Raw genomic sequence first — 72,089 nt, 5'->3', positions numbered from 1 at the left:
AGCAGTGGACTTTGGGGCAGAGGCATTCAGAGTCCAGCAGCACCACCGCGACGCCAGGTTCACCGTGGACAACGAGAGGACTGGGCATATCCAGCTCCTTGCGAGGTTTAGTGCCACGGTGTCAGTATCCTGCCATTTGCACGTGCCAACATCTGACTCCTTCCAGAGGACAGTGAGTCACATCCCGTGCTCAGCAGTCTTCCTTTGTCTCCGTGGTGGATGTTGCTGGTCCTGAGTCACTTAAGTATGGGTGCCCACCACCGCAATGCATTGTTGCAGCACAACACAGAGCAAAACTCACGTCAACGTCACGGTCCACTGAAAGGCCATCAGGCTTCAGCTCTATACGACGCTGATGCTGTCCTTCTTGTCTGGGTGGAAGCTGCCGCCTGTGAGTCTTCATTGGCCAGGATCACTGGAGTCGGTTGTGTCTCTGCTGATAATGTAATGTATCTCTTAATAAAGTATTGCTTCTTGGTCATCAGTATATCTACTGGACCCCACTGGTCAACAACAAAATCACTCATCCTAAAGAATGCTGCCAGTACTCATCAGTAGTGTCAGGGGTGAAGGGAAGTGACCAGTGGAGGGTGTACCACCCTAAATACATCTAATCTGCAGCTTACAATATCTTCATTGCGAAATAAGTGAGACAATTGTTTTTTTGTCTGATGATTATCATGGCGGCAAGAACTACATTTGTGTGGCTGGAAGACCCTCTCACTTTAAAAGTGATTCTGGTGATGAATGGTTGAAGCCTGTATGGTCCACACAGTGTAATTTACTTGAGCATTCTGCCTCTTGTGCTGAATATGTTTTGTTTTACTTGCCTAGCCATGTGGCTTAACAGTAGTGGAATTCTAGGCAATGCAGAGAGTGCAGATGGCTCATACGTACACATAAGGGATAAGTATGTTAATGTAAGTAGGTAGGGAGTTTTCTGTCTGTGTATTGTTAAACTGTTGTGGATGAGCCCATAAAATGAGTAAAAATAATGACAAAAATCATAGACATAAGTTTTCATCAGTCACAAAGCTAAGGAATCGTTCTTTAATCAAGTGACTCAGCTGAGGGCAGAGAAAATTGAAGTATCTTCAGTATGATGAAAGAGGCTTTATAATAATAACTATTTATTATCGACTTACAAAACGCACTCCAAATACAAAGTCCCAAACAAAATTGCAAACAACCTGAGTGAAAGTGGCCCAGCCTGACACACACAAAATTCCTGTCTAGAAAGAGGTCACAATTAAGCTCCTGAACCAAGAGCGTGGATGCACACTGATTCGCTGGAGGTGACTTACACAACCAAGAGACACGTATAATTGTTCCACTAATAAAGAATAGTCTGTATCTTCCAGATGAGAGAGTGGAAAAAACTAACAACACAAACGAAAAATTTCTGAACCCACGCTGGTAATAAATTGAGCAGTGTGTTGCTTATTTTGAATGCCGTAGGCCCTAATGCGGTATCAGTACAGGGCACGATCCTCTCTCTGACCGACAAACACCCAAAACCCTGGTGCAGATACGGGAGCTCTAGTAGCCGAAACCTAAATCAGCTGAGTTACGCCCTGCAGCATTTTCTGAATTTGCTGTTCCTGAAACGAAACGACTTGAGACACACGACGACGATGGTACAGACACAACAAGATAAAAATAGACTCTAACCTTGCAAGGAAATACATCGCCAGTGAACTGAAACGTGAACCTTGAATCACTGAAAATAACTCAGATCAAGAGCATAAATGTTAGAATTCGCACTTGTGAACGGATTTCCTGAGTTACACTGAAAGGAAGACGCAATCAAGAAAATTGTTTCACTAACTTGCCTAAATTGAGAAACTTGCCCTGTGGTAAAAATTGCGAAATGCGACTAACACCAGTGCCCTCAGACTATCAGAACACAAGGAGCATGAAAACACAGCTCTGCCAAAACGAACTGTCACACTTGAAAATTATATGAGCAAACTTAAACGAAACCTGCTTTCACCAAGCGAACCGATACGCAATACAAATCACAGACTTGAAGATTATGGAAACTCGAAACCGTTTTACCTCTCCGCTATTGCAGTGCCTGGCGGATGAGAGCAGAGAAGATAAGGTTAAAACGTACACGAGGAACAGAATCGTCACCAGTGCATTGTGGTGGACCAGTCACTGCGAGTGTTGTATCCTTGTGATGAAAGACACTTTCTAACAACTACTGTTTAATATCGACATAGAAAACAAAACCCAAATATGAAGAGCCTGGATGAATAACTCAGTACAAAATTGTCTCTCCTAGACGTTGCCTGAGATGTGCTTACTCAATGAAGCCCACAAGTCGTACTTGGTGGCGCAGCAGGAGGATGATCGACCTTAGGCTCCAACAATGGATCCAACATGGCACTTGGAGTATGTCTTCGAGCTGATGGTACTTCTGGGATGTGGGGCGCCGGCAGTCAAACATGATAGCTGCCAGCGGGACGACGTGTGGCGTGGCGTGACACCAGGGAGGGCAGACGGCCGTCCTGTGGAGTCGTGTGAAGTTAGCACCCTTTTTTTCAGAAATGTATATTTTTTTCAGAGTTCTTGATAGATATGAAATAGTTCTAGAGTTCTTTGTACAAAATTTCAATAGTTCTGCAGAATTTAGCGAAGAAAACAACAATACTCGAAAAAATTTTCGTATCGAAAACATTCTTTGTCAATTTCCGCAAAATGTAAATAAATACGACAGATCTGAGCACAGTTCTGAATAGAGCTCCAAGAGTTCTATCGAAAATCCCAGTAACATTTTTTTGTGCAGCTAATAGTTTACAAGATAATTGCAATTTAAGGAGAAAATCTTTTCACTTACTGTGAAGTTGGCACCCTTTTTTTCAGATATGTATATTTTTTTCAGAGTTCTTGATAGATATGAAATAGTTCTAGAGTTCTTTGTACAAAATTTCAATAGTTCTGCAGAATTTAGCGAAGAAAACAACAATACTCGAAAAAATTTTCGCTTCGAAATCATTTTTTGTCAATTTCCGCAAAATGTAAATAAGTACTACAGTTCTGAGCACAGTTCTGAATAGAGCTCCAAGAGTTCTATCGAAAATCCCAGTAACATTTTTTTGTGCAGCTAATAGTTTACGAGATAATTGCAATTTAAGGAGAAAATCTTTTCACTTACTGTGAAGTTGGCACCCTTTTTTTCAGAAATTTATATTTTTTTCAGAGTTCTTGACAGATATGCCATAGTTCTAGAGTTCTTTGTACAAAATTTCAATAGTTCCGTAGAATTTAGCGAAGAAAACAACAATATTCGAAAACATTTTCGTATCAAAAACATTCATTGTCAATTTTCGCAAAAATTAAACTCGTACAACATTTCTGAGGACGGTTCTGAACAGAACCCCAAGAGCTCTATCGAAAATGCCAATAACATTTTTCTATGGCTATAATAGTTTATGAGATAAATTGATTTAATGTGGGACACACTTTCTCTACAGAAAATATAAATATATTCGTACAACAGTTCTGATGACAGTTCTGGACACCACGTGAAGAGTTCCATCGAAAATCCTGGTAGTATTTTTTTGTGCAGGTAATAGTTTAAGAGGAAATTGCAACATAATTAAGAACTCTATAAGAGCTCCCACTGTGAAGCTGGCACCCTTTTTTACAGAAATATATATTTTTTTCAGAGTTCTTGATAGATAATCCATAGTTCTAGAGTTCTTTGTACAAAATTTCAATAGTTCTGCAGAATTTAGCGAAGAAAACAACAGTACTCCTAAAAATTGTGGTATCGAAACGATTTTTTGTCGATTTTTGCAAAAAGTAAATTCGTACAACAGTTCTGAGGACAGTTCTCAACAGAGCCCCAATAGTTCTATCGAAAATACAAATAACATTTTTTTGTGCAGCTAATAGTTTGCGAGATAATTGCAATTTAAGGAGAAAGTCTTTTCACTTACTGTGAAGTTGGCACCCTTTTTTTCAGAAATGTACATTTTTTTCAGAGTTCTTGATAGAAATGCCATAGTTCTAGAGTTCTTTGTACAAAATTTGAATAGTCCTGCAGAATTTTGCGAAGAAAACAACAAAATTCGAATAAATTTTCGTATCGAAAACGTTCTTTGTCAATTTTCGAAAAAAATAAATTCGTACAACAGTTCTGAACAGAACACCAAGAGCTCTATCGAAAATCCTAATAACATCTCTTTGTGGCGGTGATAGTTTATATGGTAACTGTTTTGATGGAAGACCTACTGTATCCACAGAAAAAAATTAAATCTTGCAACAGTTTTGATGAACAGTTTTGGATAACACCCCAAGACATCTATCGATAATCATAATAACATTTTTTGTGGTTATAATAGTTTGTAAGATAATTGATTAATTGTGGGGCTCACTTACTCTAAAAAAAATTATGTCTATTCGTATGTTTTGATGACAGCTCTGGATAGCAATGTAAGAGTTCTATCGAAAATACTGGTAACATATTCTGTGCAAGTGTATTGTTTACGTAGTAACTGCATTTAATAAGGAATGCTTATGAGCATTTCCCGTGAAGTTGGCACCCCATTTACGAGAAATATACATTTTTTAATAGTTCTTTATATGTATGCAATAGTTCTAGATTTCCCTGCTCAAAACACGAAAAGTTCTGCAGAATTTCGGGTAGAAAACAATAACTGGGCAAAATTTTGGTATAGTAAAAAATTGTTTGTCAGTTTGGAAAAAATAAATTTGTATAACAGTTCTATTGGCATTTCTCGATAGCATCAGAAGAGTTGTATTGAAACTGATAAAAACAATTTTGTGGCGATAATAGTTTATACGATAATTGTTTTAATCTCATACTTTCTCTATGAAAACAAAATTCGTAGAATAGTTCTGATGACAGTTCTAAATAGCACCTACAGAGTTCTACCAAAAACTATAACAACATTTTTCGTGACGATGACGTTATATGAGAGAATTAATGTGAGACTCACTTTTGTCATGTAAAAGTAATAAATTCGTAAAAAAGGTCTGATGGCATTTCTTAATAGGACCCTAAGAGTTCTACCGAAAACTGTAATAACATTTTTTGTGGGGATAACAATTAATGAGATAATATCATTTACGAGAGATCCACTTGGTCTACATTATAATAAATTGGCACAACCCTTTCTGGATAGCACCGAAAGAGTTCTTTTAAAAATCCTAATAACATTTTTATGGTGCCAATAGATTATGAAATAGATTGTGTGTTCACTCTGCAGTGGGTGTGCGCCAATGTAAAACTTACTGGCAGATAAAAACTGTGTACTGGGCCGGGTCTCTAACCCCAGGCTGTGACGAAGGAACATCGTCACAGTATCCTTTCTACCAGGAGTGCTACTTCTGCAATTTTCGTAGGACAGCTTCTGCGAAATTGGGAAAGCAGGAGATGAGGTACTGCTAGAAGTACAGCTATGAGGACGGATCGTAAATTCTCACCTTTATTTTGGAATTATGTGAGACATAAACAATGTTACTTTGTGCAGTGCGGTACACAAGAAGCTCTTTTATCCGGACTATGTGGGACCGGAAGTAATCCGGATAACCGAAAATCCGGATATATATTCTACTAAATACAAAAAGTCTAAATGTTCAGCACTGTACAAATGCCGGTACACCTTCTTAAGACTGATTGTAGTAACTGTAGGTGGAAGCGTGGGATGTGCACGCTTAGATGATTCAAAGAGAGAAGGCTCGTCAGTGCAAAACAGATGGCTGAGAGGGCAGATACATTCACACACGCCACTAACCAGGTGGTGTCACACCTGTCGAGAAGCGCACCAGAGGTACAATGAGCTCTGGTGGAGTGCGGTTGGCGTGGTTACTATGCAACTTACTTGATGGACACCAATACACCGCTATATTAATGTACAATACTTGAGAAACAATGTCATTTAAACACTCTGAGCTCCTTTATCACTCAGTACTAGACTAAATTAGCGGCCTAGTGATAAGCAGATACAAAGATACAAAAGATACAAATCTTTAGTTTCAGTTTTCTGTAATCAACGTGTTTGCATACCGAGATACTGTTACCGGTATCTCATCCACTATTAAAGCTACATAAACAAAGCTATGGATGAATAATAATATAGTGCTTGCATACACACTGAATCACATTATTCAACAATGGATTAAGTATTTTAAGCTGCAGTATCTCATATTATGTTCTTAAATCATTAGGAGAAAAAATTTACTCTTAAAATACATTTTTTTTTAAATAATCAAAACATGAAACGTAAATATTACTGGTTTGCTGTTTCAACAATGTAATAATTCAAAGAATAAAATTTGTTTTTTATCTTTTATTTGGAATAGCGTTAAGTACATTGAACCTAAAATAACATTTATGTGTAATTCAGTATGTAAGAAAACATCAATATTCACTGCACAGTGTATTCCAGAGATTTACAATTTTTTTCACCTGGAGCTCACAATATACCAATTCTTTGATAAAAGTTTCATTCCTGAATCTATTGACAGTCTTGCATTATTAAATTTCAAAGTACCAGTAAAAACTACAGGCTGTGATGTACAGGTCCATCAACAACTCTTCTTCAGGATACACTAAACAATACACTATGTAATCAATACACTTGCACAGAATATGTTACCAGTATTTTCGATAGAACTCTTACATTGCTATCCAGAGCTGTCATCAGAATATACGAATAGACATAATTTTTTTTAGAGTAAGTGAGCCCCACAATTAATCAATTATCTTACAAACTATTATAACCACAAAAAATGTTATTATGATTATCGATAGAAGTCTTGGGGTGTTATCCAAAACTGTTCATCAAAACTGTTGCAAGATTTAATTTTTTTCTGTGGATACAGTAGGTCTTCCATCAAAACAGTTACCATATAAACTATCACCGCCACAAAGAGATGTTATTAGGATTTTCGATAGAGCTCTTGGTGTTCTGTTCAGAACTGTTGTACGAATTTATTTTTTTCGAAAATTGACAAAGAATGTTTTCGATACGAAAATTTATTCGAATTTTGTTGTTTTCTTCGCAAAATTCTGCAGGACTATTCAAATTTTGTACAACGAACTCTAGAACTATGGCATTTCTATCAAGAACTCTGAAAAAAATGTACATTTCTGAAAAAAAGGGTGCCAAATTCACAGTAAGTGAAGAGGTTTCCTCCTTAAATTGCAATTATCTCGTAACCTATTAGCTGCACAAAAAACTGTTATTAGGATATTCGGTAGACCTATTGGGGTTCTGTTCAGAACTGTCCTCACAACTGTTGTACGAATTTACTTATCGCGAAAATTAACAAATAATGTTTGCTATACGAAAATTTTTTCGAGTATTGTTGTTTTCTTTGCTAAATTCTGCAGAACTATTCAAATTTTGTACAAAGAACTCTAGAACTATGGCATAATTATCAAGAACTCTGAAAAAAATGTACATTTCTGAAAAAAAGGGTGCCAACTTCACAGTAAGTGAAAAGACTTTCTCCTTAAATTGCAATTATCTCGCAAACTATTAGCTGCACAAAAAAATGTTATTTGTATTTTCGATAGAACTATTGGGGCTCTGTTGAGAACTGTCCTCAGAACTGTTGTACGAATTTACTTTTTGCAAAAATCGACAAAAAATCGTTTCGATACCACAATTTTTAGGAGTACTGTTGTTTTCTTCGCTAAATTCTGCAGAACTATTGAAATTTTGTACAAAGAACTCTAGAACTATTGATTATCTATCAAGAACTCTGAAAAAAATATATATTTCTGTAAAAAAGGGTGCCAGCTTCACAGTGGGAGCTCTTATAGAGTTCTTAATTATGTTGCAATTTCCTCTTAAACTATTACCTGCACAAAAAAATACTACCAGGATTTTCGATAGAACTCTTCACGTGGTGTCCAGAACTGTCATCAGAACTGTTGTACGAATATATTTATATTTTCTGTAGAGAAAGTGTGTCCCACATTAAATCAGTTTATCTCATAAACTATTATAGCCATAGAAAAATGTTATTGGCATTTTCGATAGAGCTTTTGGGATTCTGTTCAGAACCGTCCTCAGAACTGTTGTACGAGTTTAATTTTTGCGAAAATTGACAATGAATGTTTTCGATACGAAAATGTTTTCGAATATTGTTGTTTTCTTCGCTAAATTCTACAGAACTATTGAAATTTTGTACAAAGAACTCTAGAACTATGGCATATCTGTCAAGAACTCTGAAAAAAATATAAATTTCTGAAAAAAAGGGTGCCAACTTCACAGTAAGTGAAAGAATTTTCTCCTTAAATTGCAATTATCTCGTAAACTATTAGCTGCACAAAAAAATGTTACTGGGATTTTCGATAGAACTCTTGGAGCTCTATTCAGAACTGTGCTCAGTACTGTCATACTTATTTACATTTTGCGGAAATTGACAAAGAATGATTTGGGTACGAAAATTTTTTCGAGTATTGTTGTTTTCTTCGCTAAATTCTGCAGAACTATTGAAATTTTGTACAAAGAACTCTAGAACTATTTCATATCTATCAAGAACTCTGAAAAAAATATATATTTCTGAAAAAAAGGGTGCTAACTTCACACGACTGTCCTGTGGTGTTTACGATGAGGGTGACGATTCAACGCGGTGAGCTGGTGGTGCGCTCAGCTTGAAGTCCCGGGGCGTAGCTACCACTGCACGGTCCAGCGGCGGCCTAAGTAGTGTCCCGCGGAGGGGAACCACCGTAGTACTGCGGGCTCACGCGACTGAGTGTGGAGAAGCAGTTCCCTGCCGTACAGCGCTCTCAGCCACGGCAGGAAGGCTGCACGTCGGGGGAATCGGAGTAGCTGGACGCTGTGGTGGCCGAAATACGCAGGAGGCAGACCCGCACTTTTGTACAATAAATATACTGCTTAACGGAATAAAGAATCACTTTTTTGGAACTTTGTAACTGTCTCTCAACCCGACGCCTAAGACTCAAAAGTGCATTCTATAATGGTGCAAAAGCGTGGAGCCCTGCGGCATCACCCCTAGGTTCCATGACGATTTAAACAGCAAGGTGTAGACACGAGTGGAAAATAGGCCAGTGCTCAGAAGGTCATATGACGCGGCGAATGGATTAATTATGTCACGCTGGCACCAAATTTAACCATAATTCTATCCAACACCACCGTGAACGTGTCCCACGCTGGTAAGGTCGTTACAACCCCTTCTTATCCATATTTCACCCCTCTTTTTGACGCCTGTGCGATTTGAGGTCAGAACCATGACGCCAAGCATTGAAAACACGCTGTTTTCTCATAAGTGGCTGAGGAAAACATTTCACATACACCGCCGCTCAGAACCGAAACGGAAAACCCTCGGTGGGTGGCATAAAATGAGTCAATAAAACCACCCATTTCAAGGGGACGTTGATTCCGAGACATTTCGCCATCTAAAACGACAGTCTGCAGGACGACATTCTTGACATCCTTCGATACTGTTGAAACCTCCTGGGCGATTCAACCCCTTTCGACGGACAGCAAGGCACTACAACCTCACTGAACATGATCTAATACAGTTGGATTGTAGTGCAACTGCAATTTTTGCTCTGGTGCCCAGGATGGAACCATTCACAACCATTCGACGAAATCTGAAAGTGATACAACGCAGCAGAAGGTGGGGAACGACGCTATTGGAGCCCTGTCAACAAACAGATATACTATATAGAATCTACTCTAATAGAGGGCAACGGCCTTGCCGCAGTGGATAGACCGGTTCCCGTCAGATTACCGAAGTTAAGCGCTGTCGGGCGTGGCCGGCACTTGGGTGGGTGACCATCCGGGCCACCATGCGCTGCTGCAATTTTTCGGGATGTACTCAGCCTCGTGACGCCAATTGAGAAGCTGCTCGACCGATTAGTAGCGGCTCCGGTCAAAGAAAACCGTCATAACGATCGGGAGAGCGGTGTGCTGACCACACGCCCCTCCTATCCGCATCCTCAGCTGAGGATGACACAGCGGTTGGATGGTCCCGATGGGCCACTTGTGACCTGATGACGGAGTGCTATCACTCTAATAGTAATATATTTTCCTTAAGATCTCGTTTGTCTTGGAGACCATTTGGTGTTCCTCTGCACGTGCTGCATGGGGCATTATAGACATCCCCCCCCCACCACCACCCCACCCCCCTCCTTAGCTGCACCACTGACGCCACTGAGATCACGTTAATTCTGGTTACAGTGCCCTGAAATTGACTGCAACGCCCAAGAGAGGTCAACAGTGCTAAAGTTTGCTCATCGCACTCTGAACTATCATTTTCGACCACAAAGTGTGTCAGAATCAACAAACCAAGGAAATGGGTAGCTCTATTTACGCACTTTATGGCACACTCTAAGGCCTTGTCGTTTCGTATCTGAGTGGCGGATGTCTGAAATGTTTTCCTCAGCAATCCTTAAGAAAACCGCGTGTTTCCAGCGATGGGAGTCTCAGTTCTGACCTCCATCAGAAAGGCGTCAAAAGAAGAGGTGAAATTTGGATTAGACGGGCTGTAACGACCTTTCCATCGTGTGAAACATCCACAGTGGTGTTGGGTAGAATTGTGGTGAAATTTGATGCCAGTTGACATAATTAACCCACATTACACCTCACATGAGCTTCTGAGCTCTGGCCATTTTTCCGCTTGTGTCCACCAGTTGCTGTTTGAAGTGTAGTTGGGCCAATGGGTGAAGTCACAGGGCACCATGCTTTTGTACCATAACAGAGGACGGTTGTAGGCACAATTTCGGGGATTCTAAACAGTGGTCCTTTAATTCTGTTACACAGTGTAGCAGAAATGGATGAAAAGTTGGGATTGTTGAACTCACAGAGTCTAACGTGGATCCAGCTGTGGCCAACATTTTTACTTCCCTTTCTGGCATACCGTCTGAAGATGTTGGTTGGACAAACAGTTCTTACAGATGGAAAGATTGCTCCTGTGAGGGGAAGTGAACTGATTTGTACGTTGGACAGATGCAATGGACAAAGCAGAAACTTATGAGCAACTCAAACACGGATTGGTACAGTGATACAGAAAGCTAAATAGCGTGCGAGTTTCCCGTGAACAATTGAGTGGTATTTCTAAGAAGCGTAATGAAGCCATGGAGGTTTCTGAAGAGAAGCAGAAAGCTTGATGTACACGTACGTGTGTACTAGTTGACACACAGTGAGGAGGTGGACAAGGTGTTAGTACAGGAAGCTGAGCAAATGGCATTTCGTGCTTTTCTGAGGGGTTTGGCACCAGAGATGTCCAGGGGGATGTGCACTTGTCACCTAAGGATTTCCGTGCAGCAGTTAGGCTGGCGTTGGAATTCAAGGACACTAATGTTTCGACACGGATAAGAGATCAGAGAAGTGTATTCGCATCCAATTGTGGGTGAACGGAGCATGCGCAGAGGCAGTGCCGGCAGCCATTGAGTAATAGGGGGATATGAACTACCAGCGATCTAATGAGAATAACAACCGGAGTAGCATGGATGAGTAACAGTGGAATAGGATTATGGAAAGAATGGTATGTTTAGTATTAAGAACCGGTTAAACTTAAGAAGAAACCACAGTTCTGTCGAAAGGCATTCCCAGTAAAAGTGAAAACGAATGCAGGAGCGGAATGTGCCATAGTGGGTGTAATAGAGAGTTGTGCAAGGTATTGTCAGACTACGGCACATGTGTTAGTGTCTTCAAGAGACTTAGTGGGTAAGAGGCGGTGGAACCCACCACATTATAAATTCCATGGGGTATGAGATAGTGATATACAACGATTGGGATCGTAATGACGAGTTGTTCGTTAGAAACAGCCAAGTTTAGGCAGTATGTGGAAGTGGTGTCTCATGTAAGCGAGGGCTAGAGCATGATGCTATGATTAGACTATCTGTATCACCATCATGCCATAGTACTCACCTTAGATGACGTGTAGTGGAACTTAGTAGGAAAATATTTTAGATAGGAAAAGGTGCCGTCAATGTTGATCAGTCATGAGGAACATGTACTGTACAACTCGATCCACGTAAACTGTGAAAATGACGTGAAGGCTTAATTCGCACGATTGTGTGGCACTAAGGGTGATTTCGAAGCCCGATTTACCAATAGGTATGTTTGTGTCACGGAACTGTTGAGAGATAGTGTGTTTGAGCCGTGGCAGCTTTGGCTTTAATCTTGGCGGTATAGCTCTCCACTGCACTGGCACCACTAACTACTCAGGTTGCCTATATCGATCCGATCGTGTGTCGCGAGTTAAGCTGTTTGGTCGAGGCGTGTGTGTTGTTGGATTGACGTAGCCTGGGCGTGGAGGGAGAGCAGATGTCTGGCAAGTTGTGCCTCTATGCGGACTCCGGCTGTCCGGCACAGGTCTCGTAAGATCAAACTGGTCGGGGGCAAGCCTGGCCGACTCGCTTAAGGATTGGTAGAGGCGGGCGGTGTGAAGACTTACGGACGTCGCATGCAAACTGATCAGCAAGTTCTCGGCTTACTCTGAAAGCTTAAGGTTTACGCCACCTTGATGATTTCCTGTATGGATTGGTGGCAATAACACCCTGGCCGGAATCCTGCAACTCACGGGTCCTTCACACCTTATAACACTCCTGTTCGCTACTGTTATACCATAACCCCAAAACTGGAGGCAATTTGCAAAACAGAATTATTTTGTTGGATTAATAATGGTATAAAGCAACAGAGCAGTGTTACCCCCTGAGAGGAATTTTGTTATGTTGACCGTGTTGTACCTAACGGAGGTGGCTTATTGGAAATGAAAGTCAGAATTACGTAAATATTTGAACAGTACGAACAAAATTTTGCCTATCTGCACTGTTTAACTGATAAAGAAAACGGTCGCCAGCCTAACTAGGCAAGAGAATGATTAACATTCTCGTTTAAGAAAGTAGGTATGAGTAACTTTAACGGACAAACACAACCTAGACTTGGCCACACGCGAGTGCAATGAACTCTGACACATACATATGTTTTAAGATTGAAACTAACAACTGGAGCAGCACGAACTATTTGCAAAATTATAAGAGATACCGAAACACCCTATTACTTTCAGGGCTTAAAGAAATTATGGTTTTTTTATAATTAGTGGTCTTTCTGTTACTTGCTACCGAGCATAGACAAACTTTGGATCCTTTTATACTATTAATATGCACTTCTAATACACAAGAGACTAACACTTAGCAAACATGAGTATACAACGTTTCACAACTGCATTTTTCCACTTTTACTACAGTGAGACACAAAATTAACATATATGTAAGATGCTGACTCACCTTCTGCAATTTACTACAGGCAGTAATGTAATCATTCACTAAGCAAAACTTTATAAGCCTCAGTCTTAAGAACTTTTAATTTGAAGTTGGCAACAACACGTTAGTAAGCTGTTTTACTAGGAAAATTATTTTCAGCAAGCATCATTAACGTTAACTCTCTTTTTACTATGTTCAAGAGGCATTAATTAGCAAAAACGCTGGTCTTAAATGTTCTTTCAGTAGGGACACTCGGTAATCACTTTAGTTCAAACGGAGAGGAACCTGAGAGGTGTTATGATGAGGAAAAAATCAAGGTAGGTACATAAATTCAGTTATAAGTTATCTTATATTTGTGCACACTAAAACATCCAATGAGCTGATCCTTCACTGTACATTATTATAGCATTCTGCTACAGTGATTGCGCAGTGTGGTGACAACTGCATGTTTGTAGGTGGATTTGCTGGTAGAATTGCTGGACTCTGTCCTTTCTTGGTGGCGATGATAGATACTAATTCCAGAATCGTTCCAGCTATTTATCCATCCATCCGAGGTATGGGCAATTGGCAGAAAAAGCCTCTCACGGAACCAGCACAATATGCTACCTTTAAACGGCAGTTCACAGTTTGGTAGCTCGTCCCCGACTGACTCTTGTTCCACATTTTCTACCTAGGCCAACCACAATTTGCGCGCGCTACACAGTTCCGTTCCCGAGGGGAACCACTACACCTTTTACATACAAATTAACTAAGAACCCTAAGTGAGGATCAGCAGTTTACATAACAGCAAACAAATACGTTAAATAAAACAGAACATTTACACATATTGGCATTCCTACAAAAAATTATTCACACAGATATTACAATTATATATGTTTTGTTCCCTCCAAATGGGACAAAGAATTTAAATGACAGATATACTACATTGCATAGAATCAAACCATGACATCAAAGTTTTAACAAAGAAAGGAGTATACAATTTTGTGTTATCGATTCAAACACATTTACAGATACTCTATGTCATAACATTAAACAAAAGCAAAATAAATCCGCACAGCATTAGAGCTATGGTGTTACGACCTGAGTGGAGTTAAGTGTTGTTTCCTTATTTTGAGTACTTGATTTTATAAGGCCATGACTGTGTTATATGGAATTGAACCCGACGTATTAACGCACCTACGAGTGATTGAGCAAATGACCACCGGTCTGTGTTACTAATTGCAACTTGTGTTCCATGCCATATGTCGTGCAAATGTAAGAGTACTTCCTGCTAAAAGTCCCATGAAGGGAATCAATTGTAACATGATCTGTGAGGGAGACAAGGCAATCTTCATACATGTGTATGCTCACGGTACTGCTGCAGCAGACGCTGATATTTTATCTTCTGAATTACAGTAGTTTTTCGGAGTGCTAAATATAACCCGGTTTTGCCGTTAGTTCATTTTTTTTACCCCTTGGCCATTCTTGTGTGAAGCCTTACTGGCGCAAATCACTGTTCCGTTTTGATATGTCTTGGTTGGCAGGGCAGCTTTGGCCCCTGTTCCCTGGGCGCGGGGCCGTGGCGCGCCTGCCTGCCGCCCCTGCCAACACGGGGGTGAAAGCTATGTGGGCGGAGAGACAACAAGCCACGTAGTTCCATTCTAGACCACTAGAGGCGCTAGGGGTCAAACGGAGCAGGAATTGGCCAGTGAGAGCTGTCTAAACTCTAATGGTGGTTGTTTTGAAATATTCTATCGTCTTGCTCTACACTGAAGTCTGTGGTCCTCGGTTACAGTCGTCTTTGTATTAGTTTCATATTTACATATTACTCATCTTGATTATAAACAGATTTTTTACTTTAAATTCATGAAGTTCACCGTGGAATTGAAGAGATTTCCTGCTGAAAAATGTCCACAATTAATTGTAAGGTAAGACATTTAATTTTTCATTAAATAATCTCGTAGCCTATAAATGAAATGTATTCTTTTCTATCGTGAATTAAGCAGTGTGGTTTCTGTTTGTTTATTTAAATAACATTGATATGTTATGGATCAGGTGAAACTGGTGTTAATAGTGAATTAGACTTACCAAGCACTAGTAGTACCATGGAAAATCTTTACTATACAGGTGCCAATACCAGAGGTGAGATTGGTATCAGAGAATTACCTAGCACCAGTCGTGCTGAGCAGAGTAATTCATTGAGTGATGCACCTCTTAAATGTTTTATCTCCCCTCAAAATGAATCTGCAGATTGTGAATACACATTCTTATCTTCAATATTTTGTAATGAGGAAAGTGGGGTTTTACGTACAGGGGTTTCAAAAGCAGACTCATTCCCAATAAAATCAAAAATGTACAAGATTCATAGGAATACTCTAACAAGGCTATCAAAACTGAAAGCAAAGCTACATCATGAAAAATCAGAACTGAAAGCACTTAAAGATTTATATGACAGCACTACTTACTCTTTCATAGAATCTAATTTAAACTCTGTTGCCAAAGATTTCATAAACAACCAATTACGAAATGCTCATCGATCAGCAAACGCAAGGCGATGGACACCCGAGGACAAAGTATTTGCTTTATCCTTATACAAACGAAGTCCTCGCCTATACAAATATTTGTCAGTTCATTTTTATCTTCCTTCTGTGAGGTATATGAAATGTCTGTTGTCTTCTGTACCTTTTGAACCAGGATTGAATACTTCGGTCATGAATGTAATGAAAGCAGAAGTTGAAGTAATGAACAACAGTGACAAATATTGTGCTTTGTTGTTTGATAAATTGTCTTTAGAAAGTGGGTTGTATTATAATGCAACCAAACAAGAAATTTCAGGGTTTCAAGATTTAAGGCATTTAGGGAGATTAAATGTTCATGCAAATCATGCATTAGTTTTCATGGTTAGAGGCATACATAAAAGCAGTAAGCAGGTTGTTGCTTATTATTTCACTCACAACTCAGTTTCAAGTATCACTTTAAAAAGTCTTATTACCTATGTGATAAGACAATTGCAAGAAATAGGGCTAAAGGTAGTTTGTACAGTTTGTGACCAGGGTGCAACCAAGCAGAGAGCACTGAAAGAAACTCTGCTGTGAGAAATCTATGAGTCCATTCCATTTCATTTTGTAGTCAGAGATGACGCTATTGCAGTCATTTATGATGTCCCACATCTATTAAAAAATACTAGAAATGCTCTGCTAGGAAATAAAATACAGTTTGGGTTTAAAAAAGGGGCCATTTTTGAATATATTCACAGGGCTTTTCCTCTGGATCAGCAGAAGATGTTTAAGACATTGCCAAAACTACATAGGAAACATTTTCAATTAAATGATTCTTTTACTAAAATGAAAGTCAAAGTAGCTGCAGCCCAGCTTAGTCATACAGTTGCTGCAGTTATTGAAACTTATGTGACATTCAATATCTTACCTGCTTAGGCAATATACACTGCAGAATTTGTTGAAAAGATGGATTGTTTATTTGATTCACTGAACAGTTCCTATTTTTATCAACAAGATGGCAAGTCTTATATGTGTGCCCTCTCTGCAGAGTCCCCACATATTGAAATGTGGTACAGTCTGTTAAAGGAAATGGAAACTTGGAAAGTGTTGGAGCTATGCACATAAGACAAATATGTTCAGTTTCATAAGTGGGTGACAGACTACAATAAGATCACTGATGTTCATTTGGAACAGATTAAACAAAATGGTTTTAATTTTTTAAGCATGAGGGCTTTCAATCACACCCAGTGTAGAATGTATTTTGTTGTGTGAGGCAGTATGGTGTTGCAATCACCGACCCAACTTGCTTTCAGTTCAAAGCAGCATAAAGTGTATTATATGAAAGAACAAACGACGAAATGTGTGGGTTCACCTTCCTTAAGGCTATCCCAAACCTAGTTGTGAGGTAGCAGTTGGTAACTAAGCGTGGTTATGTTCTGTTTGGTAGCGAGGTTAGAGTTGTCTACCCTTTGACGTCATTTGTTGTGATTATTGTAGCAATGTGTTTGACTTTTTCAAGGTATTGTACTCACACATTTTCGTTGTTTTCAGGGGGCCGTTACTCACGAATTCCAGAAGGTATCCCAGAATTTCTTGTGTGTAAAATATGAGTTTTGCTGTATGAGCTGTAAATGCGTCAACTTGCAGAGTCCCAGAATTGGCGATCAGGTTGCGTGTGGCATTGGACAGGGCGCTTACACTTTGTGACATTACAGCCTTTATCACTGCGATTTTTAACATGTAAAAGTTTTTTTTTCTGTATTCGCGTCAGTATGTGCGAACATATACCAATGAATGTTGTAACCAGATATCTTTGCCGCGCTCCTGAAAAGCGCAAAATATCACGATAGCTATAAACTGTTATACGCTGCTATCGATCAGTACAAAAACCGATGCACCGATGTTTCAAAATAACAATTGCCAATTTTTACATCTGCAGGGAGCCGCGCCGCTCTCTAGCTGTTCTTCTGTGAATGTGTTGCGAGTCGGACGCAAAAGTAATGTGCTCCATACTGATATAATCATTTTATTGTAAATTTAAGAGTTTAAGTGATTAAAAATATATGTAGCCACAAACAAGCGAGAATGTGTATCATGAAAATTGGCTCCACCGCCACAATGGGTGGCCATGTTAATGTAAGTTTCCGTTTCATAATATAATACTTGAAGCCTTGAAGTTTATTTAATTTCAAAGAAAATCTCTCAACCTTATTTTCATTAATTATACTTGTGATAATATTTTCTGTTTAAAAGATTTATGCAGCTTATGATCCAGCGTGTGTTCTGTCGGAACAGGAGGCTGTCGTGACGACATCGTTATAGTATTTATTCCAAGTTCTTTCAGTTACGTTTATATGTTCGTACAAATCCAATTACACTCCTGGAAATTGAAATAAGAACACCATGAATTCATTGTCCCAGGAAGGGGAAACTTTACTGACACATTCCTGGGGTCAGATACATCACATGATCACACTGACAGAACCACAGGCACATAGACACAGGCAACAGAGCATGCACAATGTCGGCACTAGTACAGTGTATATCCACCTTTCGCAGCAATGCAGGCTGCTATTCTCCCATGGAGACGATCGTAGAGATCCTGGATGTAGTCCTGTGGAACGGCTTGCCATGCCATTCCCACCTGGCGCCTCAGTTGGACCAGCGTTCGTGCTGGACGTGCAGACCGCGTGAGACGACGCTTCATCCAGTCCCAAACATGCTCAATGGGGGACAGATCCGGCGATCTTGCTGGCCAGGGTAGTTGACTTACACCTTCTAGAGCACGTTGGGTGGCACGGGATACATGCGGACGTGCATTGTCCTGTTGGAACAGCAAGTTCCCTTGCCGGTCTAGGAATGGTAGAACGATGGGTTCGATGACGGTTTGGATGTACCGTGCACTATTCAGTGTCCCCTCGACGATCACCAGTGGTGTACGGCCAGTGTAGGAGATCGCTCCCCACACCATGATGCCGGGTGTTGGCCCTGTGTGCCTCGGTCGTATGCAGTCCTGATTGTGGCGCTCACCTGCACGGCGCCAAACACGCATACGACCATCACTGGCACCAAGGCAGAAGCGACTCTCATCGCTGAAGACGACACGTCTCCATTCGTCCCTCCATTCACGCCTGTCGGGACACCACTGGAGGCGGGCTGCACGATGTTGGGGCGTGAGCGGAAGACGGCCTAATGGTGTGCGGGACCGTAGCCCAGCTTCATGGAGACGGTTGCGAATGGTCCTCGCCGATACCCCAGGAGCAACAGTGTCCCTAATTTGCTGGGAAGTGGCGGTGCGGTCCCCTACGGCACTGCGTAGGATCCTACGGTCTTGGCGTGCATCCGTGCGTCGCTGCGGTCCGGTCCCAGGTCGACGGGCACGTGCACCTTCCGCCGACCACTGGCGACAACATCGATGTACTGTGGAGACCTCACGCCCCACGTGTTGAGCAATTCGGCGGTACGTCCACCCGGCCTCCCGCATGCCCACTATACGCCCTCGCTCAAAGTCCGTCAACTGCACATACGGTTCACGTCCACGCTGTCGCGGCATGCTACCAGAGTTAAAGACTGCGATGGAGCTCCGTATGCCACGGCAAACTGGCTGACACTGACGGCGGCGGTGCACAAATGCTGCGCAGCTAGCGCCATTCGACGGCCAACACCGCGGTTCCTGGTGTTTCCGCTGTGCCGTGCAGCCCTCTCGCAGTGTCCTGAGCAAGTATGGTGGGTCTGACACACTGGTGTCAATGTGTTCTTTTTTCCATTTCCAGGAGTGTAGTTGGTCCCTTAGGTTTCTTTCATGTAACTTCTGTTGTCTGTTTTCTCCGCGCGATCTTCCTCCGAAAAAAAAATTCTGTTCATTTTTTAGTAATTTTCGATATCGCGAATGAGAAAAGACAGCCGCCTCCTGCTCCGAACGGAACACCACGACTTTTCTAACGTCGGAGAGTACCACACGAATTTTCCGCTAAAAGGTAATAGAATTTCTTAAAGCTGGATCAATTACACATGCTGCAGCTGTTCTCCGACAAATCTGGTGTGATTAATAGTAATTTATTCTGTCACGATAAAAAGAACCAATTTTATTTTTACCAAAGCAACAAAGCTTTCAATTAAATTACATCACAAGGAAAAAAAAATCATACCAGATCTGGCGCCCGAACAGGGACTTGACTAAAATATTGAAAGTGTCACGGTACTAATATATGATTGTCTTATTTCATGTATCGCTCTTTGGAACCCAATGCTGCATACAATTGCGGATGAGCAATAAATATACGCAATATTGAAGGACGCGGTATTTACACAAATATCTTGGGATTTAATACGACGCAGATTTGCAGTTTTGAAAACAACACCGAGTGAGTACCAAATTTTCGTTTGCCATAGTTCTGTCTAAAGAGTAGCTCATTTGACCTTCAAATTCGACCTCACTCTATCCTTTCTGTAGCTTAACGTAAAAAACCACTTTTTTTCTACGTGAATATTTGAACATTTTCTGTAACCTTTTGCTTGGACTATTTGTTTTATACTGTAGTTAAGATTCTCGTGTAAGTTCACGATGGATGCAATTTCAGTCTTTTCTGTGTAACAGCGTTGGCAATCAATTGTTTCAACGGCGTTGACTCAATCTTGTCTTTTTGCTACAGACGTGTGTCAGTTATTACCCACGTAACATTAGACATTTGACGAACGCGCCGCGACTTTAACTTGCGCGGCAAGAATAATTGACAATCAGAATTTCAGTTGGCAGTACCCATTTTAAGTTGGCAATAGTTGAATTTCATTATGGCGGACGGACAATCGAGCGCGAACTCTGCAGACGAAAGCGACGGCACTGTTAACAAACATTACCGACTCCGCTCACGCGGAACGACGGCCAGGACAGACGACAGACAAGAGGTAGCTAACGTGGACGACACTCAGCAGGAAACACCCACCTCCCCGATAACGGTATCAATTGACATTGTCAAAATGTTACAGGAATTGATACTAGACAGACAGAGGGGGAACAGCGCGAACGTGATCGCGAACGACGTGAGAAAGACAGAGACAAGTTTTTATCAGAGTTGAAAACGGATATGACAAAACAGATTGACTCAGTTAGGAATGACGTAAATACCACCATTGATGCGAAAGTAGGTACCCTCACTACGCAAGTACGCTCTCTCACAGCACTGATAGATTCGGTTAAGTGTGACGTCACGGCGCAAGTAACCACTTTGACAACACAGATAAGCACTCTGAATAACAAAATTGATAACATTGGTCAGAATCTCACAACTCAAATCGAAGCGTGTCGCAAAGAAACCGATTCGGTAAAACTTGCGTATAAAACAGTTGCACGACGGGTAGACGAGTTAGCGACAGCGGTAGCCACTGTAGAATCAAAAGTAAGTGGAATGGCGAATGACATTTCGGACCGAACTATTGAGGAAAGAGTTAATAGTAGTGTTGCTACGCACACTAAAGAACTTACCGAACATTACAAAGAATGGATTGATGTACAAGAGAAGCTTGTTGAGGAGAAGGTTACACGTGACTTGAAAGATGTTGTTAAATCCGCAACCTTAGACATATTATCTGCACCCGGCAGTTCAGGAGACACTGTTTGTACTGAACTAGGCCAAATTAGACGAGTGTTTACCCGGGATTTGCCGGAATGGCGGAAGCAAGTAACAGATGAGATATCCGACCTGAAACAGCAAATTCAAACACTACAGTATGATAACCAGAGTGACGGGAAACACTCACTACCTTCTGAGCCAGATGAACATCAATACCAGACAACACAACAACACAACACACCACAGTACATTCCGCGACCGAAAAATGAATTTAACGATTCACACAACAACAACACTGAACAATTGACACTCACAACCCACATGAAAGAGGAGAGTGTATTGAAACACAGAGTTTTTCAACCATTCCAACCGGAAAAGCGAAATATTCATCCAGTCGTTTTCCTAAAGAACTTTTCAGGAGTCGTTCCAGCTGCCTGGAATGACAAACAGAGAATACAATTCATTACCGGATACATACAAGGAGAAAGTGCTATATGGAGAACCGAGATGGTTGATAAGTGCAAAACATTTAGCGAGTTTGAGAAGAACTTTTTAAGCAAATTTTGGAGCGCAGGTGTTCAGCAACGCCTACGCAAAGAGGTCTACAACGCCGAACCTTTCCATTCGAACAGTAGCGGACTTCGCCGGTACTTTGAAAAGTACTTGAGAAAGATACAATATTGGGACACTCCCATAACAACAAAAGATGTTATTATGATTCTTAAGTCAAAACTACCCATTTCCATACGCGAAAAATTAGTGAACGTGTCAGAGGAAGATCAGGACGCATTTTTATCCGTCCTTGATTCGCTCGATCTTATACACGAAGAGGCGCGTGCGAATGCTAACCGTAAGAACAACAACGCAGACACGTATTCGAATGGAAACGGTAGTAATGGAAATGGTTCACAAGAAACACAATACGGAAACAAACAGTACAATAACCGCGATAGAGGCCGAAACAATGGTTACCGTAATGGTAAACACAAAAACAAGCATTACGGCAACCAACGGTACAATCCAATATACAACGCGCAACAACAGTATTACGGGAATGCCCCATACCAATCAAACAATAACGGTAGTAACTTCTACCAGAATGGGAACAAATACAAGGGTAAACGTTGCAACAATCAAAATTGCGGAGGTCAGCTACCTCCACCACAACCCTATGGGCAGCCACAACACCAGCAACAACAGCAATACACGCCTCAGCAACAACCATTCATGCAACAACAACAGTACACGCCACCACAACAGGACTTTAGATACAATAACAATAAACCAAGAAAACAATACAATCCACCGGTATATTTTACGCAGGCAAGTAATGTACCGATTTTTCAGCCTGGTAACCAAGTGCAGTACCAACAAGGGTTTGATACAAATCAACACACACAATGGGTAAAAAACCAGCGAGAATGGTCAAGTGATGTGACAGAAGAATCAAATCAGTCGCATCACAAGAAAGCGGAAAACTAAAGGCAGCACCTTTTCGCCTCCTTGGGGATGCTGCGGGACATAATGGGGGCAAACTCGACCTTGAACGACTTAACGTAATACGTTATGATCGCGACACTGACTTGAGAGACGATTTGTTGCAGGAAAATATTGAGACAGACTTGAATGACGAAGTACAAGCAATGACTAAAATTTACATAGCCAATACACCAATAATGCTATTATTGATACTGGTGCAAACGTAAATGCTTTATCACTATGTATGTTTAAGAAAGTTTCTGCAGGGATGAAAATTTTAACGTTACCAGTACAAGGTTGTTCAGTAACAGGAGCGGTAGGATCTTTATCACAGCGAGTCAATTTGCAAGCTCAGGTACCGATAAGGATTAATTCTACTTCTTTCATGTGTGTATTTCTAGTAGTTAAGAAATTGTCAGTGTCATGCTTATTAGGAATGGAGTTCCTGAGGAAGAATAAGGCAGTGGTTGATACAGAAAAGGGTATCTGTACAATCCGAGTAGGAGAACTGGCATCAAACAAATACTTATATCTCGTTTCAGACCGCAATCTAATCCCACCGAACGTATCTTCAAAGAGTTCAATAGATTCATTCGAACCTACATACCTAATCGACAAACCCGTTGGATTGACTTTGTATCTTCATTCGAGCAGATTGTCAACAATCTTCCACACTTATCAACTGGATTTACACCTGCGGAATTAATGACGAGTCATCGGGAAAGAAATGAATGGTTAGATCCCATACCTAAAATTGTAGAACCAGAATTAGATTTAGATGCAAAACTTAGGCAGCATTGGTATCCTTAGCTGTACAGGCGAATCTACGCAAGAAGTCTTATGACATGAAGGTATCTAAGGCTCTTACATATGATATTAATGAAAAGGTGCTTTTACGGACACATTTTAAGCCATCGAAGTTGTTGAAAAGAAATCGGAAATGGAGGCTATTGTACGACGGACCATTTGTAGTAATTAGAAAACCACCATACAGGATGTTATCTAATAGCGGATCCAGCATCTGGCAGAATTAAAGGATTGTATCACCACCAGGATCTCAAGAAGTATAACGACGCAAAGTAACAAGCAAAGGAACATTAGCCTAAGGTTTAACCTGTGAGAAACTTCGGTATTCAAACACACCAATACGAGTACTCACACTCTGGCGAAAAACTATGGAGGTAATTGAAGATTTGATTTATTATGGCGTACGAAAAAGAAAGCACATTCCATTTGAGAGGACAGATTCTCAGTTAGTTTTAAGTTAGTCATAGGTGTAAGCAGTCCAAGTTGGCTGTTGGCATTGAGGAATGTCGTTATTGGTGAAAGGAGATACGGAAGGAAGTAGCAGATTGCCACCTTCCAACTCCAATGAATATATATGTATGTGAAATATTAGGCTAAGCAATTTCTTTTTCAGCCCTCAAGATGGAATGTTAGTCTTTAAGTGTACAGAGTACAGCCTATTGCGTGTAAACTGTGCGTTATTGTAACACCGCCGTGAACTATACCTTTTGTTAGCGCGATGTTAAGAAATAAACAGATTTGTGTAGCCAAGTGTTTGAACTGTCAAAAGCAGTAAATAACAGAGAGAGAGAGTATCACGTAGTATTTGATAGTTTTCAGGAGATTCAATCTCAGATTCAAAGTATCATCTACGAACAGTAAGCCTCATAAAGATTTAATAGCTAAGCAACAAAGCATTTCCTTTATTCTGTTTTACAACAGCTGTTAGGTCATGTAGTCGAGAGTGCCACTACATGGAAACATATACGTCGTACTGACAAGTCTGAAGTATTCCTGATGGTAAACGTTTCTTCTTTAAACATGTAAGATGCACTAAAGTAATTAGCTATTTCACAGCCAAGCCCGACAATCGCCCAGAAGGAAGCGTGAGAAACTAGAAAGCTGTCACCAGATATGACTCACATTATAATAATAAAACTAAGATCTGATATTAGATTAAAGAATAGCCACTTGAAGGCACACGTGACGCATGTCATGCATCTAAGGTCACAAAAATATCCTAGTGTAGTTGTGCTAGAATTTGTATATGTATATAGTGTATTTATGTTCATATTTGATCCTCTCCTCTTCCACTTCCCCATCCTATCCCATTAAAAATAAGTGAGGATTAGAATTTGACAGACTCATCTGAGTGCTCTTTAGACGGTTGAAGTGGAAACGAAATTTGTGGGAGAGATCCGTTAGCGAAAGTTTTGTTCTAATCGCGTATCGCGAGTAGCAATGTTGAGAGATTATAACACATTCCGCGAGTAGTACTTGCAACCAGTAACTTTATGAAGCATGAATCTTCCGGAGAGAAATGCATGAGTATGCTCGACCAGTAGAGACAGAATTTGTTCAGTCTGTGCTCTACATAAACAGTGACACTAAATTTTGAAGAGAAACGAAATAACAAGCTGCTTAAAAGATTTGTTTTAAGAAAAATTTTACCTTTGTAAAAGGGGGAGAGAATAACCGAAATAATCGTGCCTTGATGCACAAGTAGTGGTATTCAATAGGCTAATCCGGCGTGGCGTGACTGAAAAGGTTAACAGAATTTTGTGACTGTAAGCAAACTTAAGAAATGAATGTATGTATGTATGTATGTAATTTATGGACATTGTTTAATATTGTAATGTATTTACCTGTGAGTAACTTGAACTGTGAACTTTGAAATCGCAATGTGAGATGGGAGATGTGAATTTGCAGACACCCTAAGACTTTCTAAACAAAATACGAGTGATAAAGTGTACAAAATACGTGTGCAGTGACGTGTGTACACGCAAGTGCAGGTAGTGGCAGCGATCACAGCAAAACATTTTGCAAACTATATGTAAAACGTTGGCTTCACTTACCTGTGTGTAAGCAGCATAGCAGGTCGCAGGGACTGTCGTGTGAAATCCTCGAAACAGACGGTGGTATTTTCTACCCAAGTTTTCGATACGCCGATCGACGATGGAGAAAGGACACTAGACGTGTGTTTTCCGCGTGTTCTCATTTTAGCAGAGCGCGAGTGACACACGTTAAACTTCATACGAGCATACACGAGCGCGTGTTGCACTGGACTAGTAACCGGCAACAGCGCGGAGCTGCTTGCAGTTGGACTCAACAATTAACATTTGAAACACAACCGACACGCGCACTGTGGAGGCGTGTCATTGACCTTAGAATGTTTTCCGTCTCACAACTACGCAAGAGACATTGCTAAAGCTATCACAGTGAAACTTAATTATGAACTTTATTTATTCTGTAAAAAGAGAAGTCTTAGCTTCAAATTAATTTCCATTTAATCAGTCACGTCGGATATTTTGCGATAGATAGTTAAATAAAGACAAGGCATTACTGAGCACTGAAACGTTAACTGGAAGGGAAGGTTATCAATCCTGTCCAGAATCCTATAAAACCTTTACCTGTAAGTCTACATTATAGCACGAACCTAACACAGATTTCTTTCTGTTTATTTGCATGTAAACGACATGACGCTTGATGCGAGACACTAGAGAGGCAACACGAGCGAACACAAAAAAGACACTACCCAGGGTCGTGACCTCTCGGACGACGCCGCTCACCGAACGAGAATAGACGTTCCAGACTCCGGTTAAGGGAGCGCGTGACAAATAAAAGTGTACAGTGTAGTGTCAAGTGAAACGTCCTGATTAACAACGACATTCTAAAAGAATCTAATGAAACGGATAAAAAACATTACGAGACCAAACAGGTCACAGACAATTTTAGAGGACTGTTTAAGTAATTATTTCAATGTATCTGTGTATGTTTGTCTACTGACATGTTTTGTTTTGTATATAGAGTATTATTCATTTATCTTTGTGTGTGTTAGACTTAAGATTGTTTTTTGTCATATTTTGTTCCACAGTCACAGCAATTAAGATAACAGTGCAAGGACACCTTACAATGAACTGAGAGAAGTGCCAAAGTGCACAAAAGACACTGCAAGACTTTATTTGTTTTCATAACTGTACTGGAAGCATAAAATAATTAGATGACAAACTCATTCCAGTTTTATGTTAGAACGAAAGTAAACAGATGATAAAATACAGTAATGTCTTGAAACTACATGTGAGTCCTGATGATCCTTCCGGAATCATCATGCCTCACATGGGAGGCATTGTGACATTACAGCCTTTATCACTGCGATTTTTGACATGTAAAAGTTTTTTTTTCTGTATTCACGTCAGTATGTGCGAACATATACCAATGAATGTTGTAACCAGATATCTTTGCCGCGCTCCTGAAAAGCGCAGAATATCACGATAGCTATAAACTGTTATACGCTGCTATCGATCAGTACAAAAACCGATGCACCGATGTTTCAAAATAACAATTGCCAATTTTTACTTCTGCAGGGAGCCGCGCCGCTCTCTAGCTGTTCTTCTGTGAATGTGTTGCGAGTCGGACGCAAAAGTATTGTGCTCCATACTGATATAATCATTTTATTGTAAATTTAAGAGTTTAAGTGATTAAAAATATATGTAGCCACAAACAAGCGAGAATGTGTATCATGAAAATTGGCTCCACCGCCACAATGGGTGGCCATGTTAATGTAAGTTTCCGTTTCATAATATAATACTTGAAGCCTTGAAGTTTATTTAATTTCAAAGAAAATCTTTCAACCTTATTTTCTTCTTCTTCTTTCGATTTCGGCCATCTTTGGACCACGTTCAACAATTCACTTGCCCGGCTTTTTGATCTTTTTTTCTCTCTTCCCAATATTTCCTCATCATTTTCGAGTGGTTCCTCCTCCGCTCTTCCGACCATTTCCTGTTATTATTATTTAGTTTCGTTTCTTCTGGAAAACACTTAATTTCGTTCACTATTTGTCTAAACTTTTCCCTGTCCCTGATTGACTCACGGGTGACATTAAAATAGGCCAAATCCTTTTTCACCATCTGTATCCATTTATTGTTGGTTTTTTCGTTCCTGTTACTATGTTCAAACACTTTTCTTGTTAGTCTGTTTCCATCCATCCTCGACAGGTGATCATAAAACGTTAGTCTGCGTTTACGCATTGCCTCACTCACTTTCTCAATAGTTTTGTATATTTCCTTATTACTCTTTAGCTTGTACTCTTCTCCAATCTTTCTTGGTCCTAATATTTTTCTCAAAATTTTCCTTTCTTTCTTTTCCATGTTTTCTATTTCCCCCATTTTGTTAAGAGTTAGGCACTCCGATGCATACAGGCATTCTGGTCTAATGACAGTTTTATAATGTCTTAATTTAGCTTGAATCGAAATGTTTTTTTTGTTATATATGTCTTTGGTTTTTTGAAAAGCAAATTCCATTTTCCTTGCTCTTGCCTGGTTTGCACTCTTGTCTAAACCATTCACTTGAATTATTTCACCTAAATACTTAAATTTTTCTACTCTCTTAATATTGCCATATTTAGTAATAAGATTTTTCTTGTTATTTCTATGATTAGACATATACACGGTTTTTTCAAATGAAATCTGCAGTCCAGCTCTGGCCGAAACTTCTTGTAGTTTCTCCAAGTAGGTCTGAGCTATTTCTTCGTTTTCTGTAATTATTGCCAGATCGTCTGCAAAAGCTAAACAGTCCACTTCTATTTTTTCTTTTTTTGTTCCAATTCTGATGTCATTCTTGGTGCCTTTGAGTTCTTCTTTCCATATTCTCAATATCTTTTCCAGTACGCAGTTGAAGAGGATTGGGGATAAACCTGCACCTTGTCCAACACCTGTTTTAATTTCGAACTTCCTTGAAATTTCACCCATAAATTTAACTTTGGCCTTACTGTTTGTTAGCGTCTGTTTGATAATTTGAATTGTTTTCTTATCGACCCCAAATTCTTCCAATACTTTCAGTAATGTTTCTCTATCTACCGAGTCGTATGCTTTTTTGAAATCTACAAATACTATTGCAAATCTCTGGCCTCTTGAGATTCTGTAACGAATTAGTGTTTTCAGGTTAAATATTTGTTCAACACAGGATCTACCTAGTCTAAAACCTGCTTGATATTCACCTATTTTTTTATCCAGAACTGGCTCCACGATTTGAAGTAATTTCCTTGACAAAATTTTGTATCCTACTGGTAGTAGCGAGATCCCTCTATAATTATTAACATTCATCTTATCCCCCTTTTTGTGTAGTGGGTGTATCAGGGCACACTGCCAGTCTTCAGGAATTCTTTCTTCGTCCCAGATCTTCTTAAACACATGTTCCAAAACTTGTGGGAGGTTGGTATCCATTATTTTTAGGATTTCTGGTACTATGGAGTCTTCACCTGGGGCTTTATTGTTTTTTAGACTGTGTATTATGTGTTTTATTTCTTCAGCGTCTGGAGGTTTTGACTCGGTATTAGTATTTCGGTGGTTTTCAAAACTCATTTTATCTTTGGGTGGTTCACAATTTAGTAGATTCTCGAAATATTTTGCTAATATTTCACAATTAGTCTTGTTTGTCAAACCTAGCTTGTTCTCTTCATCTTTAAAACATAAATTTGAGGATTGGTATTTGGTTAGCTGTTTTCTAAAAGTTTTGTAGAAATCTCTAGAATTATTTCTTTTAAAGTCTTCCTCAATCTGTTCTAGGTTATCCTGAAATTGTCTTCTTTTTTTATTACGGAAAAGCTTAGCTGTTTCTCTTCTCTGGATTTTAAAATTGTCAAGATCTTGAGGATCTTTTGTGGAGTTCCATTTCTGCCACAATTTCTGTCTCTTCTCTAGGTTCTCATCACATTCATTGTCCCACCATGGATGTCTTCTTACTCTTTTCACGAGACAATTTTCTTTTGCTATTTCAACTATTTCGTTTTTGATCTCCTCCCATCCCGCTTCCTTATTTATTGTGGATATGCCATCGCTATCTTTGTGCAATGCTCTTTGAAACCGTTGTTTAATTTCTTCATTTTTTAAAGTTTCTGTGTTATATTTTGGAATTTTGTAAAAGGTTTTCTTCTCTTTTCGAAATGGGAGTGGTCTGAATTTAATCGTAGTCAAATAGTGGTCTGAATCAACATCAAGGCTTTTCAGCACTTTAGTGTTTTGAATTTCTTCTTGACAATGAAGTGAGATAGCCACATGGTCAATTTGGAATTCTCCGAGAAGTGGATTTGGTGATCTCCATGTTTTAGTTTTTCGGCTCAGCTTTTTGAAATGTGTTGTCATTATTTTCAAGTTGAAATGCCTACATACCTCTATAAGCCTTTCTCCATTTTTTGAGGTTCTTTTGTGACCTGGGAAGAGGCCTACTGTTCCATGGTATTTTTTCTCCCTTCCTATTTGTGCGTTAAAATCGCCTACTAACATTTTTATGTTCTTCTTTGAGCATCTATCCAGTTCCATTTCAAGTATCTCCCAAAATTCTTCAACTTTCTCCGGGTTATTTTTGTTGTCCTGGTTTATGGGTGCATGGCAGTTGATTATAGAGTATCCTTTGTTTTTACATTTAATCTCAAGAATGGATAGTCTCTCAGAACTCGAGTAGAAGTTAGTAACTGAATCTAAAATTGAGTGATGTACCAGAAATGCTGTTCCCAGGTATGGCATTTGTTTCATTAAGATTTTACCTGGTTTTCCTTTAAATAAACGATAGTTTTCAAAATATAAAGCAGTTTCATCTAAAAATCTTGTTTCTTGCAATGCACATATTAAAATTTCTTTCTGGTTCAGCTTTTCAATCAATAATTTCAATTTTCCTACTTTAATTAGAGAGTTTACATTTAGGGTTGCAAACATAGTTGCTTTCTTAAATTTCAGTGTTGAGGGCTGCATACATGTTGGTTGGGGTCCTCCAAAATCCTTTGACCCCTTTGCATTGTTTCTACGAACAACGGAGGATTTGCCATTCGGTCTACCTCTTGGAGTAGTGTCTATCTTTGACGACGTTCCCATCATGCTTTGCAGTAATTGTTGGATAATAAATTGGGGGATCGGGTTGCCCCGAATCCGAAATTAAAACCAAGGTAGTAAGCCCTGGAGTTAGCTCTTCCGCTCTCTCTGCCGTTGGGAAATTGTTCCTCTTCCGCCATTGAGACCGTTGGCTGGGTTTCACCTAGTAACCCTAGGCAGGGGCCCTATGACAGGGTGCTACCATCTGGAGCCGGACGGACCCTGGTTTTTTTACGAGGTTGTTACTCCTCCCCCTCCACACTTCCCCATCCTCTTGTTTTTAGATGGGCCCGGGCTTGGGACCGGCTTGCGGCGGTGTTTCAACCTTATTTTCATTAATTATACTTGTGATAATATTTTCTGTTTAAAAGATTTATGCAGCTTATGATCCAGCGTGTGTTCTGTCGGAACAGGAGGCTGTCGTGACGACATCGTTATAGTATTTATTCCAAGTTCTTTCAGTTACGTTTATATGTTCGTACAAATCCAATTAGTTGGTCCCTTAGGTTTCTTTCATGTAACTTCTGTTGTCTGTTTTCTCCGCGCGATCTTCCTCCGAAAAAAAAATTCTGTTCATTTTTTAGTAATTTTCGATATCGCGAATGAGAAAAGACAGCCGCCTCCTGCTCCGAACGGAACACCACGACTTTTCTAACGTCGGAGAGTACCACACGAATTTTCCGCTAAAAGGTAATAGAATTTCTTAAAGCTGGATCAATTACACATGCTGCTGCTGTTCTCCGACAAATCTGGTGTGATTAATAGTAATTTATTCTGTCACGACAAAAAGAACCAATTTTATTTTTACCAAAGCAACAAAGTTTTCAATTAAATTACATCACAAGGAAAAAAAAATCATACCAGTACTTTCGACGGATATTATTGGGGAGGTAGTTGCCTCTTTCCATAACATTTCAGCTGTGTTAGATGATGTACAACCAAATCTTTCCTTTCTGGAAGATAGCCAACTCACAACTAGGCAGGTCGATAGGATTCAAGTGGATCTGACGCATTTACTGAATCACTTATTGCATTTGAGTTATGTTGAGCTTAACGATGACGAGAAGCTGGAGGTTCTTGGTTTATTCCTGTTAGTTAAGCAGTTGAGTGATCGGGCAAGGGACTTGCGGATTAGGGCGGGGTTCCTGAGTTTAGAAAGTGAAGATGTGGCCTCGGTGCAGGTAATTTTAAGCCATAATCAACTCAGTGATGATAAGCGCTCCAAGGCCTGAAGTGTAGGTAGTTTGCTCTCTGATCACTTCGCTGCATTACCCAATCCGATTACGTACTCCATGTCCGGTATTTCTGAATTATCTGATGATAGTTAAAATCAAATGGAGAAATCTTATGGCTGCTTCTGCAGTTTGACTGTCATGATGATGCCTTACGCATCTCGCACGATGTGATTCTGTCCTTTCTTTATCCTTTAGCAAAAGGGACATTGAGTACTTTGGTCTCGGAAATCTTGAGCCATCACGGATGTACAGGGTAGCTCACGGTTCTTATTATAGGCGGAAAGTTGTTGGCACACATGCTCAATGAGCTTCAGCGAAAGTGTTGTTGGCAGGTACAGGGATCCTTGGAGACGTCGAGCCAGTACGTGGTGTGAGTGCGCACGGTCGCGCTAGCCTTTCGTATGTCCATAGCAGAGTCCAGTACCTTTTCTAACATCTTAGATCACGTTTGGCGCTTGCTCAGTCCACCGACTGAATTGCAGGAACTAGTAGATTCCACTGAGGCCCTTACTTTTGCTGATGAGCAGAGCAGGGTAGGTGTGGGTTCAGCACTGCTGCTTTCGGTTTCCAGGGCTGACAAAATTTGATTTCCGTGCACGTAGGCGTTGTTTTTGTTGTGGCGCGCACGACCAACTTGTGCACGAGTGCCCAGTTGAGATGCAAGGGTTCGTACGTGTTGGAGAAGGTCAATCCCTTCGTGTGTATGTATTCGCACTGCAACAAGATTGTCCGTCCCTTACGTTTGTGCCTGTGACGGACAGGAAACTCTCTGGACACTATTGGAGTAGGTCTGTCTTTTTACTTGACTATAAGTGGTATTTAGAGTTCGTCGATTGGTATAAATTGTCTCCCGTGCACTACTGCCCTCACACATATCATGCAGCCAATGGGCAAGAGTTGCCTCTGATTTGGGAGTTACACGGTAGCTAGTCCATTTGCAATTGCTCCTGGCCGTTTGCTCTCCTGGTTGTAAAGTATCTAGCAGTTAATATGTCACTCGGCTGCGAGTTTATTCAAAGAAGCATATTGGTGTTTTATTTTGGTAGTTGTGCCTTCTTCTTTAAATTCTCGTCGGGCGCTAAGATAGCCCTCTGTTCTTGTTACTGTGGAAGTGTTGAGAGGTGGCATGAGCCCCCTCTCATATTTCTATCTCACGATTTCCCTAATTGTATGCGTTGAAAAGTTGCTATTCCTTCACACGCGGACTTCCCACGCAGCATCTCTCGTCACCTGGGCTAGAGGTTCCGTTACTTCGCAGAAACACTTTGTGGCGGGCTACCAGCGAGGCGTGGGAATGACTTGTGTACCCAGGCAGTTGTGGCGAGCAAATTCCCGCGCTTTCTGCAAAATCGTAACTGTGATTGCCTTGCTCAGGGCATAGCTCTGTGACGTAGCAAAATCAGCACAGAAATTGGCGCCAAGAATCTCCATTGGTGAAATGGTAGTGCTCTGGCAATAGAGTGAAATTTTCCGCCGGTTTTCGAGTTGCTGATTGGAACGGTTAACCACGGCCACTGTCGTGGGGGCGGGAATGTTCTGTGTTTGGTTTGTACGGGTGCTCTTGTGGGGTAGTCGGCTCTCGGCTTTCGGTCGGGGTAGGTTACAAGCCTGAGCTCTCGCTGCTCTGGACAGCCTGCCTTCCGTTGGCTGTATAATATACATTTATTTGATTGTAACTGTTTAACGAAGTTGCTGAAGTTTCGACTTCAATGTAACTTTCCGAGTACAGTTGGCAATTGAGCGTTCTGCGTACAAGCGGCCTATGTTGTCTGTCTTGAGCAGTTTTGGCTAAAGTTGACTGTATCGGAGTTGCTGTGTGACTTCGCTTGTTAAAATCAATCACTGTACCGTCAGTGACTGTGTGGCGAGCCTTCTTCGTCTCCCTCAGAGGCGCATTTGTATTGCTAGGAAGTCTTTAGTCTGGAACAACCAGACCAGGATAATTTGTTTTGGACTATACTCGCGACATTATCATCACCACGACGGGACGTCGAAGCATCCAGCCATCGCCTCCAGTACGCCAGATCGTGTCCGTGCAGTTAAGAAGACAGCTTGGTAATGTACGTCTGCAGCACTGGCAAACCAGGCAATTTTTCTACGTGGTAATCAGAGCTCAGCAGGGCGCGCCTGTTTGTCTTTTCTAACTTTGTTCTGTCTTGAGTGTTCAGTGTCTGAGTTCTCACTTATGTAGCAGCAATTAATGTTGGATTAGCTGTGTGTCTCCCTTAAGATTTGAGTTGCAAGGAATTGGCTCCACATACCACTTCGTCATTAACGTCACAATCTAGTTTAGGGACAACTTCACCTTCACAGCACTTATTTGAGTATCCAATTTGATGTATTGTAAATGTTTCATGTGTTTTTGTTTATTATTTTGTGTTTAGTCTTAATAAATCATATTGTTATTTTGGACAGAACTTAATCGGCAGAGCAATCCTATCATTTCTCACTACGTTAATGAAACCTTCCTTTATTTAACTTATTTATCAAATAAAATTATTGCAGGTGCCAAACTCTTTTTCTGCTCCACTTGCAGGGTTTGTTACAGTCAGTTCGCGTATCTTTTTAATCCATGTGCAGCAGCAAAAGTCGGAGTTAGAATAGGGGGGCTTAGAGCATCATTTACATATGTAGATTCTAGAAGAATTTAGTGTTAAGTACACTGTTAGCCCCGGCACCTCGCATAAAATGGCGATCCTTAGCCTCGGATCTTTCCTGTGAATCGCTGATAATCAAGCAGTATTATTAGTAGGGACACACACAATTATTTTTGCTTAATTTTTTTATTGATTAATACCCAAGTTTTTTTCTGGTAGTTCCATGTTTAGTTTTAAATAGCGACGCATGATTACAGTTTTTGTTTTCAGTGTATATATTTTTTTGTTCATTGTTTTTGTGTTCCTTTGATAGTGTGTCCGTATCACATCACACTTTGTTGGGTTTGTGTGCGGTTTCTGTACCACAACAAATCGTGCGTATAATTACAGCGTTGGAGCGGCGTTGTTAAAATTTTATGTCTATGTGTAAAAGTATATGGAGTAGATTAATTTTATTGTGCATTTTAGATAAATTTGTTTTTCATGAATGATAACGAGAAGTAAGGCACGACTATTATCGAGCGAATCTAAAAAAAAGAGGATAGCATAATGGATCAGGGGCAGTTTACCGACGGGAATAGGTTCGGAGATGAGATGGGCACATTTTTAGCAGGACAGGACGTCAGGGTCATTGATGAGGAAGGTGATTTGGACGCGATCTCAGAGCAGCGTTGCGGCCGTGATTATGATAGTGAGGTAGAGGATGAAACAGAGACAGGCACACAGGTCGAGACGGTAGCAGAAGTTTATAATCAAACGAACGAGAGCAGACAGGGGCTAGCTCGGCCACGTTAGAGCTCTAGCGCCCAGGTGTCCAGAGTTACATCTCCCACGTTTGAAGAGGATCAAAAAGATGACGTAAACCCAATACTGAGCTTCCTACGATCAATGAAAGAACAAGCTGACGAACAACGTAAGAAGAAGAAGGAAGAAGATGAGAAACAACATAAGAGGGAGAAGGAAGAAGAGGAGAAACAACGTAAGAAAGAGAAGGAAGAAGCTGACGAACAGCGTAAGAAGGAGAAGGAAGAAGGTGAGAAACAACGTAAGAAGGAGAAGGAAGAAGATGAGAAACAACGTAAGAGGAAGAAGGAAGAAGAGGAAAAACAACGTAAGAAGGAGAAGGAAGAAGCTGACGAACAGCGTAAAAAGGACACTGAGGCAATGATTTCGCATATAGGGGAAATTCGTGGGGATTACTAACAATAAAGAAAGAATGTGGAGAAGCAAAACATATGTCAATGGTAGCACAAAAAGTAGCAGGCCTAGCCAAAACGGCAGTAACAGGTGCAATGAAAATCGCAAAAGTAACTTCTCAACTCGCAGGGCGCTTGCGACGTGCGACACAAGCACACTCAAAATCCCTAGCGGTCTTAAAGACTCAAGGTAATATTGTGGTTACGAACATCACGAAACGAATGAAAGAAGTAGAGAGTCGGATAGCAAAACTAGAGCGAAACGGGCACACGAGCACTGCGCGTTCGGATACCAATGATGGAGTACACAGAATTGTGTCTCCGAGGAAAAGCCCGCCGTGCTCTAGCCCAGTGAGAGAGTGCGGAACTAACAATGCACACGCAGAAACAGAGAGTAATAGCTCCAATAATTGCAGCCCACTTAGAAGAGTGAATGCTGAATGCCACGTCCACTGTGATACAGAGGTATCAAATCACAGTTATCAGCAAGATAGATCAGGACACTCAGCAGACGTGCAAGTATCGGAAACGAGTGACAACAGCAGTGCGAGGATCGGACAGGATTTTGATCACAATCGCTTCCTGTCGATACTAAAATTCCAGAAGTTCAAAGATAATGGAGGGTCGATGCATCCGAAGAGCTGGGTGACGCAGTTTACAAATTCATTACCGTCATCATGGCCAACCCAGGCAAAATTAGAATTCATGTGTGGACACATCGAAGGCCAAGCCGCGGAAAAGATGCGGGGTGTGGCAGCGACGTGTCGGACTTATCAGTAATTTGTTGGTGCATTCCTGCGGACCTACTGGTCAAAGGAAACGCAAGACAGGATTACAGAGGAAATAATATTTTGTCCTGAACTGAAAGTGTCCGTGCATAGGAACGCAACCAAATTTTTTGATGATTTACTCAAGAAGAATCAGTTTTTAGATAGTCCATATAGCAACGGAGAAATCATTAAATTTTGCTTTTCCAAATTGCCTGTTAGGTATCAACAGACACTTGTCGGGAATGGTGGATCTAACATAGAAGCATTCAATATTGCGCGAACTCGAAGTAGTCTTCGATAAACAAGACGCAAAGGACAGGAAGAAGGTGCAAAATAACAAATACCACGGGCCAGCAAGGGAAGACGACAACAGATCGCATAATCGCACTCGTCAGTTAGGAAACCAGGGTTACGGAAATCTGGGTTACGCTTTTCAAGGTTATGGAAACCAGAGACACGGAAACCAGAACGTCAGGGAACAGGGTCAATCTAGACAAGGAATCTGGGACAGGAGGAATAACGAACGGCAAAGCGACCGTAATTGGAGAGAGAGAAATCAAGGACAACAGGAGAAGCAGGAGATTGAAATTAGACCTGCAAATCCTAATGCACGTCAGAGGAGGGGGAGTCTAACAAGGGATTGGCGCTAGTCCACAGGATTCCACCACATCTCTCACACAAAGAAGTTCGTGGAATAATAGTAGTTTAAGTGGTATACATAGTAGAATAGGCAAATATATGAACCTCTCTTCGGGGAAAAATAATTGTTGCATTAATAGATTAAGATTGTTAACTTATTAACACGCTGCATTGTCTCACATAAGAATTTACTGCTGCTATCCTTTTTTATTTCTGTTCGCGACTTCCAATGTCGATGGAGTAGGAGACACTACCTTTTCATGAGCAATGTTTTAATCCTTTCCTGTCTGGTGTCCATGTTGAGGGATAATGATGAGTGAGGAGATGTCGCACACACGGGCGCATACAAGAACGTGCTCTTAGAAGCGTTCTGAGAAGTCGTAATACGCTCCAGAGCGGCCAAAACCAGTTCGTGAGACGTTCATAGCAATGCTTGCAGGCACGCGTCAGTGCACTGCAAGATTGTGGTATATTGCGTGATTTCGAGGATGAACATGGGCAGTATAGTTTCTACAGTGATGTGCCAGCATCGATGTCTTGCAAGTCGGGGTGAAACTGTGAGCGTTTGACACCAATGGTGCCCTAGACGGTAGAATTGCGGGCTTAAAGACTACCATGCCAATGTGCTGGTTGGGGATTTAGCGTGCTGCTTGTGACTGTCACAGATGAATAACCAAGGAATTATACTTGGAGATTCGTGACGTACTGTGTAGCTGGTGTGTGGTGGCGACGGAATCCTCAACAGGAACCAGTCCCGCCTTGGTAATATTACACTCCTGGAAATGGAAAAAAGAACACATTGATACCGGTGTGTCAGACCCACCATACTTGCTCCGGACACTGCGAGAGGGCTGTACAAGCAATGATCACACGCACGGCACAGCGGACACACCAGGAACCGCGGTGTTGGTCGTCGAATGGCGCTAGCTGCGCAGCATTTGTGCACCGCTGTCGTCAGTGTCAGCCAGTTTGCCGTGGCATACGGAGCTCCATCGCAGTCTTTAACACTGGTAGCATGCCGCGACAGCGTGGACGTGAACCGTATGTGCAGTTGACGGACTTTGAGCGAGGGCGTATAGTGGGCATGCGGGAGGCCGGGTGGACGTACCGCCGAATTGCTCAACACGTGGGGCGTGAGGTCTCCACAGTACATCGATGTTGTCGCCAGTGGTCGGCGGAAGGTGCACGTGCCCGTCGACCTGGGACCGGACCGCAGCGTCGCACGGATGCACGCCAAGACCGTAGGATCCTACGCAGTGCCGTAGGGGACCGCACCGCCACTTCCTAGAATTAGGGACACTGTTGCTCCTGGGGTATCGGCGAGGACCATTCGCAACCGTCTCCATGAAGCTGGGCTACGGTCCCGCACACCGTTAGGCCATCTTCCGCTCACGCCCCAACATCGTGCAGCCCGCCTCCAGTGGTGTCGCGACAGGCGTGAATGGAGGGACGAATGGAGACGTGTCGTCTTCAGCGATGAGAGTCGCTTCTGCCTTGGTGCCAATGATGGTCGTATGCGTGTTTGGCGCCGGGCAGATGAGCGCCACAATCAGGACTGCATACGACCGAGGCACACAGGGCCAACACCCGGCATCATGGTGTGGGGAGTGATCTCCTACACTGGCCGTACACCACTGGTGATCGTCGAGGGGACACTGAATAGTGCACGGTACATCCAAACCGTCATCGAACCCATCGTTCTACCATTCCTAGACCGGCAAGGGAACTTGCTGTTCCAACAGGACAATGCACGTCCGCATGTATCCCGTGCCACCCAACGTGCTCTAGAAGGTGTAAGTCAACTACCCTGGCCAGCAAGATCTCCGGATCTGTCCCCCATTGAGCATGTTTGGGACTGGATGAAGCGTCGTCTCACGCGGTCTGCACGTCCAGCACGAACGCTGGTCCAACTGAGGCGCCAGGTGGAAATGGCATGGCAAGCCGTTCCACAGGACTACATCCAGCATCTCTACGAACGTCTCCATGGGAGAATAGCAGCCTGCATTGCTGCGAAAGGTGGATATACACTGTACTAGTGCCGACATTGTGCATGCTCTGTTGCCTGTGTCTATGTGTCTGTGGTTCTGTCAGTTTGATCATGTGATGTATCTGACCCCAGGAATGTGTCAATAAAGTTTCCCCTTCCTGGGACAATGAATTCACGGTGTTGTTATTTCAATTTCCAGGAGTGTACATTGCTTCTGGAAAGGTGTGCTTTGATCGCGAAAACTGCATAACATAGAAAAAGAAGTTGCAACTATAAATTTATTATCTTGTATAGCCATGGCTAATTCAGTCTCTGGAGTTTCAGTGAGGCGTAGTGAGAACTTGGAGGCCATGTCGTACGGCGCGCACATCACTGTCGTCAATAGCAGCGAGCGGCGAGACATCTCAGCGTAACAGGAGATAGCGTAATAGTGTTGTATAAGGTAAAAAAAAATAGAGAGAGTACCATATACTAGGATAAATTAAACTTTAGGATTTAACAATAACTAGATCCTTAATATTGTGGCGGTTTTCTACCACAAGTGTTTGGCGCGCGCCTGTTGGGATGCTATTTTTCAGGTCACCAAACCACAGACCCAAGATGGAGGGATGGTGGGTGAGCAAAAGTAGAATAGTTGAATGTTCTTTATAGCATAGTAAAACATTGACCTGCATAAGAACATAATTTATTCAAAAGACATAGAATGTAGATCGTTGGCAAATGGTATTTAATTCTTGAGCATGTCTACTGTCAATCTATATAATTAATAGTAATATTAGTGCGGGTCCACACATCTAGTTGTTCATCCAATACATAGCATCAGTTGTCACACACAATATACAATAGTGAGATCGGTCTCTACACAAATATCAAGATAAATTATTTCCATGTCTAGATTAGATACACCAAGATTTTGTTATAATGATAGCCATAGATTAATAACTATAAAAGTAAAATAAGAGTGTCTGAAATGACCGACCATCAATGTGTCGTTATGTAAATTTATTATAACATAGAAGGTCATGGGAAAAAGTTAGGCATAAGATTTTTGTCAGAATTGTGCACATGACGGGTATCGTGGCAATGCAGAGGCCAGCCGCAGCAAAAACAAGAGGTCTTCGGCTACCTGCAAGAAGGGGAGCGTCAGCGCGCCACTTAACGAGAAGGGCGCGGGAGCGTCCGGTCCTGCAAGCTAACAGTCACCGGGCCGTATACCTGAGGGATTAGGCAGCAGACAGCCCTCGCCGGGCCACAAGCGAAAGTGAGGCTGGCCGTTGACACTGACACGTGTCCCACACGTGACAGCCAGCCAGCTCTCCGGACGCGGCAGCCGTTTGGAGGGATTACCTGCGGCAGACCACGTTGTCGTGAGTACACGAAGAAGATCACATATGGTGTCAGAACCAGCGCCTCATGTGCCTCAGGACAGAAAGGGACGCTATATACTCACCTGTTTGGGTTTTTACAACTCACTAGCATTGGCCAATCTGCATACACAAAGCAGTATTGTGCCACAAACTCTAACAAATGAATTGTATTATTTCTAACTTCTCCTCTCTACTAGAGAGCAGTTGTAGCAATCGTCGCTCCTAGTTCGATCCTGTCTGGATGACCTCACACACTTGTCGAGTCACTCTACGTGCCATCATCCCTCGTCGAACTTCAATATTGGGAAACGTAAAGTACTGTCTAGGGAGAGAAGAGATCTGGACTAGTGATGTATCCCAACTAGTAGACCTCAGAGACATTTAATCGACATGAGGAGAGCCTATCACTATGTCTTCCTACCGTACTGCTGTTATCATATGCGTGGGCCTTGCTGCAATCTCAACAGAATACTGCAGATGTTCCAGCACACCCTATTGCTGTTGCAACAACGTAGCAACAACACCCGACGTTTAGCCCTATGTGATGTCAGTACTGTGGCCCCATCCCAAAAGCCTCCCTCTGATGCTCAAGACATGGAACCACGTGCATCAATGCATATAACTCATACCAACCCCCTCAGAGAAACTAACGAATTTGTGAAGTGCTTCGAATATTTCTAACAATCTGATTTAGTGCCTCATTCTCAGCACAGTCGTGAACATTGTGCAATGTGCATGCACAACTTGACGCCCCATGAACCATGTTTTTTTTTTCTTACATTTCTTTCTCTAGTGTTGTTTTTGTAATGTATGTTATACCTTGTATGTTGTTGTTGTGGTCTTCAGTCCTGAGACTGGTTTGATGCAGCTCTCCATGCTACTCTATCCTGTGCAAGCTTCTTCATCTCCCAGTACCTACTGCAACCTACATCCTTCTGAATCTGCTTAGTGTATTGATCTCTTGGTCTCCCTCTATGATTTTTACCCTCCACGCTGCCCTCCAATGCTAAAATTGTGATCCCTCGATGCCTCAGAACATGTCCTACCAACCGATCCCTTCTTCTAGTCAAGTTGTGCCACAAACTTCTCTTCTCCCCAATCCTATTCAATACCTCCTCATTAGTTACGTGATCTACCCACCTTATCTTCAGCATTCTTCTGTAGCACCACATTTCGAAAGCTTCTATTCTCTTCTTGTCCAAACTAGTTATCGTCCATGTCTCACTTCCATACATGGCTACACTCCATACAAATACTTTCAGAAACGACTTCCTGACACCTAAATCTATATTTCTCTTCTTGAGAAACGCTTTCCTTGCCATTTCCAGTCTACATTTTATATCCTCTCTACTTCGACCATCATCGGTTATTTTACTCCCTAAATAGCAAAACTCCTTTACTACTTTAAGTGTCTCATTTCCTAATCTAATTCCCTCAGCATCACCTGACTTAATTTGACTACATTCCATTATCCTCGTTTTGCTTTTGTTGATGTTCATCTTATATCCTCCTTTCAAGACACTGTCCATTCCGTTCAACTGCTCTTCCAAGTCCTTTGCTGTCTCTGACAGAATTACAATGTCATCGGCGAACCTCAAAGTTTTTACTTCTTCTCCATGAATTTTAATACCTACTCCGAATTTTTCTTTTGTTTCCTTTACTGTTTGCTCAATATACAGATTGAATAACATCGGGGAGAGGCTACAACCCTGTCTCACTCCTTTCCCAACCACTGCTTCCCTTTCATGCCCCTCGACTCTTATAACTGCCATCTGGTTTCTGTACAAATTGTAAATAGCCTTTCGCTCCCTGTATTTTACCCCTGCCACCTTCAGAATTTGAAAGAGAGTATTCCAGTCAACATTGTCAAAAGCTTTCTCTAAGTCTACAAATGCTAGAAACGTAGGTTTGCCTTTTCTTAATCTTTCTTCCAAGATAAGTCGTAAGGTCAGTATTGCCTCACGTGTTCCAACATTTCTACGGAATCCAAACTGATCTTCCCCGAGGTCGGCTTCTACCAGTTTTTCCATTCGTCTGTAAAGAATTCGCATTAGTATTTTGCAGCTGTGACTTATTAAACTGATTGTTCGGTAATTTTCACATCTGTCAACACCTGCTTTCTTTGGGATTGGAATTATTATATTCTTCTTGAAGTCTGAGGGTATTTCGCCTGTCTCATACATCGTGCTCACCAGATGGTAGAGGTTTGTCATGACTGGCTCTCCCGAGGCTATCAGTAGTTCTAATGGAATGTTGTCTACTCCCGGGGCCTTGTTTTGACTCAGGTCTTTCAGTGCTCTGTCAAACTCTTCACGCAGTATCTTATCTCCCATTTCATCTTCATCTACATTCTCTTCCATTTCCATAATATTGTTCTCAAGTACATCGCCCTTGTATAGACCCTCTATATACTCCTTCCACCTTCCTGCTTTCCCTTCTTTGCTTAGAACTGGGTTGCCATCTGAGCTCTTGATATTCATACAAGTGGTTCTCTTCTCTCCAAAGGTCTCTTTAATTTTCCTGTAGGCAGTATCTATCTTACCCCTAGTGAGACAAGCCTCTACATCCTTACATTTGTCCTCTAGCCATCCCTGCTTAGCCATTTTGCACTTCCTGTCGATTTCATTTTTGAGACGTTTGTATTCCTTTTCGCCTGCTTCATTTACTGCATTTTTATATTTTCTCCTTTCATCAATTAAATTCAATATTTCTTCTGTTACCCAAGGATTTCTATTAGCCCGCGTCTTTTTACCTACTTGATCCTCTGCTGCCTTCACTACTTCATCCCTCAGAGTTACCCATTCTTCTTCTACTGTATTTCTATCCCCAATTCCTGTCAATTGTTCCCTAATGCTCTCCCTGAAACTCTCTACAACCTCTGGTTCTTTCAGTTTATCCAGGTCCCATCTCCTTAAATTCCCACCTTTTTGCAGTTTCTTCAGTTTCAATCTGCAGTTCATAACCAATAGATTGTGGTCAGAATCTACATCTGCCCCAGGAAATGTCTTACAATTTAAAACCTGGTTCCTAAATCTCTGTCTTACCATTATATAATCTATCTGAAACCTGTCAGTATCTCCAGGCTTCTTCCATGTATACAGCCTCCTTTCATGATTCTTGAACCAAGTGTTAGCTATGATTAAGTTATGCTCTGAGCAAAATTCTACAAGGCGGCTTCCTCTTTCATTCCTTCCCCCCAATCCATATTCACCTACTATGTTTCCTTCTCTCCCTTTTCCTACTGACGAATTCCAGTCACCCATGACTATTAAATTTTCGTCTCCCTTCACTACCTGAATAATTTCTTTTATCTCGTCATACATTTCATCTATTTCTTCATCATCTGCAGAGCTAGTTGGCATATAAACTTGTACTACTGTAGTAGGCATGGGCTTTGTGTCTATCTTGGCAACAATAATGCGTTCACTATGCTGTTTGTAGTAGCTTACCCGCACTCCTATTTTTTTATTCATTATTAAACCTACTCCTGCATTACCCCTATTTGATTTTGTATTTATAACCCTGTAATCACCTGACCAAAAGTCTTGTTCCTCCTGCCACCGAACTTCACTAATTCCCACTATATCTAACTTCAACCTATCCATCTCCCTTTTTAAATTTTCTAACCTACCTGCCCGATTAAGGGATCTGACATTCCACGCTCCGATCCGTAGAACCTACACATACCTTGTATGTGTTTGTGTTTTACACTGTAATTCTTAAGTAAGTGATAGAGTAGGGCGCACAAATTACAAATTACTGTATTGTTCTCCACACCATGTCGTTTTTCTTGTATTTTGTATTTATTGTTGTGTGTATGCTAACAGTGTGCCTGAAATCCCCATAAACTGAAGCAGATACCACCACTGTCATTGTGAATGGACCATCAGTTCAGGGAACATTTTGTAAAGGTTATTCTTGCTGCAGGGAGACAGAATGAATCGGAGGTTGTAATTAGATTCTGAAAGCTCACAAAGAGATTGTTAACTTAAATAGTATCATGTGTGAGTGAGTTCAGGTTAGTTTAATGATTCAAATTGTTGTAACATCTTGGGCATTTAATTGCGGAGCACTCCAACTCTGATTGTAAAGAATAAACTGCTCCATATTTGGCTCACATGCCCGGGCCATATTTAGAGCGTGAATGTCTGTGTGAATCGGTGTTTGGAAGGGGTTCCCTGGCTATGGATGTGTGATGTGAGTGTTAGAGTTCCATATTAAGAAGGTGAAGTTGGCTACATCATAAATATTCCTCCCTCTATGAGCTGTATTTTTCAATTGCACTGATTTTCTTTATAGAGTATGGCATGTGGAGTCAGTTTGCAAGATTGTTCTTGGGCGATTGACTCACTACCTTGCTCCTAAGTGAGCCAACCGCTCACCAATTACAATCTAAATGGCGTAGGGGCTATGAGAGGTGGCATGAGCCCCCTCTCATATTTCGATCTTACGATTTTCCTAATTGCATGCGCTGAAAAGTTGCTATTCCTTCACATGCGGACTCCCACGCAGCGTCTCTCGTCACCTGGGTGGTCTGGTGACAGGCAGGCTCTCCTGATCTTGAAAGGGTAAGCCGATGGGTGTGAGGGAGTCGAGTGAATGCTTTCCAGACGCCGACATTGTAGAATAGCAGCTGGGCTAGAGGTTCCGTTACTTAGCAGAAACACTTTGTGGCGGGCTACCAGCAAGGCGTGGGAATGACTTGTGTACCCAGGCAGTTGTGGCGGGCAAATTCCCATGCTTTCTGCAAAATCGTAACTGTGATTGGCTTGCTCAGGGCATAGCTCTGTGACGTAGCAAAATCAGCACAGAAATTGGCGCCAAGAATCTCCATTGGTGGAATGATAGTGCTCCAGCAATAGAGTGGAATTTTCCGCTCGTTTTCGAGTTGCTGATTGGAACGGTTAACCACGGCCACTGTCGTGGGGGCGGGAATGTTCTGTGTTCGGTTTGTATGGGTGCTCTTGTGGGGTAGTCGGCTCTCGGCTTTCGGTCGGGGTAGGTTACAAGACTGAGCTCTCGCTGCTCTGGACAGCCTGCCTTCCATTGGCTGTCTAATATACTTTTATTTGATTGTAACTGTTTAACGAAGTTGCTGAAGTTTCGACTTCAACGTAACTTTCCGAGTACAGTTGGCAATTGAGCGTTCTGCGTACAAGCGGCCTATGTTGTCTGTCTTGAGCAGTTTTGGCTAAAGCTGACTGTATCGGAGTTGCTGTGTGACTTCGCTTGTTAAAATCAATCACTGTACCATCAGTGATTGTGTGGCGAGCCTTCTTCGTCTCCCTCAGAGGCGCATTTGTATTTCTAGGAAGTCTTTAGTCTGGAACAACCAGACCAGGATAATTTGTTTTGGGCTATACTCGCGACATTATCATCACCACGACGGGACGTCGAAGCATCCAGCCATCGCCTCCAGTATACCAGATCGTGTCCGTGCAGTTAAGAAGACAGCTTGGTAATGTACGTCTGCAGCACCGGCAAAGCAGGCAATTTTTCTAGGTGATAATCAGAGCTCAGCAGGGCGCGCCTGTTTGTCTTTTCTAACTTTGTTCTGTCTTGAGTGTTCAGTGTCTGAGTTCTCACTAATGTAGCAGCAATTAATGTTGGATTAGCTGTGTGTCTCCCTTAAGATTTGAGTTGCAAGGAATTGGCTCCACATACCACTTCGTCATTAACGTCACAATCTAGTTTAGGGACAACTTCACCTTCACAGCATTTATTTGAGTATCCAATTTGAGCCAATTTGATGTATTGTAAATGTTTCATGTGTTTTTGTTTATTATTTTGTGTTTAGTCTTAATAAATCATATTGTTATTTTGGACAGAACTTTCATTCTGTTAATCGGCAGAGCAATCCTATCATTTCTCACTACGTTAATGAAACCTTCCTTTATTTAACTTATTTATCAAACAAAATTATTGCAGGTGCCAACTTTTTCTGCTCCACTTGCAGGGTTTGTTACAGTCAGTTCGCGTATCTTTTTAATCCATGTGCAGCAGCAAAAGTCGGAGTTAGAACAGGGGGGGCTTAGAGCATCATTTACATATGCAGATTCTAGAAGAATTTAGTGTTAAATACACTGCTAGCCCCGGCATCTCGCAGTGTGACTAATTCTATAACATACGAGAATGCGGAATCTGACGTGTCTCCTTGTCAGTCAAACCAGGCTACGCATTTGTAGGGTTTTTTGTGGGAGTTTCCTGATGTTTTGTCTAATAAGCTAGGAGTAACTAATGTGATCCAGTATGATTGATGATGTTCCAGTTCGGCAGTCCCCCTATCGAGTTTGGCCCCCTAAAATAAAAATCTTGAGACATAAGTTAACTAGTATGTTGTAGGATCTGAAGTTCGTCCGTGTATTTAAGTACCTGGATGACGTGGTCGTTTATAGTGGTTCATTTGAGGAGCAACATTCCATGTTAGTCAGGTGTTGCCAAAGTTTCGAGACTCTCGGTTAACGGTCAAGCGCTCTAAAATTACACTTGGCCGGCGTCAGCTTTCATTTTTGGGTCATCTGGTTTCTGGTGATGGTATTAGTATCGGCTAAGAGCGTTCGAAGAGTGTCGTGAATCAGAGTAGAGCAGCGATTAACAGTCTAACAACACTTTATTTCCTAGTCACAGAACATACAATATAACAAGTCAAAGATACATTGTCCTAAGAGTAAACAAACAGTCTCTCACTTGCGAGAAGTACATCACTCTGTGACATCCTCCCCACTCTGGTCGACCTCCAAAGGTACGGCCAGCTGCACAGGACGACTAATGATGTGACCTTCTGGTGTCCGGAGTATTATCGTCCTTACCCTGCCGTCTCTTCCTGGTAGTACCTTTTCTATCCTGGCGTTCTTCCACATATGTCGCGGACGAAGGTCCTCTGGGATCGGCACGATGTCGCCAGGGCGAAAGGGGATGACTCGTCCCGATGGGCGTTTAACTTCATGGTAGTTCCGGAGCTCCAATAGGTATTCTTTAACCTAACGGTTCCAAAAACTGTCACAGAGTTGCTGTCTCAGTCGGAATTCCTTTGTTAAATTCGTGCTCGCTGAAGGCTCTGGTCCCGTCGGAACAGTCGTAAGTTTTTCTCCCGTCAGAAAATGGGATGGTGTGAGTGCATCACAATCATCTCCTGGTGTGATGGGCCTGGAGTTCACCGCGGCTTCAATACTGATCAAGGTGGTGTTCAATTGTTGCTCAGTGAGCTCTGCGAGTCCCAATACCTTCCGTAGGCAACGCTTTATAGTGCCCACCATTCTTTCCCACCATCCTCCCCACCATGCCGCACGGGAGACAATGAATTTCCAAGTAATACCGTGGTGGGCGAGGAACTGATAAGATTTTGTGGTTGTTAATGCTTTCCAAAGTTGGGCTAGTTCCATATTCGTGGCGTGGAATGTTTTCGCGTTATCTGTATAAATCGTGTGGGGTAGTCCGCGTCTTCCGGCGAATCGCTGAAGTGCCATAAGAAACTTGTCCGTTGACAAGTCTGTACAGAGTTCGAGGTGTACAGCTCGTGTGGTAGCACATGTGAAAAGAGTAATATATGACTTGTGCATTTCCTTCCCCACTTTGATGAATAGTGGGCCAGCAAAGTCTATTCCGGTTACAGCAAATGGTTTGGCAGGTGAAACTCGTTCAGGTGGCAACGGTGCTTCGATCTGTTGTCCTCGTGGATTCTTCAAGATCTTGCATGCGAGGCATGAGTATAGGATTCTTTTGATGGCCTGACGAGCTCTAAGGATCGAAAATTCGGTTCGCAGTTCGGATAGTACAGAACGAACACCAAAGTGATGAAGGCGGATGTGTGTCTCTCGAATAACCAATTGTGTGAAGTGGTGGGAACCGTCAAGGAGTACAGGATGTTTTTGTTCCCTATTTAGGCTAGTGCACTGCAGTCGACCTCCTAGACATATCAGTCCATCTTCTAGGAAAGGACTGTATCGTGCGATTTTTGACTCTCTTGGCAGTGGTAAGTTATTCTGAAGTGCATGTAATTCGTTGGGGAAGGAATCTCTCTGGTCCACTCGAATCCAATACATTTTGGCAGCTGATAATTTGGTGGCTGTAAGTTCTCCTGAAGATTTATTCTTCTGACGAATGTTGTGTAAAAAACGGAGAGTCCATGCTGTGATACGAATGAGCTTCCAGTACGAGCTGAATTTAAGTAAGTTCAAAAGGCTGCTTGGCGTAGATATCGACAAAACTTGGCTCTGCGTTTTCTTCCTCTTTTCTTCGGGAGGAAGTCGTACCATCGTTGGAGTATCGTTGTTTGGCCAGCATTCAGGAGTGCCAAGGCGGCCCATGCCACCAAATATCCAGAGAATTCATTTGGTAGCCGAGGAGTCCACGTGAGAGGTGGTGAGCAGGATTGTCTGGTCCTGGGCAGTGTTTCCATTGCGTGGGAGTCGTGTGTGTTTGTACCTTAGTTACACGATTACAAACGAAGGTCTTCCATCTGTTAGGATCACAGCGAATCCATCTTAGTGTTATTGTAGAATCCGTCCACAGTATCGCACAGGCAATTTTAAAGTCTGTTGCGCGGCAAAAGTAACACAATAGTCTGGTCCCAACTACTGCTGCTAAAAGTTCGAGTCGAGGCAATGTCACCTTCTTAATAGGAGCAAGTCTGTTCTTGCTACAGACTAAATGGGTTACGACGTCATCATCTAAGACAGTACGAATGTACAAAGCTGCTCCATATGCCTTTTCCGAGGCGTCACAGAATACGTGCAGCTGAGAGTCTCTTCCATGAGCTGTAGCTATCCATCTAGGGACACGTATATGTGATAATGAAGGCAAGCTAGATATCCAAGCGCGCCATCGTGTCCAAAAGTCCCAGGGCATAAGTTCATCCCAGCCAATTCCTCGGCACCATGTGTCCTGGAATAGCAATTTCCCAACAAGAGAAACTGGGGAAAACAGTCCGAGTGGGTCATAGAATTTAGCCGTACATTGTAAAAGGAGTCGTTTGATGGCTGGCTCTTCTGACGACCTTCTGATGATTTCGCTAGGATCGATACAGAAGTAGTCACCTGTGGTGTTCCAGTCTACACCTAAAACTTGAGTCTGGGTGTGGAGTTCTCGCCCTTCTGCCCTCCAGATAGTGTGGAGTTGTTCACAGTTGGTAGCCCATTTTGATAAGGGGAGACTGATCAGTTTCATTAGGGTTACAAGTTCATAGTATATAGTTATAACCAAATTATCACCTTCTACTGAGATCACAAAGTCGTCCATGTATGCAGTCTTGTTTATAATTGGCGCTACGGTGGGAAATGCTGTCGATGTCACAGAGTGATGTACTTCTGGCAAGTGAGAGACTGTTTGTTTACTCTTAGGACAATGTATCTTTGACTTGTTATATTGTATGTTCTGTGACTAGGAAATAAAGTGTTGTTAGAATGTTAATCGCTGCTCTACTGTGATTCACGACATAAGAATTTGGTGCCGAAACCCGGGATAGACTTTGCCCGAGACAATTCCACGATTGTCGTAGTGAACCGAATTCTGGACGCACGTCACGCAGCAATACTACGACGGGGTTTACTGCAGCGATTTGTCACATCACGCAACAAGCTCTTCGACTACAACCGCCTGCATACACAGCTAAGTTCAATTGAATTATCACGCAACATGTTTTGTAGTGCCATTTGCAAAGGCAACTGATTACATTATTGCCTCTGTGTACTGCTATTGTAGCTGTTCGATTAGCGCTTTAACGAATTATCAGATCCTACGCTACGCCTGTAGATTGTTTATGACTAGTACTGCCATCTAGCGACCATCAATTGAACTACTTCGAGTAGCGATCCAAAGATAACGCCTTACTAGGACCAGCTGATCGCTAGCCGACACTGCTTTAAACTTTCGAGTAATCGGACGGAATGGACGTGCCAGACCACAAACCAGAAGCGCAATTACACTCTCTAAAGAGAAAACGTATGAGAGAAAGAGCAAACATTACGCGACTCGTGGCGGAAGTTGCAAGGTTGCCCGACACGTCGGAAATCGCGGATTATAAATATTACAATGACAGATTGGGAAGCGTTCTGGACCGCCTTGTTAAATTAGATGAGGATATTCACGAGTTGTTAGACGATGGCGAATACGAAGAAGATGTTCCTAAATGCGAAGATTATATAGACACCGCGAAACTCACAATTTCCCGATTGTCTCACGAAATAGAGAAACAGCTTGCGAAATCGGTAGCAGACATAAAGATTCCCGACAATCCGCCGGCATAATCTGTAACAATGAGTGTTCCCACAGCTTCAGTAAAACTTCCGCCGATCAAACTTGAGCCTTTTTCAGGCGATACTGAGACATGGGCGCGATTCTGGAAGCAGTTTGAGCAGTCGGTTGACAAAGATCCGACGGTAACTACAATCAATAAACACATTTTTCTTCGCGGCTATCTCTCGGGAGAACCAAAGCATTTAGTGGACGGTATTGCGGTGACGGCCGAGACGTACGCAGAAACGAAGAGGATTCTCCGAGCGCGTTATGGCAACAAGGATCGAATAATTCAAGCCCACTTAGATTATCTCGAAGCCATAAAGCCAATTAAGCTGTCCACCCCAGAGGAACTTAATTCAACATTCATTGAATGCCAGCGACGTATTCAAGCTCTCCGGGCACTTGGGGAAGACGTGAACGGATACGGTCGAGTCCTCGCGCCGAAAATTTTACGCGCTTTTCCGGATGATATATGCCGCCGCTGGATAATTCACGCCAAGCGTCCAGGAATATCCGAATGGGACATTTTGCAACTGATGGAGTTTCTGAACGAGGAAGTCGACGGGGCGCTTACCACGCAGAAGATACGCGGTGAATTTTCAAGCACGTCTAGTAACCTTCCCACAGCGTCCACACTTCACGTACACGCGAAATCTAAAAGATCGACTCCGAAGGATACCAGTGTAAAGGAACCATTCTGCGTCTTTTGCGAATCTTGCGGTCATTGGGCGCAAGACTGTAAGAAGATCTTACGCGTTAATGATCGAACAGATAAATTGAAACTAGCAAACAGATGCTTTCTTTGTCTTCAACGTGGCCACAAAGTGTCAAATTGCAAAAAGAAAGAAATGGCTCGGTGTGTTAACTGTAAAAGACTGCATCATAAGCCCATTTGTGAGGAACGAAAGGATATTAGGGGTCCTGTGGGCCAGACAAACGTTACCTCCGTGGGAAAGGTATCTGTCGCTCCTCACGGATATACGTATCTTCAGACAGCTCAAGTATGCGTCTCAGGACCTACAGGATTGAGCAGGACAACGCGATGTCTACTGGACGCAGGTAGTCAGTCCAGCTTCATAGCAAAATCGCTGATTGATGATCTGAAACTGCAAACGGTAGACCGACAAGAACTAACCGTTTGTTCCTTTGAATCAAACCCTACACGCCCACGCCACCGCAGGCTTGTTCAGTTTAATATGAAGGGGCTTTGGCAGAATTCTTCAGTGCCACTTACTGCCTTCGAAAGTACTCACGTTATTTCTCACCAGCCTTCAGTTGCACACCATATAAAGAGTTTACCAGATGCCCGTAAGATTACGCTAGCAGATCCGAAAACCGATTCAACAGAAGATCTTCCCGTGGAGATTCTTGTAGGAGGCGATTTTTACTGGAAGATAGTGAAGCACAATTCGCCCATACGCATCTCTGAAACCTTAGTGTTAGTTCCTTCTCTGTTTGGCTGGATACTTAGTGGTAACAAGTCGCAAGCCTGTGTGCATGCAGCCCTGGTAAATTTTGCTCAGACTGACCGATCTCCTCTGCACTCTGACAATGATTTCAGACGCTTTTGCGACTTGGAGAGTGTAGGGGTTACTGCCGACCAGGATCTACCTGTGAACAACAAGGATACGAGACTTCTTGAAGAGTTTAGAGCATCTTTCTCTATAAAGGATCATCGAGCAGTCGTTACACTTCCCAAAATGCAACATAAAGTGCTTTAGAGTAACAGACCTATCGCGGAAAAACGATTCAAGCACGTCAGGGAAAGATTTCGACGTTAAGAGACATTTAAGCAAATGTATTTCGATCTTATGCTAGACTACATTACGAAGGGGCAAGTAGAGGTCGCTCCCACCCCACTCTCAGGAAAGGAGCTATTTTATCTCCCTCATCATGCAGTGAGGAAGGAGAAATACGGAACCACTAAGTGGAGAATAGTCTTTGACGCCTCATCTCACGAAAACAATGCACCTTCTCTGAATGAGGTATTAGAAGTAGGACCGAACCTATTACCAGAGATTCTGGAAATTTTACTGCGTTTCAGATTATATTCTACGGCTATTGTCGCGGACATCACACAAGCTTTCCTTCAATTAACCTTGAACGAAAAGGACAAAGACTTGACCAGATTTTTCTGGTTCAAGATTAGCCAGGATCAAACAGGAAATCTTCAAATGACGGACGAACTAACATAATACCGTTTTAACAGACTCCCATTCGGCCTGACCTGCAGCCCATTTTTACTTTCTGCAACACTAAGAGAACTTGCCTACAAGTGTATGACAAAGAGGTTTCCACACACTAGGACTCGTACAGTTGTAGCTAGGTTTATTGGAATGGACAATTACTACCGGAGGTTCGTTGCCAGTTTTTCTCAGCTTGTTGCCCCTCTTAATAATCTGTGTAGCAAAGGGGAAAATTTTGTATGGGGTAGAAGCCAACAGTGTGTCTTTGAAGCTATTAAGACCGACATCACAAACCCCCCAGTGCTGGCTGTGCCCAACTTCGGCCAGAGATTTGTTCTTCAGACTGACGCCTCCAACGCAGGGACTGCTGCAGTTCTCCTGCAGGAAGTTCAGCGTCGAAGACATCCTTTAGCTTTTGTGTCAAGAACGCTGTCTGGCCCTGAGCTGAATTATTGTGTGTATGAGTGCGAGGCATTGGACAGTCTGTTCGTCCTATAAAAGTTCCAGTTCTATCTGGAACATAAGGAGTTCGATTTAGAGACCGATAACCTGGCGGTAAGTTGGGTCCTGGCCAGGCCTAGGAAAACGGGTAGAATCGCGAGGTGAGCGTCCAGATTTCGGCGTTTCATTTTAAGCTGCGCCACGTTAAAGGTTGCGAAAACCAGGTAGCCGATGCGCTCAGTCGCATGTTTGAGCAGAGAGATACCACTGAGGGAGATCGAGCCAGCAGCTCCCATGATCTTGATTGTACTGCAATTATCTGCTGACCTTAAAATTATGCAGAAACAGGTTCCTTTGCGGGAACCTACTGTGAGGCAATTGGTATCCGCAAAAGATGCCAAGGTTTTCTTTGAAGAATGGTATATAGTGTAAACAAGTGAAGAACCCAGGCAGTTCATGATTTGCTTGTCTCCTGAGTTAGTCCCCTCCATCTGTCATTAATTCTGCAGTTCTTTGCTGGGTGAGCATTTAGGACAGTGTAAGACCTTGGCAAAGATACGGGCACACTTCACCTGGCCGTCGTTGTACAGGGATATCCAGCGTGTGGCTCTTGTAGAAGGAGAAAACCCTGTAACAACCCGCTAAGTGGCTTATTACAATCCTCGCGCGAGTAGTACCCTACAGATAAAATCTTTGATTCTGTGGGACCACTTCCCTGTACTAAGAAAGGAAATAGTGACATCGTTGTGGTCATTGACGCGTTTTCGCGATTTATTTGGCGTGTTCCTAGCCGAGGGGTTACTGCCGCTGTTATTGCCAGACATTTTACCAAAACACCCTCTCCTGGTTTGTCACTCCTAATGTTCTGGTAGGAGATAATGCTCCGGCGGTTGTTTCTAAACTATTTAAACAGTTCTACTTTCACAGTGTCGTTAAGCACATCACTTCCACGCCGTATTATCTTCAGGTGTCCTTTGCCGAAAGAGTGAACCATAATCTTACGCCGGTCTTGATTATATACCGTGATAAGTCCCAGAGTAAATGTGATGCTACACTCTCTTGGCTCAATTTCTCGTTTAATTCCGCTCAACACGAAGTTTCCAAGTCTGCTCCTGCTGCAATTAACGTCGTCGTATCAACTTCCCACAATTTAATCTTCTGCCTGTATCTGTCACTCCTGATACCCTTAAGGAAAATTGTCAATGGGCTAGGAACAATATAGAATTGGGCCATCGTCTACAGGCAAAGCGCTATAACCAGGGTAGACATCCCTTTCAAGGCAAGGTAGGGGATAAGATCTTCTTTAAAAACGACGCCGAGCCCAGAGCGGCGTTAGACTTGGTAAGTTCACCTCCCACTTTATCGGTCCATGTTCCATTGTTAAGGTTTTGGAGCCGGTAAACTTGCTGGTCAAGGATTTATCCACCGTCAAGACCATTAGAATCCTCCTTAGTCAAGTTAAGCCAGTTAGTTAACCCCCACCTTTTCTCAAGGGCGGGAAAATTAGTTTAAGGGGAGTGGGTTGAGCTGTGGCGGCTTTAATCGTGGCGGTATGGCATTCGACTGGCGCCAATAATTACTTAGGTTGCCGATATCGATTCGATCGTGACCGTGAGCTAAGGTCTTTGGTCGAGGTGTGTGTGATGGTTTGGCGGGGCGCGGGGGCTCAGTTGGCTGCAGGGCAGGTGTCTGAGAAGTTGTGGATTTCGAGGGACTCTGGCTATCCGGCACTGGTCTCTAGAAGCCGTGAAAAGATAAACTGGCCAGGGGGAAGCCTGGCCGGATCACTTAATGATTGGTAGCGGCGGGCGGTGTGAAGACCTACAGGCGTCGCGTGCTACTTGGTCGCTAAGTTGTCAGCTTACTCTGCAAGCTTAAAGTTTGCGGCACCTCGATGATTGTCTGTATGGATTGGAGGCAATAATACCTTGGCTAGAGTCTTACAAGTCACATTTATTGGCTGTAACTGTAATTCATTTGGTTGATGAATTGTTTGTTGAATCTACTTGCAGCCATGCCCAGTTGGTGTGGCTTTTGTTGTTTTTGGGAACTGTGTACTTCTGATTTTCATGCCCTGCTCTTAATGGTAAAATTGTTAAAGTTGGTTTTTAATGAATTGAGCCTGTTCGCATTTGACTTACATTTTGTATATGAGCTTCAGATCACCTCTTGTTTGTCGTTCCTCTGTGATCTATTTGGTAGAGTCAGCGTCATTGTTCGATTGAGCAATACTGGATACTTAATATCCATAGTGATGTAGTCTAATAATAGTATTTGCACGACTTCCTGTAATAGGACTAATGTTGATTTCTACATTCCATAGACACTCCCCAGTAATATAGTGGTACGCATTTGTTGGAATAGATGCTTCAAAATGTTTTAAAAAAATTAACGTATGCAATATCTAATTTACGGTGTAGTATCTGAGACCTGTCTCTTATGTGGACGTAAGGATAAGTTTTATATTGCGTATTTTGATTTTTACCTCTTACTGTCATCATCGTAGAGGATTCCTGTTTTTCCTCCATGTAGAATATTATCTACAACCATTGAGTACAATTATGGTTGTTCAATAGTTGCAATGAAGCGTTTGTAAAGAACAAAGAGGGCACAGATGGAAGAGCTGATATTAGTTTTTTAAGACTTGTTCTTTTCCTGAGGGTCGTTAGCTGCAATACCCACGACACAGCACAGGATTGTGCCAGCGAACGAAGCGCTGGTATACAAGAGGCTGTACAAAATACCACACTCTCCGTAGCCGAATTTAGAAGAGTTTATTAATCACCTATTAACTGATGGCATAACACAAGGGGGCAGTAGCCTCAGGAAGGCGAGAATTGTAATGACACCAAAGAAGTCTATGGAGGGTTTCAGTAAATTTCAATTCTCTTGGGAGTACTGCCAATTCAGTAGTAAGACTATGCCAGATGCCTACTCAGTTCCAAACATCATGAAGACGATTGATAATCTTGGGTAATGCTAATACTTCTCAACAACTTGAGGAGTGGGGACTATCAGTTAGAAGTGCCTTTGGAGTATGGAGCAAAGGTAGTGTCTTCAGCTCTTTGGGGACATTATCAGTATAGAGGAATACCATCTGGTTTAAGGAATGCACCCGCAGCATTCCATCACTTATTGGACAGGGTGATTGAAGTCTTGACAATGTCAATTTAGCTGGATGACATAATTGTTTTTGAAGGGATATACAGGAACATAGACAAAGGATGACGGAAGTAATAATGAGATTATAAACTGCACTTCTAATAATGTGTATGGAAAAATTTCACTTGGCATTGCAAGAAGCAAATTATTTGGGTTATGAAATTGGTAAAGGTGGAACGAGGACTGATCCGAGATTGAAATAAGCGGTGTAAGGTTTTCCAGTATCAGTAACGAGCAAGGAGTTAGAATCTCTTCTCGGCATCGCAAGTTATTATAGAAAATGCGTGAGGATTTGCGGACATAGTACAGCTGCTTACAGTTATTAAAGAAGGCTGTCAAGTGTGCATGGTCTGAAGAGTTTAAGAAAGCAATTGTCGAAATGAACGAGTTATTAACGTTGAGGCTAGTGTTTCGTAAGGATTTTCGTAAGGAGTTTATATTATCGTGTGATGCATCAAACCATGCTCTCAGGTGTGTTATGAATCAGAAGGTCAAGTGAGAGGAACATTCTGCTGCTTTTGCATCAAGATAAGTGAGTGGAGAGATATTATTGTACAAAGGAGAGTTCCCCCTGGGGGGTCCGGGGGTAAGAATAGGCCCGAGGTATTCCTGCCTGTCGTAAGAGGCGAATAAAAGGTTTCAGAGGTTTCGGCCTTTATGATGGTCCCCTGTAGGGTTTGACCTACATTCTTCAAAATTTACAATTGAAGCGAGCCAACTGGGGAAGAGCGCCTTACATGTTGCATCGTGTCCATCGTGCATTGAGATCTTTAGCCCACTTTCTCGTCGTCGTATTTCAGTCCATTCATTCTCCATCTCTTGTGTGAGGACACCTTCCTGAGTGCGTTTTCCACCATGGACTTAGCAGCGTCGCTTTCTGCGTCGACGATGACCATGGACTTCTTTGCACCTGATACCCAGCGCAGTAGCCAATCCGTTGTTATGGGGCCAACATGTACCCTGTTGGTTGTGCCCCCTGATCACACAGGGATCACTCTGCTGATGCCTGCGCCGTTAACTCCTCACGTATGCCAAGGGGTAGATGCCCATCCCTCTGGGACATAGGGACTCCTGGAAACGGGCATCCTGCCAAGGGGCCTTTTCTGTGGCTGGGTGGCGCCCATGGGAAGGGCCCCTGGTCGGAGTGGGTGGCATCAGGGCGGATGATACGTGGTGAAGCGTAGTCCATCATCTCTTGCTGGTGATGAAACACCAGCAGTCTCTAAGCGTTCACAAACTCAATTCAATAACCCTAAATCGTTCCCCTCCATGGCTACACCATGGGAGGAAAGTCAGGCTAAGGATGGCAGCGGATTTTATTCTCCCTGGTACCTTGTGTGTTCGAGAGCTGATGGGGAATCTATCATGACTACGAAGCCTCAGTTCTTTTGTTGAGCATTTAGAGGACAAGTTTAGGGATTTGGAACGATTGTCCAAAATGAGATCTGGGTCAGTCTTGATCAAAACAGCATCTTCTGTCTAGTCACAGTCATTACTCCCTTGTGACAAGCTGGGGGATGTTTCTGTAACCATCATGCCCCATAAGAGCTTAAATAAGGTCCAGGGTATCGTATTTCACAGGGACATTCTTTTGCAGTCTGACGATGAGCTGCGCACTAATTTAGAGCGGCGAGGTGTACATTTCGTCCAGCGTGTCCACCAGGATCTGAGGGATTATCAGGGTGCCACCAGTGCCTTCATCTTGGCCTTAGAGGGTGATACATTGCCCGAGAAGGTCAAGGTGATGGTCTACCACTGAAATGTAAAGGCCTACATCCCTCCCCTGATGCTGGAAGTTCGGCCATATGTCTTTCCACTGTACTTCCAGCATCACATGTCAAGGTTGCGGATGCTCATCACATCCCAATACTCTATGTGCCCCACCTCCCATCTGTGTCAACTGCTGTGAGCACCATTTGCCTTCCTCACCAGATTGCAAAATTCTACATAAAGGAAAATCATGGAATACAAGACCCTCGACCAACTGAGCTACACTGAGGCTAAGAGAAAATTTGAATGCCTGCATCCTGTATGTATGACATCGTCTTATGCTACCTTGACAACAGTTCTGGCACCATCAGCTCATCCAACCCCAGTCACCTCTAACCGTTGGAAGATTACACCTGCCCCCTTGTTGGTGGGGGGCATTTCCCTCCCTGTTTTCCTGCACCACCTACTTTGAGAGGAACACCCACCCCCCCACCCAACCATCAGGGTCGTCCGTCCCCACTTCTAAGCTGGAGATGTGTAAGCTTTCTTCGGCTTCTCTCACTAGGAAGGGGTCCCTTGGGTCACTCCCTTCCCAGGTTTCTGCTAGTGGGAAAGATGACACCCACCAGTAGCTCAAGAGCTCAAAAGCAGCTGGTCGTAGAGCTTCACACTGATCCTCAGTCCTCCCAGCCTGGGAAACCCAAGGAGCAGCGAGAGAAGTCCAAAAGAAGACCCCTAAGTCGAAAGAAATTGAGGTGGCATCCACACCACCGCTACCAACAAGCTCTGCATCTGGGGATGGGATAGAGATTCTGGCATACGCTGAGGACCTAGATCTCGCCAGACCCTCAGACACAATGGATATAGACTGCACAGGCAATAAGTTGGTGGCAGCAGGAAACTGTCTCATTGAATGTTCTATGCCTTCCCAGTCTCACGATGACATCATCATCCAGTGGAATTGCAGCGGTTTTTCCACTGCCTGGCTGAGCTACAACAACTGTTAAGCTTTACACCTGCTATCTGCATTGCCCTCCAGGAAACCTGGTTCCCAGCAATGCAGACTCCTGCCCTCCACAGCTATATGGGATATTACAGGAATTGTAGCGACTATAATCGAGTGTCAGGTGGAGCTTGCGTTTATGTCCTAAACTCAGTCAGTAGTGACACTGTGCCCCTTCAAACCCCTCTTGAAGCTGTGGGTGTCAGAATAAGGACGATGCTGGAAATAGCTGTTTGCAATGTATATCTTCCTCCAAATGGTGCAACACCCCTGGACGTATTACCTGCACTGATTGATCAACTCTCCAAACCTTTCCTACTTTTGGGAGATTTTAACGCCCATAACCCCTTCTGGGGTGGCACTGTGCTCACTGGATGAGGCAGAGATGTCGAAACTTCACTGTCTTACTTCGACCTGGGGCCACCACACATTTCAGTGTGGCTCATGGTAGATACTCGGCCATTGATTTAACAATCTGCAGCCACGACTTGTCTCATCTATCCACTGGAGAGCACATGATGACCTGCACGGTAGTGACCACTTCCCCATCTTCCTGTCACTGCCCCGGCGTCAGGCCCATGGACGCCTGCCCTGATGAGCTTTAAACAAGGCGGACTGGGAAACTTTCACCTCTGCTGTCACCGTTGAATCTCCGCCAGTCGGGAACATCGATGTGGTGGTTTTAGCAGGTGACTACAACAATCGTTTCTGTGAGAGAAAACACGATCCCTCACTCCTTATGGTGCCCCTGGTGAAAGACAGTCCCTTGGTGGTCACCAGAAGTCGCTGAAGCAATTAACGAGCGTCGGCGAGCTCTACAGCAGCATAAACAGCAGCCTGGAGCACCTCATAGCCTTTAAACGGCTACATGCCCGCGTTCGTGAACTTATCAATCGACGGAAGCATGTGTGTTTGTCAAGATACGTCTCGACCATTGGGTGCCATACCTCACCTTCCAACGTCTGGGCAAAGATCAAGCGTGTTTTCAGGTACCAGACCCCAACAGGTGTTCCCAGGGTTACAATAAATGGCGTGTTATCTACTGACGCAAACGTGATTGCCGAGCACTTTGCTGAGCACTTTTCTCGAGCCTCTGCATGGGAGAATTACCCTCCAGCATTTCGCACTCTCAATTGGCGGCTGGAAGGGAAATTCCTCTCATTCACAACATGTCACAGTGAATCCTATAACGCCTCATTTTCAGAGTGGGAGCTCATTAATGCCGTTACAAATTGCTCCGACGCAGCTCCTGGGCCTCATCGGATCTACAGCCAGATGATTAAACATCTCTTATCTGAATACAAGGGACATATCCTCGTTATCTTCAATCAGATCTGGTGTCATGGTGTCATTCCATCGCAATGGCAGGAGAGCACCATCATTCTGGTGCTCAAACCTGCTAAAAACCCACTTGATGTGTATAGCTATCGGACCATCAGTCTCTCCAATGTTCTTTGTAAGCTGCTGGAATGTATGGTGTGTCGGCTGTTGGGTTGGGTGCTGGGGTCAAAAGGCCTACTGGCTTCATGCCAGGGCAGCTTCAGTAGTGGGACAAGAAGAGTCTAGCCCCAAAGTAGGTCACCCCAAAGTAGGCCACATCAAGGGCCACCCTCACCTCAAAGTAAGTCAAGTACCATTATACAGGGTAGCGGCCATGAGGCAAGTAGATGACGTCAGCTGAAGACGTGATTGACGTAATTCAAGGTGGCGGGAAGATAGGGCAGTTGGATTACCTCCACTAACCTAAGTCGCATCATCCTAGGAACTGGCCGGAAGTTTGGTGGGGAGATAGGTCAATTGGGCTACGTCTACTAACCTAAGAAAATAGTGGCAAATAAACGGCACTTGGGATACCTCTACTAACCTAAGTCCCCTCTTTCTAGGAACTGGACATAAGTCTTTATTTAAACAATTTCAAGCAGTACCACGATCAATTGTGTTAGTCATCGTCTTGGAAAATTTTGCTGAGTGGAGGTGGTATGGTATCGCCCCCCACTAGAGGCTGCTCATTTAATTCGAATATAATTTCTATAAATTTGTTTAAATTTATATGAATTTGTTTAAATTTATTATCCGCCTACAGCATTAGTGTTGTGTTACCGCCACAAGGGGCTGAAATATCAGTTTCTCAGCATTACATGCACTCATACATCCTCTTCGAATTTCGAATTTTTTGTACTAAGAGCTTACATTCAATTCCAATACAATTTCTATAATTTTTGTACCACCACAAGAGGCTGAGATATCGATAGCTGTATTACATGCGCTGGACATAAGTCTTTATTTAAACAATTATACACAGTACCACCATCAAGTGTGCTCACCATTATCTGAGAAAATGTTCAGCAATTTTTTTCTAAAAGCTTACTCCTGCAGCTGAGGGGGGAAGGGTTAGTATGGCCTTTCCATTCAATTCGAATGTAATTTATTTAAATTTATAATCTACATCATTAGTTTCGTGTAACCACCACAAGAGGCAGAGATATCGACAGCTGTATTACATACTCATTAATGCTTGGACATATGAAGAGAATGGTCATGCTTTGCGCAAGAGGCAAGTGACCTAGTTCGCCGCAGCTACAGCGATTCGCGATATGTCACATTGTCGTCCAGATGTACATGTGTGTCGCACGCTGATAATACGAACGACAGCCGACTAGCCTATTTTCACACCCGCTGACGTCTGCCACACACAAACATTCACACTTTCTCTAAGAACACTCTCGCACGCTAGCTGCACACATCCACAATGGACTGAGATATCGATAGCTGTATTACATGCACTGGACATAAGTCCTTATTTAAACAATTAGAGCCACTACAACCATCAACTCTGTTCACGAAATTTGCGCTAACAGCTGATACAAGTTATTATCCTGTTTCCACTCAATTCGAATATAATTTCTATAAATTTCTTTAAATTTGTATAAATTCCTTTAAATTTGTTTCAATTTGTGCATATTTATTATCTACCTACAGCATTAGTGTTGTGTTTCCGCCACAAGAGGCTTAAATATCCGTTTCTCAGTGTTTTAATAGCTGTATTACATGCACTCATTCAGCTCTGGATATAAGTCTTTATTTAAACAATTAGACCCACTACCACCATCAAATTTGTTTGCTATCCTCTTAGAAAATGTGCACGAATTTTGCTGAGTGAGGTTAGTACGGTATCGCCTCCACTAGAGGCTGCTCATTTGTATAGGCACGAAAAGTGTTCGCTGCACTTTCAAATACCTACTTTCGACTACTTTTCATGTCATCCAACCACATTGCCTACATACATCGGATTACGGATATCACCTACTTTATTATGCCATGCCATCGGTCTGGAGGGGAGGAAAATTGGTGTGAAAAAATGGAATCAGCCTGTTCTGGGCTGCTGGAGAGAGGAGGGAGTGTACTTTATTTATTTTATTTGAAAAATTTATTTAGCTAAGGATTTCACCTAATTTATCTATTACACTGATGCAAATCACTCACTCTAACTTGCTTAGAGTCACCATATGCAGTTTACAGACCTCGAAACTACTCCTGTATAATAATACATTACACTGATGTGCAGGGACGCAAACAACCCGCGTTCGGCCCCATCCTGATTTACGTTTCCTGTGACTCCCCTAAATGGCTCCAGCCAAATGCGCGGATGGTTCCTTTGAAAGGACAAGGCCGACTTCCTACCCCCGTCCTTCCCTAATCCGATGAGAGCAATGACCTCGCTGTCCGGTCTCCTCCCTTAAAGAACCCAACTTCTAAGTTACCGAAATAAACCAGTACATACCATGGAGATGTTCAAATTACTCATAGATCACCGAAATAATGCATCCAAACACGCTCACAACGCTTAATCACCAGAAAATAATTCGATGCACGAACACTCAGTGCAAGTAAAAAGCCCAACCTATCAACCACTCGAACCCTGATTCAACTGGATGGAAAGCCTAAGTGCACGCACCCTAACGCATGGAAGCTCTCCAGATGCAGGAGAGGAAGGTTACGTTAGTCTACTTTATTTATTTTGCACGGGTAACTGACCAAAATATCCATCCTAATTACATAATTAATCACAAAGATTGGTCCTAAATACACAACTATATGCTTAGCGCTGCTTAAGGATGGCTTAAAATCGCAAATACTAACTATATAACTCACCTTTAATTACACAACTATACGCATGGCACTGCACAAGAACCGCAACACTACACAGAATCTGACATCTCGTGTTATCCTGTTTGGGAAACAATTATACCACTCGAAACCAGCGACAGAAACTCTCAAACTCTACCCTACACCTACAAGCTAGGGGGAAACCGTTCAACTCACTTTAGCCTGCTGTTCGACAGAGATGAGTTTAAAAAAAGAAAGTCTATTAGCTCCAAGCATATAACATCTATCCCTGTTTAATGTCAGAGTTCACTACACACACCTACTAAAAGATCACCCTAACCGAAGACAGAGGGAGATCCTCGTTCTATAATACTGCTTTCTCATCCATATACAATCACAAACTACGAGCTCGAGCTACTACGCTATGAGTCTCACTGCACCTGTCTTGCCGAAATGCCTCGCCGCGGAAGCCCTGCTTTCCCTCCAAGTGCATCCTGTTCCTCTAAGAGTGTACTGACCCTAATGCCTCCCAAGCATCGCCGGCACAGCCCCACAAGGCCTCGCGTTCACAGACTTTGTTTCTGCGTCACGTGGTACACTCGAGCAGGGCCGGACGAGAGCCACCTAGCAGCGATCGATTATTATTTATTTAACATCAACTACGCTTCTATAATAATGCAAAACATTTCAGATCACGATCAATGTCCTATTTTTCACGAAAATAGGCAAAGTCCAGTTTTATGAGCAAAAACCTATATACTTTTTCATGTCCGACTTAGAAACTTTTCAGGTCTGTGAACACATTTATGTCTAAACCGATATTTCCACTCATAAATACAGATTTCCGTCATTTAGCAGATTCCGAATCATGCCTTGTAATTTACAAAGTCAAATAACGTCTTTCTCATATCTAGACAACCGGAAAACGTGTCTCCCATCTGCTAGATGCACACACCACAATCTACCTCCTCTCAACTAAATAAAGAAGTCAAATGCGAAGAAGAACTCGACCGAACAATTAACATGATAAGCGAATAATGACCCAGCGCAAACACACATCTGTATTCAATCTTGTCAAATTCCCACTTGACCACGGAAGCTGTCCAACACATACTAAGTATCAGTTCGTTATTCGGCCGATTAGACGCCTACACGATTAAGTCAAATACATTCCCACATTCAAACAGCCCTTTCCATTCGGATGGCCTCCCACCGTTAGTGGGAAACTTGACACGGGCCATGCATAGACTGAATAATCCTGCCAAATTGAACACATATATATTTAATCCGTATACTTTCAATTGAATTACATTCGACACTGAGCGAAGTATCCGAAATACACCCTGCTTACAGCTCTGGAAATAGAAGTATCTGCACCACTCTTATCACTTGACACACTCTTCCCTTTGCTAGCACAGTATTCCACGTCAGATCAAGCCTTCGTTACCACTGGACATAGTCTTCTCCTTTACACATCTCAGAACAAAAACACATACTTTATAAACCAGATGCTCCTAGTTTAGAAAATCATTTGTACATGGGAACATGTATGCGGCAGCAAGAGGAATCCGAGAAATCGTCGACATGGAAGCGAATAAAATAAGGGAAGCAGTCAATTTTTGTCCTTTGAGGCAGCATTATACTGTACGTCTATTGAGGTATCAGTGATACACGAGAGTTGACTATTGTATTTGACGCTTTTCAGGAAGGCAGAGAACCATCCGTCTATAAACTTAAATGCATCCGCGGACACGTGACATAGCCTGCATTCGACTCGCATACAGCCACATGTTCTATATATGATTTAAAGCACTGTCTACTTGCGATTAGATTAGATTAGTTTTTCGTTCCATAGATCCGTGTTGAGGAGATCCTCGTGGATGTGGAACATGTCAATTTTTTTTAAGCTGAAATAACAATACTAATAGTATGAATATATAAATACATCATTTGTTTCTATTAAAAAATTCGTCAATGGAGTAGAAGGAGTTGGCCACTAGTAAGTCTTTCAGGCTCCTTTTAAACCGATCTTTATTTGTAACTAATTTTTTTATGTTTGCTGGCAAATTACTGAAGATGAGTGTTCCTCAGTAGTGGACCCCTTTTTGAACTAAAGTAAGCGCTTTTAAGTCCTTGTGCAGATCATTTTTGTTCTTGGTATTGTATGTATGAACTGAGCTGTTTGTTGGAAAAAGAGATATATTATATAGGACAAATTTCATTAAGGCGTAAATATACTGAGAGGCAGTAGTTAGTATACCCAGTTCTTTGAAGAGGTTTCTAGAGGACGTCCGTGAGTTTACTCCACAAATAATACGTATTACACGCTTTTGGACTCTGAAAACTTTTATTTGACTTGAAGAGTTACCCCAAAATATTATACCATATGAAATTATGGAATGAAAGTAAGCAAAGTATGCAAGCTTTTTCAGTTTTATGTCGCCTATGTCTGCTAACACTCGAATTGCAAATACAGATTTGTTAAGGCGTTTCTGCAGTTCTATGGTGTGCTCCTCCCAACTGAATTTATTATCAAGTTGTAATCCCAGGAATTTAAGACTGTCAATCTCTTCTATCTCCTCTTCTTCATACTTCATGCATATGCTGGGTGGAAACCTCTTACAGGTTCTGAATTGCATATAGTGAGTCTTTTCGAAGTTTAATGTCAGGGAGTTGGCTTTAAACCATTTATTAATATCCATGAAAATATCATTAGGAGATCTTTCTAGAACTACACTCGACATACTATTTATTGCAATACTTGTCTCATCTGCAAACAAAACTAACTCTGCTTCTGGCAGTGTAACTGATGAGAGGTCATTAATGTACACAAGAAAAAGATGGATCCTTGTGGGATACCACATGCAATTTCTTCCCATTCTGATGATGACTGATGACTTAATTCACTAGTCCCTTGCACTGACACCCTTTGTTTCCTGTTAGCGAGGTGTGACTTGAACCATTTTGCAGCGCTGCCTGTGACACCATAGAATTCTAATTTATTTAAAAGGATGTTATGGTTCACACAATCGAATGCCTTTGACAAATCACAGAAAATACCTGCTGCTTGTAACTTGTTATTTAATGAATTAAGTACATTTTCACTGTAGGTGTAAATAGCCTTTTCGATATCAGAACCCTTCAGAAATCCAAACTGTGTTCTTGATAATATGTTATTTGTGGTCAGATGGTTGAGAAGCTGCCTGTACATTACTGTTTCTAAAATTTTTGAGAATGCTGGCAAAAGTGATATCGGTCTGTAGTTTGATGGTATCTCTTTATCCCCTTTCTTGAACAGAGGCTTAACATCTGCATATTTTAGCCAGTCAGGAAATGTCCCAGTTATAATTGACTGGTTACACAAGTAACTTGTACTAATCTCACAAGAACATGTCTTAATTAACTTTGTTGATATTTCATCGTAACCACTAGAATGCTTTGTTTTTAAAGATTTTATTATGGAAGTTATTTCTTTTGGTGAAGTGAGTGACATATTCATGTACCTGAAGCTATTTGTAAAGGCTAGTTTCAGATATTCAAGGGCATTATTTACTGATCCTGACAATTCCATTCTATCAGTAATGGATATAAAGTACTTGTTAAATAGATTTGCCACATTATGCCCATCGGTTACCAAAGTGTCATCTACCCTTAGTGCTATTTGTTCCTGTTCCTTTCTGGTTCTGCCAGTCTCCTCTTTCACTATATCCCATATTGTTTTTATTTTGTTCCCTGACAATGCTACCTTCTTCTCGTAGTGCATTTGTTTAGATGTCTGTATCACGTTTTTTAATATTTTATAGTATTCCTTGAATTTAGCTAAATCATCAGCATTGGAGCTATTCTTGGTCGACAGATACATTTTCCTTTTTGTATCATAGGAAATCTTTATTCCTTGTGTGATCCGTGGTTTTATTACAGACTTTTGTTTAATTTGAGTAACTTTTGGAGGAAAACAGTTTTCAAACATAGTACTGACATTGTTCATGAATGTGTTATATTTTTCGTTCATGTCATGAGCACTTTCCAGTTCATATCTTTGAGCAGTTTTCTAAAACACTCAATTTTTGGTTGATTGACTACTCTCCTTTACTCAGATTTAGCAGTCTTGATAATCAGCGTAGAATTTACATATAAAACAAGGAGCTGCATGTCATGATCTGATAGTCCATTTACTACAGGTTTTATGATATGATTTTGTTCCTTTGATTTGTCTATAAAAATGTTGTCAATGGCTTTCCTTGAGGATTTAGTGATCCTAGTTGGAAAGTTTACAGTGTGAGTTATAATGAAAGACAACATTACTAACTGCAGTAAATGTTTACTGGAAGATTGCATTAGAAAATCTGTATTAAAGTCACGAGCTATCAAAATTTCTTTGTTTCTTCTTGTTAAATAACCCAAAAGAGCTTCTAGATGATTTATGAATAGATTATAATTTCTTGCAGGTGCTCGATAAATAGTTACTATTATATAGGATCTGTTATGAAACTTTACTTCTGTTGCACATGCTTCTAGATGCTGCTCTAAACAAAATTTATTAATGTCAATGTTCTTGAATTTATGGCTGTTTTTAATAAATGTGGCAACTCTTCCTCCATCCATATCTACTCTGCAGAAGTAGGAAGCTAGCTTAAATCCTGAAATGTCTAACATATCTATACCAGTGGTCACTTGATGTTCAGAGAGGCAGATTATGTCAATTTGGTTAGATGAATTCATTTCATCGATACAAATGAGTAGTTCATCAACTTTATTTCTGAGTCCCGGAATGTTCTGGTGTAATAAAGAAAACTGATACTGCATACTAATGGGATTATAACTGCTTTGGCGAAGATGAAGTGGCAGTTTCTGATTTCTTTCTGTTAAAAATTGTTTAAATGGAGACTGTATGCTAAAATCTGACTCCTGTTCATCTGTTTCCTCAAACTGAGTGTGTCTGCCAATCTCTCTTAAAACTCGTTTTCTTTCCCCCTTCCCTATCCTAAAAAAGGCATCCCTCTGTTACCTGTGACCACTGGTATTTTACCACTTGTGACAGTGTCCCCCATTAAGTTTTCTGCAGTCAACCCAGACAGATTTCCCTTCCCTTTCCTATTGAGGTGAAGGCCACGCCTAGTGTAGTCCCGCCTATCGATAGCATCCACAGGAATCAAACCAATATGGGACCCTATATCCGTCCTAAGCAGCCACTCGAACTCCAAGTTCACCCTCCCTACAGACGAGTTCAAATGAGGCCGATCATGGCGTCTCAACACAAATCCCACACTCCTATGTCTCGTTGCTGATGCTATCTGCACCTGGTTACTCTATATGGAATATACAGTGTCCCTGTCAATACTATTTCCCGGACCACCCACTATAACCACGGCATCCTCCTTTGTGAAATCCTTGTATAGAGAACCTGCATCCTCTGTTACCTGACTCAGATCTGCACTAGGCCTGAAAAAGTTTGTGACCTGGTACTCTGGACCTACATTTTCCTGCAGTAGTTGGCCCACACCTTACCATGGGAACTACCTAACAACAGAACTTTCTTTCTCTTCACAAATTTCCCTACCTTTTTCAAGTCCTTGAAAGCTTGTTGTGCCCTTTCTACAGCTTCAGCTACATGAGGCTCATCCGATTCAGACTGAGGCAACAGCTCAAATCTATTTTCAAGATTTATGAAGAAGCTGTCTGATGCTCTCCTTTGCCTGTTCCCCCTATTACCTGTTGCCATTTCCCACCTCTATTCACCCTTCTCCCTCTTTAACCTGTCCATATCCTCCTTTGCCTTATCTAGGTCAGCTTGAAGAGCTGCAATTTTCCCTTCCTGTTCCAGTATTTTACTATCTGTACTGCAGATCCTAGAATACCTCTCGTTTGCCTGTTCCCCCTATTACCTGTTGCCATTTGCCACCTCTATTCACCCTTCTCCCTCTTTAACCTGTCCATATCCTCCTTTGCCTTATCTAGGTCAGCTTGAAGAGCTGCAATTTTCCCTTCCTGTTACAGTATTTTCCTATCTCTACTGCAGATCCTAGAATACCTCTTGTTTGCCTGTTCCCCCTATTACCTGTTGCCATTTCCCAACTCTATTCACCCTTCTCCCTCTTTAACCTGTCCATATCCTCCTTTGCCTTATCTAGGTCAGCTTGAAGAGCTGCAATTTTCCCTTCCTGTTCCAGTATTTTCCTATCTCTACTGCAGATCCTAGAATACCACTGGTGAGCCTCATTTATGTCCCCATTTCCCATGCCACTACATTCGCCCCAATGAAAGAAACTACAGCACCCATCACACCATACCCCGGAACCAACGATCCTACGGCATGTCACACACTTCTCACTCATGGTAAAAACAGAAATCGTATAAACTGATTTAAGTACTGACTGAAACGTAAACAAAGGACCCTAGAAACTATTCAGGCAGATATAAATAAATTGAAAGAGTACTGAATAAAAAAAACTGGTGATTATATATAAGTTTAAGTCACTGTTCACTTACGATGCGCGCGCGTGAAATTAAGCCTAAAATCCGTGCTATAGGCGCGAGAAGGAAAATAAACTTTTTACCCCGTTTAATCTTCTTTAACACTTCACTAACACTTCCACTAATGTAACAACACTTATATTATATTTATACCAACTGGAAACGTTTACTTATAAGTTTAATTTACAGCTTACTTACGATTGGCGCCCGTGAAATTAGGCCTAGATTCGTGCTACAGGCGCGAGAAGAAAAATACGCTTCTTACCCCGTTTAATCTTATTCTGTGCTTCACTAACACTTCCACTAATTTAACAACACTTACGTTATATTTATAACACCTGTAAACGTTTAAAAATAGCTTAATAACAACGCTTTTTATAATTATTTAGTGCAGCAAATACTCGAAGAGTCCGCGTCGGTGCAGTGTTACCAACCGGACTGCCCGAAATGTAAACCTCTCCTGCATCAGAAGACTTCCATCTCATGTGTGATGAAACGTGACATATTCTTCTAAATGAACTATGATTTATGTGATGTACTCTATCCCCCCTCTCACATCTTGGGTGTAAAATCGAGACTTCAGCTTCATAACTAAGCTAGCGATAGGTGCTTGTGAGGCACTGCAAACTCCTGTGTATACATTTGCCTGACAGATGTGCTGTTTACAGAGTTAGTGGTAGAATGACTTGTAATTTTCGCATGTCGGGCGTCTCAGCAGATCAGTGTTATTAAATAGGAGTAGTTTCGAGGTTTGTACTCTGTATACAGTGACTCAAAGCAAGTTAGGGTGAGTGATTTGCATCACCATAATAAATAAATTAGGTGAAGTGGGTAGCTAAATAAACTGTTAAAAAAATAAATAAAGTGCCCTCCCTCCTCTCTCCAGCAGTCCAGAACAGGCAGATTCCTTTTTTCACACCAATTTGCCTCCCCTCCAGGCGAGTGTTTTGTATCAGCATAATAAACTAGGTGAGATCTATAATTCGATGTACGTAGGAAATGTAAGAATTTTTAGCATATTGCAGACCCGTCAGCAACTGTGATAGACTAGTACGTTGAAAAATCCGCCTCAGTTGCGGAAATTTTCTGGTCTTTACCCAGGTTTCTGCTAGAATAATCTAGCCTTCTTCAGGAGCATAAAATTACTATAACATGCCAGAGTAAGGCACAGTCAACATTAAAAATTAAAACCTATAGTACCGTGGTGCCATGTCGAATTAAAACTACTTAACTGAAGTCCAGCGCCGGCATCACTTCACCACGCAGCGGCAGCTACGTTGGCACTGACCGTTGCATGCGGAATTGCACTGAGCACATAGCAACTCGCGCGCGTGCGCATACGGAGAGTGAAAGCTGTATGTCATTGGCTGTCTGCATATCACGTGCTTGGAGCTGATAACCGTAAATGTAAGCAAACTAAGCATTATGTAGATGAAGTCCCTATGTGTATTAACTACACACAAATTGTAATAAATGGTAGGAAATTTAGTTGGTGGGGTATATGAAGTTTAAGGATTACCTTTAAGACTTTATGCACATATGGTCGTTGTGTAAAGTATCCCCACCAAACGTGACTAATAGCGAGCACCTTACTTGTCTCACTTATTTAAAACCTTAATCATTATCTACAGTTTAATTAGGGTGTAACTGGGCGTGCAACGCCCCTGTCATCACACTTAACTACTATTGATCGACATAGGTCAAGCATATTGATTAAAGTGTGGTGGAGGGTACAACGTCTGCTTCATCACGCTAACGTGCTATTGACCGACATAGGTCAAGTATACTAAAATATAGTCTACGATGTACGTTAGATGAGAAAATTTTCTATAGGTAACATTGTTAAGTAACGCGATACACATGTAGCGTTATCGTTATAATTAAAAGGGGAAATATTTAGAACAGCTAAGTTCTACTTCACTTTGCTACATAACTGTTAAATTCATCTATGCTATTGGCCGAAATAGGTCACGCATATTAATTTAAGTGTAGACAGAAATTATACTCGAATTAAATGAGCAGCCTCTAGTGGGGGCGAAACCATACCAACTCCGCTTAGCAAAATTTTCGAAGAGGATGGCTAACACAATTGATGGTGGTACTGCTTGAAATTGTTTAAATAAAGACTTACGTCCAGTTCCTAGGAAGAGGTGACTTAGGTTAGTAGAGGTAGCCCAATCGACCTATCTCCCTACAAAACTTCCGGCCAGTTGCTAGGATGATGTGACTTAGGTTAGTGGAGGTAGTCCAACTGCCCTATCTTCCAGCCATCTTGAATGACGTCAATCGCATCATCAGCTGACGTCACCTACTTGCCTCATGGCCGCCATATTGGGTAACAGTGCTTGGGGTGGCCTACTTTG

Source organism: Schistocerca cancellata, chromosome 6, assembly GCF_023864275.1.
Source record: "Schistocerca cancellata isolate TAMUIC-IGC-003103 chromosome 6, iqSchCanc2.1, whole genome shotgun sequence".
NCBI classification, from domain to species: Eukaryota; Metazoa; Arthropoda; class Insecta; order Orthoptera; family Acrididae; genus Schistocerca; species Schistocerca cancellata.
This window is presented reverse-complemented; position numbering follows the sequence as displayed.